Here is a 72,089-nt window from a genome sequence, read left to right as displayed (position 1 = left end):
TTAGGAAAAGTGAATTGATGCAATCCCATGAAATTACACTTTGCACCCTTGCTAAGAAGTTAGTGGAGCGTGTGTGGTTTACCGGCACACTAATTAGTTCTAAGCAAAGGTGCAAAGGGTGATTCATTGTTTATCATAGTTCAATGGAGCGTGTGTGGTTTACTTGCACATCGAATAGGTGATCGTTACAATGAAGGCACCATGTAAATTTGCATGGTAATTCACACCCACTTTGTGATCCTCGGTATCCCAGTCACAAACGAGAGGGGCATATCGAGATTTAAACATGCCATTGAAAAGTTTCAATGAATCTCATCTAAACCTAGGAATTCTCAATACATTTAGAACTTAAAGTTATGTTTTGTGGTGGAGAATTAGTGAATCGTCATTCACTTACCTTCAAATTGTTTGCATACGGAATCCCTTTTCTAATATGTAAATATTGTTGTTGGATCCTAGCCCTAATTTTCTTATTGGGTGATTATTAGGGATTCATATTCTAATCTATCTTTGACCTTTCTATTTGTAGATGTCGAACGCAAACAACGCTGCTTCTAGTTCATTCACATTGATGAGCCTTTGTCAAAAGGTCACTTTCGATGGGACGAAATTTAGCGAATGGATAAGATACATTCGCACAATTGCTCGCTATGAGGACAAGGAGTATGTCCTCGATGAGAAGCTCGAGAAAATCAACCCTGAAGTCGCTACTCCGGCTGAAATGACTGCTTTTCAAACTCACGAGCGTGATGCAACGAAGGTACATTGCATCATGATAGCCACCGTGAATGTCGAACTCCAAAAGTCCTATGAGGACATGTATCCGTATGAAATGCACCAAGACTTGTTGGAGAGATACCACCAGAACGCGAGGCAAGAGCGTTACGAGATTTTCACTAACATGATTTCTGCTAAAATGGGTCATGGAGAATCTCTTACCGTGCACCTGCAAAAGATGCAAAGGTATGTCGATCATCTTCGCAAGTTGAATGTTGACTTTGGGGAAGACTTGGCGATCGACATGGTGCTTCACTCTTTGCCTCCGTGTTACAATCAATTTATGATGACCTACCACATGAACAAGGAAGAGGTCACCCTAAGCAAGCTCCAAGGTCTCCTTAGGGTTGCTGAAAGCAACCTAAAGGACAAGTCTGTTGCACCCACTCCCAATCCACCTGCTGCTTCTGTATTGGCCATTGGGCAAGGAAGAGGTAAGAAAAGGAAGGCTCCGTCTAAGAGCCACCGCAAGGGAAAGTCCCGAGATGGTTCCTCTTCTAGTGGGACCAAATTTGATCCTGCTAAACCCTATCCTAACCCTAAGGAGGCAGAGTGCCATCATTGCCATAAAATAGGGCATTGGAAGAGAAGCTGCCCAGACTACCTGCAAGCCATAAGGGAAGGAAAGATCAAGCTGTCTTTCGCAGGTACATACACAATTAAATCTAACGATTCATCTCATGCTATTTCTTGGGTCCTTGATACTGGTTGTGGTTACCATATTTGTTCTGAATTGCAGGGACTAAGAAGAAATAGGGATGTGGAGCATGGAAGAATAAATCTAATCATGGGGAACAGAAGATCGTCGCCTGTGACCAAGATTGGAGTGTATTCTTTAGTGCTTAGGAATGGTTTATCTTTAGATTTGAACAATTGTTGCTATTCGCCAGAAATGGCTAGAAACATCATTTCATTTCATGGTTTGTTTAGACAAGGTTTTAGATTTTCTTTTAATAATGAGAATGGTTCTATTCTTGCTTATCTAAATGGTGTCTTATATTTTGAAGCTATACCATGTAATGGAATTTATGAAACTGTTATGATTGTAGATAACTTAGGAAATGATGTTTTATGCATGGATTCTTCCAATGGTATGGATAGAGCATCCTTGTGGCATTGTCATCTTGGACATGTCAACAAGAAGCGCATAGCCCAACTGCAAAAGGATGGAGTGTTGGAGTCATTCGACCATAGGGAAGATGACGCATGCGAGTCTTGCTTGCTTGGAAAGATGACTAAGTCACCCTTCACAAGTACATGTGAAAGGGGTGAAGGTCTATTGGACCTAATACATACCGATGTATGTGGACCATTTAGATCAACCACGAAGGATGGGAACCGCTTCTCTGTGACTTTTACAGATGACTATAGTAGATATGGGTATATCTACTTAATCAAGCAAAAGTTAGAAACTTTTGAAAAGTTCAAAGAGTTCAAGAATGAAGTGGAGAATCAATTGGGCAGGAAAATCAAGATGCTTCGATCCGATCGAGGAGGAGAGTACCTAAGTCTTGAATTCCACGATTATCTCAAGGAGTGTGGAATAGTTTCACAATTGACGCCACCTAGGACACCGTAGTTGAATGGTGTGGCAGAAAGGCGTAATCGAACCTTGTTAGACATGGTTCGCTCTATGATGAGTCGTGCTTCATTACCTATCTCTTTTTGGGGGTATGCCTTAGAGACTGCCGCCGATATCCTTAACCGAGTCCCTACTAAGAAGGTTGCCAAAACACCTCACGAAATATAGACAGGGAAAGCTCCCTCGTTGGCACATATCAAGGTTTGGGGTTGCGAGTCTTTCGTAAGACGAGATACTCACGACAAGCTCGAACCTTGTAGTGAGCGATGTATTTTCATCGGCTACCTGCAGAAATCCTTTGGATATCTCTTCTATAGACCGAAGGACAATGTTGTCTTTGTTGCGAGGAGAGGAGTTTTCCGAGAGCGAGAACTCATAAGCCAAGGAGACAGTGGGAGGCAAATCGAGCTTGAAGAGATTCAAGAGTCAATATATGAAGGAACCTCTACTGCTGGCACTCAACCCAAGGAGGAAACTCCGGTTGAACCGATTAACGAGTCCTTACCTCTTAGACGTTTCGAAAGAGTTAGAGTTCAACCCCATTTTTATGGTTTTCATATTACTACCGAAGCGGACACGTATATTAGTGATGGTACACTAATAAATCTTGATGAACCTAATAGCTATAAGGAAGCCATGGCAGGCCTGGAGTCTGTAAAATGGAAAGACGCGATGGACAACGAGATCCAGTCCATGTATGACAACCAAGTTTGGAATTTGGTTGATAATGTGCTCGGACATAAGACCGTCGGGTGCAAATGGATCTTCAAGAAGAAGACTGACGTGGGTGGAAACGTACACACATATAAGGCGCGATTGGTTGCGAAGGGATTTACTCAAACTCCCGAAGTTGACTATGATGAGACCTTCTCACCAGTTGCGAAGATAAAGTCTATTAGAGTGATGCTAGCTATTGCCGCATTTCATGATTATGAGATTTCGCAAATGGATGTCAAAATCGCTTTCCTTAATGGGAAGTTGGCTGAGGATGTTTACATGGCTCAGCCAGAGGGTTTTGTCGATCCGAAGCATCCGAATAGAGTGTGTAAGCTTGAGAAGTCCATTTATGGACTTAAGCAAACGTCTTGTAGATGGAATCTTTGCTTCGATGAGAAAGTCAAAGAGTTTGGATTCGTACGAAATGAAGATGAATCATGTGTATATGTCAAAGACAGTGGGAGTATAGTAAGCTTCCTCGTTCTGTATGTCGATGACATACTACTCATAGGAAACGACGTCCCGAATCTGCAGGAAGTTAAGTCCTGGCTCGAGAAGTGCTTCGCTATGAAGGACCTCGGAGAGGCTTCCTATATTCTGGGAATAAGGATAGTAAGAGAGTGAAGTAAGAGACTAATAGGACTTAGTCAGAACACTTACTTAGATAAGGTACTAAAACGTTTTAGTATGGAAAACTCAAAGAAGGGAGAATTACCGATACAAAGTAATGCCAAGTTGAGTAAGACTCAAAGTCCGAGTACCGAAGCTGAAATAGCATATATGAGCCGAGTACCTTACGCTTCCGCAGTTGGCTCAATCATGTATGCTATGACTTGTACTCCTCCTGATGTAGCCTTTGCTTTGAGCATGGTTAGCAGATATCAAGGGAATCCTGGCAGAGCCCATTGGATTGCAGTTAAGAATATCCTTAAGTACCTTCGGAGGACGAAGGAATGGTTCTTAGTCCTCGGAGGGAGTCATGACTTGAAGGTGCGAGGGTATAGTGACGCCAGCTTTCAGACCGACAGGGACAACTACCGTTTGCAGTCGGGCTGGGTCTTTACCCTGAATGGAGGAGCAGTGACTTGGAAAAGTTCCAAGCAGGAAACCATAGCTGATTCAACGTGCGAATCAGAGTACATTGCAGCAAGCGAAGCGTCGAAGGAGGCAATATGGTTAAAGAACTTCATCGGTGATCTTGGAGTTGTACCTGCCATAAAGGAGCCCATGGAGATTTTCTGTGATAATGAAGGAGCGGTTGCCTTGACCAAGGAACCGAGGGATCATGGTAGATCTCGGCATATCGACAGAAAATATAACTTTATTAGACATCGTGTAGAAGAAGGACAACTCGTAGTGAAGAGGATATCATCAGAAGATAACCCAGCAGATCCGCTTACGAAGGGACTGAGCAGGGTTAAGCACTTGCAGCATGCTAGGAGTGTTGGGCTGAAGAATGATATTAGTATAGATTAGATAGTAGTAGAAACGTGTAATAGATAAATGTAATTAAATTTGATGATTAAATAAAAGAGTATTATTTATTAGTAATGTTACTGTCTTATGTTAATTGTTTAACTATTGTTTCATTTTGCATGTTTTGACTTCCAGCATAATTGAGTTTATTAAGAATAATCGAATTGTTCAAATTGTCCACAATCGTTCATATGTTGGAAGTAGATATGAATGCAGATTGTCATGAATTGGTGTGTAGATTGTCTAAATGGTATTAGACATAGCAAAAGTTTGCTGCAACATTCATGAGTGCTTATGAACTAGTTTTGAGCATTGGAACAAACCCGCACTTGCTGGAATCACCTTATGGAATATGATAAAAGGGTGATCGCAAGACGATAATATCATATAGTCTTAAAACCAAGATATATGGTTTGTTATTTGTTAATTGGTTGTACATTGATAATGCGAAACCGCATCAGTAACTTGATGTTATAAAACACATTATTGTGTATAGTTGATTAATGAATAAGTAAATGCATATAAGTCGAAGTTTATCTGTTACTTTTATCCCAAGAGGGTAAAAGCGATATCTCGGCCGCTCGATGATTTGATTTGACTTATGTGTCGGGCCCGGTCAGAACTGAATTGATGTGTTCGATTAAGTTCTATGTCAAATAAATCGGAGATCGAGAAACCAAATGCTAGACAAATTGTTCCACAGAATTGTCAGCATGATATCTAAACAGATGACTGTACGATCCCTTATCTGAAGGACAAGATTGATTAGATCAGAGTTTGACAGCGTCTTTGAGAGCTACGATTGCTAATCGGAATATACTTGTATATATAGTTACTAGACGTATCCAAGTGGGAGATTGTTGGAATAGTGTCTAAGGCTGCAACTATATAAGGCAAGTATTTGACCCGGTTGAGCATGGTCCTTTTGGGTTGCCTTCACCATAGCAACTTGACAGGATGATTTATAATGAGGGAAGGAATATTATTAATATACTATAAGAATAATATAAGGAATAATAATATTGTTATTTGATTAATATAAGTCATAAATTAATTTGGTGACTTAAGGAGATTAATTAAATAAAGGGGTATAAACTGTCAATTGTTTGATAGTTGCACTTTGGGCTATATATCATTTATGGATAAGGGGTGGACGATTTCTAGGGCAAAGGATAGCCATAAAATCGTCCAAGGCTTATCATAGAAAGGATTTGTATTGCTTAGGGCTTAAGTTATCCAATTAGGGTTTAAGGGTGAAACCCTAGGAGCCTTAATAGTATAAATAGACCCTAGGGGTTGAGGGAATTCGACACTCTTGATTCTAAGGAAACCCTAGCCGAATTCTTCCTCCCCTCTCCTCTCTCCTAAATCATCTTCTTGCTAGTTGGTGTTTGTAAGCCATTAGAGGAGTGACAATTGTGACTCTAAAGCCTCAAGGACAACAAGATCAAGCGAGTGATTCAAGGTAAACTTCTAATCTCTGATTTCATATTGTTATTATTGTATATTAGCCATTAGAACTCTTGGATTCAATGTATGATCAATTAGAGAAACCTAGATCCAGGCATTAGGGTTGCATGTGCACATAGGGATGTTCATATGGCTAAAACCCATCACCTCTATCATGGCTTTCACAAGCAGGATCTACTGCAACTTATATCAAAGCTCTAGATATCATTACCTTCAATCTGGTGAATGATAAGAAGATTCGTTTTTCCTAGAAGTTGTTCTGTCAAATTCTTGACATTCCTAATTCTCCACCCTACACTAATCTTTCTTATGCTCAAATTATTTACATGTTTAACGAGACGAGTCATCAACCCCCACTCACTAAGATTAGTGATTTTAAGAATTCTGGCCTTCCAAGTGTTTGGAATTTTCTATTTGGTATTTTTCTTTGCTACTTGATTGGTCGCAGTTTTGGCTTGGATAAAGGTCAAATGGAGGTCTATGCCATGGTTGCTGGGATTTATTATGATATTCTGGTGGATTATTCTACTCAAATGTGGAAGGAGTTTCAGAAAAGTATGGAGAACACCAATGTGGTTCAAGGAATCTCGTGTGCAAGATACTGGAGTTTAATTCTTAGTTATGTTTATGAAAAAGAAGGGATTGAGGTGCCAGTTGATGACAAAAAAGATGAGTTCTTGAAGTATCACTTTTCAAAGGAGGTTATAGATGATGCCGAAGTGTTTCCAAACATTGCTAGGATCCCTGATGCAATGTTAAAACGTGTTGATCCAACCAACTCAGTATTAATGGAGTATTCAAAGTTCATTAATCCGAGTGTCGAAACTAGAAAGTTGTTATCAAAAGAGGATGTTGGTCCTTCTAATAAGTCAAGACGATCAAAGAAGGATGCAAAGGCTACTCCTGAGAAACTTATGTAAGAGTCCCAACCAAAGAAGTCTTCAAAGAAACGGTCTAAGACAGAGGAGCAAGTTTCGATTGTATTGACAAAGCCTGTTGAGATTAATGTTGAAGAGACAGAAAAAGTATTCATTCCATTGAAAAGTAGAGTTTATAAAAGAATCAAGCAAAAATCTCGTGGTTCACGAAAGTTATCGGAACAGTCATCCAGTTTTTCTCCAAAAATTGTTTGCAAAAACTCATGTGATCGGACATGGAGTGGTTATTCATGAAGTTCCAGCTCCATTCACTTCGTTGTTAAAGAAACGCATTGTTAAGGATATGGTTAAGAGTATCTCCAAGAAAATTGAAAAGCACAAATTGGTTCTTCAAAAGGAATCTTCTGATGATGACAAAGTTCCTAAAACTCCCAAAGCTACTCTTTCTAATCCAGGTTCGATTCCTGAGAAGACTCATGTCACACCACCCGAAGTTTCGATAACCAAGTCAGTTCCTGAGGAGGTTCGAACTTCAGACTTCACTACACACGTATCTGATACGGATGTAAATGTAAATATGGGTGAAGGAGATTCGAATAAAGAGATTATTGTATCAGCTCCGGCTTTCCTGAAAATTCTGTTATGGATACTTTTGTTTCATTACCACCCTTTCAACCACAACCAACTCACTTACTTTTGCACATTTTATCAACCATCCTTTTACTAATCTTTTCTCCTCTCAATCAACTGATCCACCCAAACCTGATGATGAAACCGATACTAACGAAGGCTGTTTTCGAGGAACTTTTGAGGAACTTTAATTTGATGATAAGGAAGAAAATTTTCCAGATCACATGTTAATGTGTATGAAGCAGTTCAAGATTCATAACAAGAAATTGAATTCGATTATTCAATCTCAAGCTGATATGGGGGGAAGTAATTTTGTTTCGAGTATGGAAATTGATAGTATGCTCAAAGTTGTTGAAGCCAGGATGGTTACCAAATGCTCTGGATTGATTAAAGAATATGAGTCACGGATAATGGAGAAGGTGGATATGAATGATCAAAATAATGAGCTAAGGGTGAAGTCTCAATCTTCAAACTTTGAGGGAGAAGTGAAAAACTTGATACGAGTGTCTAAAGAAAGACATGTGATGTTCGTTCAAGATGTGAAAAAGGTACGAGAAGATGTTAATCTTAAAATTCAAGAGCTTCGAGAAGATATGGAGAAAGAAATTGAAATGATGCAACAAGATTATGCTTCTCTAGCACAGCGAGTTGACATTATTGCTGATGTTGTCACCAAGTTTGTGAAATTATACGAAGCCTTGAGTCCTCAACTTACTCAAATGTCCACTAACAAATCTGCCAGTTTTGCTGACATCACTACTCAATTGAATGAGTTGAAAGCTTTAGTCACGAAGTCAAGTTCATCTCCATTGATAACTCCTGAATTTTTATCTCAGAAGTTTACCCAATTTGAAGCCATTCTACATAGAGAATTGTCCCCTTTGTCAAGAATTTCAAATCTTTTACCAACAGATGCCCCGCCTGTTGTCACAGGGGTGCAAGGGGGAGAAAGGAAGGTTGGTGAAAGTTCAAACAAAGATGTAAAGGTTGTTGGAAAAGTTTTCTCAACAACAAAACCAATTGTTTCGACAACTGGTCCGGTAAGTTCGACAGTGGTGGCTATAAAGGCAATCACCAAAGGTATAGTGATTCGATCTTCTGGTGAAGGGGGAAGTAGTTCAAAACATAAAGATGCTGTTGAAAATCCTGAGAATCAAGACAAAGGGAAAACAATTATTGTTGAGAAAACTAAAGAAGAGAGTAAAGCCGAAGTTGAAGCAGAGATGGAGAAACAAAGGTTGATTCAAAGCATTCTAAGACTTCGTCAAAATGATCCTCCTGGAATGAATAAGGGAGATCCAAGCAAGCATTACAAGTATGAGACAATTGAAGCAAAATTTTCTTACAATCACATGTATGCTTTCGAGAAAAAGCCAAAACAAACCTATGTGGTTAATAACACGGATATGAGACAACTTGATTTTCCTGTGAACAAAATGATGTTCATGATGGCTCAATACAAGATTGCTGAAAATTTTGATAATGATGATGAATACACTTACATGAAACTTAGGTTTCATGTTGTTCTTGGAAAAGTACCAGAGGAGATATGGTCTCTGATAAAGATCAAGAAGGTGCTCAGCATTACTAAGGATGTTTTGTTTGAGAATATGATGCAGAATTTTTGGTATCATGTTATAAGGGCAAACATTCAAATTTGTGATTTCAAGGTTGCGGATTTTCCTTTAATGAACTTGTATGATCTCATACAAGTTGCATTAATTTTGAAAGACAAGAATGCTTCGCATCTTCAAGGAACAGATCCAGAAGTTTTTAGGCTTGGTATTGCTCACATCAAAATATTCATAGATAATTACTCTGCATGTTTGGCTTTGACAGATGTGGAGTTGGCAACAACTTTAGGGAAGGAAGTTAAGGTTGCTATGGAACTGCCGAAGACTCAAGCTGAATTAAAGAAGTATGTAGATGGAGAAATTTTTTTGAAACCTTTTGGATTGGTGTTTGCTGGAAAAGACAAGAGTGGCAAAGCGAAAAGATTCTTATTTCAAGCTTGCGAAGTGGAAAGGTATACCACGTCTCAATATATGAACTTTATTGTTTGTATGAATAACTGTTCGAAGAATAATCAAGGAGATAAGAAGGAGTTGAAGAAGATTTTATCATGGTATACTGATATTCAAAGAGTGATGCTTTTTGCTGCACAGATTCTCTCACCTTGAGAAGTTTGACATGATTACAAATGGGGAGATTGTAAGGTTGAAATATCTTGTAATATTTCAAAGTCTGTGTAATTGTACTCTTCGTATGTTTTGTTATGTATTTACTAAGGTCTCATGTGTTCGAAGCTTAACGTCTAAGCCTAAGTATTTTTTGTACTTTCAATCTCCTATAAATAGGAGTTGAACATTGAGTAGATGGTAAGAGTTAAAGAGTGATAGAGTGTGTTCACCTTTTTTACTATCATTTTACAACTCGTGTTCATTGGAAGTAATTAAGCTAAAACCAAATCTAATTTACTTATTATGTTCAACTATGTTGATTCTACTCTGATTTGATTCATATACTCGATTATCACTTCATCATATTTGTTGGGTTGACAAAGCAAAATACAATAATTCGTTGATAATCAGCAACTCAATTCAATCGAAAAAGAAACTTGAAACCCAAAATATGCACTTTAAGAAAACGTTAATTTGTAGTTGCATTTTCTTTTTGGAATTGTTTTCCACAAGTTCTAAGCTTTATTATCATCAACTAAGTTTTTGTAACGCTCATTACTTATCCTATGTAACACTTATTACTTATTCTATGTAATATGTAATGTTTCCTTGTTTGTTATTATTACTATGATACTTGTAAATTTGTTTTAAATCTTTGTAATATGTAACAAGTATTAGGGAATAATAATATTTTCCGTTATGCACTGCAAATCAATTACAAAAATAAATAAATGCAATTACATTGGCAATAAAATAGCCATCAAAGGGTCTGGCATTTCCCATTCTAATGGAGGGGAAGAGGGTGCACAGTTTGTGTCAGGTAGGCAGTATGAAACACATCATCTTGGTAATATATCTGAACCATATCATCTAATTCATGGATGTTCAAATTAAGAGATGCCATAATAGCATCACCGCATGTTATACCCAGACTGCATCAATTACTACATAAACATGTATGTCGGTTCAGATCACAAACACAATTTTTTCTAAAATAAATAACTCAATATATGTCGGATGGGAACAAAGGCGGGATCTTTTGTGGGATATTTGTTGCATGCTATCAAACAAACTATTACATCATTTTGTTACACCCCGGCCGGTGGCGAAAACGTTGGGCGGTGCGACGTGGGAAAATTGGATCAAGGCATGCAAATATATATATATATATATATATATATATATATATATATATATATATATATATATGTAGAACATAATACATAAGTATATCACAAACGATACTTTTATTTATTGTAACTAATTTGGGATTACATTGTTTAAAAGGATCAAGAACATATCCTAAACTTTACTAGAAATGACAAACAGATGGAACTAAACTCCAACAAGCTTCCTTGAACATCTCCACCTCTACATGACTATCCTCCACAATCATCTCTCTAAGAATACATGTATTTTTGAAAGCTTTAACATAATGTTGGTGAGTGCATAGGTTTTTATAGTTTTCTGCTTTTGGTTGTATTAAACTAAAAATCCTTTTTCTTTTAGAAAAAGAAAACATTTCCTAAAGTATTTTACCAACCCTAGCTTACTATCTTTTAGGATATCTAATGATCATATCTTATTATCTTTTCGGATATTTTATTAATTCTATTTTATTATATTTGTAGGATATTTAACTAATCCTAACGTATTTTATCTACCATTCTAAGGCGACCTTAATGGTAGTTGGATCTCTAAGGTGGTAGTAATGTATTACAATGAGCCCCCATAATCGAAAATTGTTGACTAATGATTGTCCCGCCATGATGCTTCATTGGACGTCGAATTATGATTAATAAGAAAGTTATCATGTTAGGATTGTAGCTAGAAATTGCAGGTAGGGGTGTCAATCCCCGTATATATCAATGCATATATTGCCAGCTCACGCATGATTAATGATTATACGTATCGAGGTAGCCGAATTTAATCAGGCTAAGGATGAATATTAACAGCTCACTAACACATTAACCTTAGGTATTTTATCTTTTATCATTTATCTTTCCTATAATTATCATAATATAAACCCCTTTAATTTTATATTTGATAATTATATCTTTTCGATCTCATAATTATTTTGTGTGTGTGTGTGTGTGTATATATATATATATATATACACATATATATATATATATATATATATATATATCATACATATATTCCTTAATTATGGTTAACTTGATAACTGGATCTTTGGATATAGTAACGATTAGGTACAATGCATATCCCTATATTTGACCAACATTACTTCTTGGTAGTAAGTTATCCTAGAGTTGGCCATTATAACATCTACATATTATCTTTTCCTAGACTATCAAGCATCATAACTCTTACGCTTAGTATCATAGTTTACAACTAAGCATGGTATCTATAGCTACATTATTCTAAGATTTTAAGCTTTATAAAACGATTGATATTTATGGATATAAATATATTTTGATAAAGCAACTTGATAAGCATATACCCCCCCCCCCCCCTTAAAACATTTAAATTAGTGAAATTCGAGCTATGAACTTACCTTAGTCGCGTGAGACCATTGATGTATGGTTGAATCGAACTCGATACTCTGAGTACCTCTCTAATGGTAGCAACTTTGAGAATATCAGAGAGTGATGAATGGAAGGTTTAAGAAATAATTTTTGCACTACCTTCTATTCATAGTCATAGATTTGGGTTATGTATTTCGTGCATGACCATCGTGGCTCCATCCGAAAAAAGGCCATGTGTCACTTCCCAAATTGGCCACGTCAATCGCAATATGCTCAAATCCGATGTTAGGTGTGCAATGCGCATAGATGCGCACCTCGCGTGCATGAAAAGATTTTACAAAAATCATAACGTCTTCATGTGAGCTCCAATCTAAGCCCTCCTTATATCTATGTGATGATCTTAATGGGTACTACAACTCTCCTTTAGGTTGTTTTAGCTAGTTTTGACTTTTATTTTTATGTCAATCAGGGGTAAAAATAAATGATTTTACAAAAATCATATCTCTCTCATACGGATCCTGTTTTCGGATCTCTTTGTCCTAAAATTTATATCTTAAGTAGTCGTATGAGTCTCCTTTTTTTCACTTTTAGTCAAAACTCAACCATTCTCTAAGTACTATTTTGATGTAATTAATTTTAACTACGTTGTTGATTTCTATTTTTATAAAATTCATAACTCTTTCCTTTGAAATCGGATTTTGATGAATCTTATATATTTGAGATCATGTTAACGAGTATTTTCCAAGTATGTTAACCATCATAGAAAATGGTACAACTTTTTAGACGCTAATTTTCCAAGCCTAATAGTCGTCTATAACAAATAATTGTAATGACACATTTGATTTTTATTATCTCTAAATCAAATATTACAATATTAAGTTATTACATCTACTTTTCTTACTCTTTCCTAATGGTGATCAGTGATAAAAACCACTTGGTTTTCACATTCTCCCCCTATTTAGGAAATTTCATCCCAAATTTTTATATTTTCATTGGGCTTCCTTCAAACAAGTGAGGGTACTTGTCCTTCATTTGGTCCTCTAGTGTCCAATGTTAGGGTGCAAAGTTATTCATGTTTTACTTTGTAATGTGTTGACTTTTGTAAAACTCACTTGCATTTGGTGCATTAGCCTTTTGACTCATGAGATAGAGAGTGAGAGAGAGACATGTAAACACCTCTATATAAGGTGGGTTTAGTCCACTTGTAGAGGTGTGCTTGAGAGGTGTAAAAGTTGAGTGTGTAAGTGTGTGTTATTTATGTAGATGTAGATCTATGTCCCTTTTTGTAACACCATACATATTCAATACATCTCTTAAACACCGAAATCACTGTGTTCATTGTGAGCAGTGCGATGTGTTGAAGAACGATTCTCGGTTTGGAAAAATTTGGCACAATTGGAGCATTTTTGGTGAGTCTCTCTCTATGATCTCTCTTAATCTCATTAATTTGTACGTTGCGTTCTGGATTGTTTGATCATTATGTCTCAATGGATCAAAATTCATTTTCACCCCATTGATTGATCCGTTTATTATTACATAGATCAAACGTTCATAAACAAAATCAAATTCCAAAATATTTCGAAGTTACTATTCATCAATCCAATTTTCAAGCCAAAGTTGATTCTCGGTTATTATATATTGATTTAAGCCCAAAATCATTGTTTGTTACTGTTCATAAATCCAAATTTGAGCCCAATGATAATTTCTGTTAATTGATTCGATTGTCAAGACCAATTCATTGATTCGTATTTCTTTATGTTCTTCGTCATCCAAGTTAACCGCTTCTTGTGGTTTGTTTTTGTATATGATCAAAAAATGATTACAGATTCAAGTTGTTCACATAATTGTTGAGATTATTATGATCGAATCTTTATTTGAACCAGAAGTCATTCGATTTTAATCTCAAGATCACTAATTCATGATTTTTTTTTTTTCATTCATAAATCGTTTCTTCACTCTTGCTTTTAATTGATTTTTTGTTAATTCTAAACGATAATCAATCATATTCTATCACCGATTTATTTCAATTGGTCATTGTTGAGTCTGATTATGATCTAACTGTGAAAAATTGGAAATTTTATTTGATTTTCAATGACGATGATGATGAACACATTGACGAACACAATGAATATTTGCGGTGATTCGTCCTGATAAATGGTCGAGAACTGATGAATGAATAGATTGAATTTTTCGAATCGGTGAGTTTAATCCGAAAATGGATTTGAGAAAAAGGATTTTGGTGTTTGTCCATAATCGATTTTGGAAGTCAACAGCCAAAAAGTCAAATTTGAGTATCAATTTTTGGATAATCGATTTGTTGTTTGTTCATTTTGGAAATTGACTTTCCTTATGAGAGTGGTTGGGATCGATATCAATTTTGGTTAACCATTTTGAATATCGAATCAAGATTCGAATGGACGATGGTTTAGAGTTGATTGCTTGTAATGTCAACTGGGAAGGTTTGTTGATAAAAAGCGAATAAGAGAATGGATGTCGATTTTGGATGCTGGAGAGTGATTGTCAATAGTCGATGTGTGTTGGCATCAATCTAGTCAAAATCGAATACTGAAATTCGATGTGTTCTTGAAGTCGAATTTCTTTGATGCTGTTAATTTCGAAGATGGGTTAATGGTGGCTTCGCTATGTGATTTCAATAAGGGATGAAGTTTGTGGCTTACTTGTTTGACATGAGAAGTTATCCTATATTCGCTTTGGGTTAATTATTTTAAAAGACGAACAAGACTTTTGGGAAGTTGTTATGCTTCATCGATTGATTGAAAAACGTAGGATTAGAAGAGATTGTCGAATTTATTTTTCAATGTGTCGACGGTTTGGTTGAAGGATGTGAACAGGAACGAGTTCGGGAAGAAGAAAATCAGAGTTGTCGAAAATGGTCTCTTGTGTTTCGATAGTTTTGCATATGGTAAATTTTTCGACAAGTTTGGAAAGAAAAAGGAAGAAGTTCGAAAATAGCCCCTAAACTTTCGAATTTTTGGCAACTTCAACAAATGGCTTAAGTTTCGACATTTTGACAGTTTTTAGCCAACTTCGACAATTGGATGAAGTTTCGACAATTTGGCAATTTATACCTAATTTCGAAATGTGGAGCTACTTTCGACATTTTGGGGTATCAATTCGAAATTTTGAAGATGTGGGCAGAATTGTCAAAATTAAGAGGTTTCAAAAAATTGACTATTTGTAACCAATTTCGAAAAAAGACTGTTTTTGCTGAGAAATTGAAGAAAATGCATTTTAGGCCCCTACAGTTTGCGCAAATTGACGCTTTCTACCCAGCTTTGGAAAAGAAGGAGAGTTTTGCATTTTTGGCTGTTTTGGGCGCAGCAAGTCACTGCAGAATTTTGAAATTGATAATTTCTACCCATTTTTGAGAAATTTTGTCAAAGGCACTCTGTGAACGAAGATAAAAATTGAAGATTTTTTGGATTTTCTGGATTAAAGCACAAAGTGTATGTCACATGCTAAGGGGGCGTTTTGACACGAAAAATTCCGAATAGAGCACGTTCTCTTTCCTTGAAGGTTTTATAATCAAATTTCGATAATAAAAAATGGGAGAAATTTATATGGAAATTCGAACTTGAATTTTTCATATTACTCGAATTTGAAGACCGAAGTGACCTTGAATTTTTGAAGATTACGAAATGATGCAATTGGAAGTTTGGAAGTGATTTCGTTTTGAAATGGGTTTGGTTTTATTGAAATTTTTGGAGTGTGTTTTTATGCTCAGCTTTTGGATGATCAATTTGGAGTTTGAGAAGCTCGTGATCATTCGTTGATGCTCGGTTTGTATAGTCTCACATCCTAGAGCCCAAATTGAAGAATCATGGAAGAATTGAAGGTTTGAAGTTCATTTTGACATGTGTCACCCTTGAGGCTCGGATCGCTTAGTTGCTCGGTTCTGGAAGATTTGAAGTGGGTCATCCATTCCTAACTTTAAGGGGAGAATGTTAGGGTGCAAAGTTATTCATGTTTGACTTTGTAATGTGTTGACTTTTGTAAAACCCACTTGCATTTGGTACATTAGCCTTTTGACTCATGAGATAGAAAGTGAGAGAGATACATGTAAACACCTCTATATAAGGTGGGTTTAGTCCACTTGTAGAGGTGTGCTTGAGAGGTGTAAAAGTTGAGTGTCTAAGTGTGTGTTATTTATGTAGATGTAGATCTATGTCCCTTTTTTTAACAGCATATATATTCAATACATCTCTTAAACACCGAAATCACCATGTTCATTGTGCAATCTTTAATTCTGCTTGCCAAACCATGTTCTATAATCACTACATCCATGTGTACTCTAGTCCTTTCTTAGAGTTCCATCGTACTTTGAAAATGGAAATTCGACTCTGCTTGAGTTGTTTGACCTCTTTGTCCATAATTTCGACTGACTCTTTAATTAAGTTCAGTTCAAGGTTAATATTAATTTCATCAAGCGGAATGAAAAGCGTATTGTTGAATAGGAACTTTTTAAAATTGGACACGTGGAAAACATCACCCACATTATTAAGTTCTTGGGATAAATTAAGTTGATAGGTAACTGGACCTATCATGTCAAGGATTTCGAATGAACCTATGTACCTCGGATTTAGTTTACCCCACTTTCCAAACCTTATGACTCCTTTCCAAGCATAAACTTTGAGCATCACCCTATCTCCGAATTGTAATTATATGAGTTTATGCCTTACATCAGCATAGCTCTTTTGACGGTTACATACTGCCTTCATGAGCTCTCGAATCTGTACTATATTTTTAGTCGTCTCATGGATAATCTCTAAGCCTGTTCTTAGGGTGTCCCCTGTGAATTTCTTTTCCAGTTGGGTATCGCCAACTGTTGTCCAACAAATAGGATATTACCATTTTTAGCCATATAGTGCTTCAAATGGTGCTACTTTAAAGCTCGTGTGATATCTATTTTTATATCTAAACTCAAACAAAGGAAGGTGAGTACCCCATGCATTTATGAAATATATCACACATGCTCTAAGCATGTCTTCTAGCATTAGGATGGTCCTTTCACTTTGGCCATCGGTTTGAGGATGGTAAGTTGTACTTATATCTAGGCGAGTACTAAGGGACTTTTGCAAAATCTACCAGAAGCGATAAGTACATTTTATATCTCTATTGTAGATAATAAATAAGGGTGCCACATACAATCTAAAAATCTCTCTAAGATACGTCTTAGTTAGCTTCTCCATCTTATCAGTATCTTTTATTGGTATGAAGTAAGACGACTTGGTTAATATATCAAAAACTACCCAAGTAGTGTAGTAACTAGCAGTAGTCTTTGGCAATTTGGTAACAAAGTCCATTACGGTCTGCTCCCACTTATACATGGGAATCTCTGGTTGCTGCAACAATCTCGAGGGTCGTTGATGTTTTGCCTTGACCTTGGAACATGTTAGGCATTTACTTATGTAGGTCGCAATGTGAGCTTTCATGTTTGGCCACCAATAAAGGGCCTTTATGTCCGTATACATCTTGTCTGCTCTATGATGGATGGAATATCTAGTCCTATGGGCCTTATTTACAACTAGTTCCTTGACCTCTCCAAATTTCGGAACCCATACTCGGTTAATGAAATATCTCATTCCATCATCCTTAATTTTGAGTTGTCTTTCTATTCCTCTGAGTCCTTCTTCTTTAATGTTTTCTTCCGTTAAAGCCTCAAGTTGATCACTTCTAATCTGTGAGATTAGATTACACCGAATAGTTGCCATAAGTGCTTTGACTCAATGAGGCTTAACTTGATCTTTATGATTCAAGGCTTCCGCTACAACTTTAGCCTTTCCTGTGTGATAATGAATCTTACAATCATAGTCATTTAGCAAATCTGAGCATCTTCTTTGTCTCATGTTGAGCTTTTTATGATCGAAGATGTGTTGTAGACTCTTGTGGTCCATGCATACTACACAATTTGTTCCGTAAAGGTAATAACGCCAAATCTTTAGAGCAAAAACTACCACTCCCAACTCTAAATTGTGGGTGATGTAGTTGTTCTCATGCACCTTGAGTTGTCTTGAGGTGTAGGCTATGACCTACTCCCTTTGCATTAATACACATCCCAGTACCTGATGCGAAGCATTGCAATATTCTATGAAGTCATATGTACCTTCTAGAAGGTATAGTATCTGGAAGGGATAGTATCGGTGTGTTGCACAGCATTTCCATCAGCTTTCGGAAAGTTGATTCGTGTTGGTCTCCCCAAATAAACTTTATTTATTTTTGGGTTAATTTTGTGAGGGGTTTCGCTATGCCTGAGAAATTTTCCGTAAATCTCTGATAATAGCTAGCCAGTCCTATAAATTGATAAACCTTTGTTGGGGTCTTGGGACTTCCTAATTTTTTTAACGCTTCGATCTTAGAAGGGTCAACATGAATTCCTCTCCTGCTTACCACCTACCCAAGAAAGTGTACATCTCTTATCCAAAATTCGCACTTAGAGAATTTTGCATCCAACATTTCTTTCCTTAAAAGCTCTAATATCACTCAAAGATATTGCCTATTCTCTTCCTTGGTTCGTGAGTATACTAGAATATCATCGATGAATACAATCACAAATTTGTCCAAGTAGGGATTGCACACTCGATTCATGAGATCCATAAAAATAGTTAGGACATTGGTTAACAATGACCGTAACATGTTCTAAAAGCAGTCTCTGGAATGTCCTCTTCCTTGACTCAAAGTTGATGATATCCCAATCTCAGGTCAGTCTTATAGAAGTAACTGGATCCTTTTAGTTGATCAAAGAGATTGTCTATTCATGGTAGTGGTCATATATTCTTAATGGTCAACTTATTTATCTCTCTATAGTCTATGCACATTCAAAAAGATCCGTCCTTCTTCTTGACAAATAGAATGAGTGCTCCCCAAGGCGAGAAGCTTGGTATAATAAAACCCTTGTCAATAAGTTCTTGTACTTAGTTGGAGAGTTCTTGCATCTCCAAGGCTACCAACCTATAAGCTCCAAGGGTACCAATCTATAAGAAGACTATGCTACTAGGGAAGTTCCTGGAATTAGATCGATCCGAAACTCTACTTGTCGAGCTGGTGGCAGACCTGGTAGATCTTAAGGGAACACATCAGGGTAATCGCACACCTAAGGCACTTCCTCGATCTTTTTCATCTTATTGTCTTTCTTATCGACAATATGAGCTAAGAAGGCAAAATAATTTTTTTGGAAGTATTTTCTGGCCTTCAAACATGAGATGATCCTAAGATTTCAATCGGGTTTATCACTGTAGACGATTAAGGTACAGTTCTTAAATATTTCTTAAGTACAACCGACTTGGCCATTAGCCATTTCTTGCGTACTACCGACTTGGCCATTATCCTTTGCTACTTTAAGTATTTCTCATCGAGTTTTACTTGTATTAACTCATTTACCCATCTCCCATGCAAGTCTAATGCTCTAAACTATAGATCTGGTCCCTTAGGACTGAGATACCACGTAAAGTTGCTCACTTTACTTCCATGCATGGCATCAAAGGGGATAAAACACTCAAACATAGCTTAATAAGGGGTTTATGGCATGAAGGAGGGCTAATACTTTGATAAAGCTTGGGACTTTAGCCTCAAAGAGCAACAAAACATCTAGATGTGAAGTGGCAACTTCAAGCAATGCATCATTCCAATAATGACTCCAATATGGATCAAGTATGACAATATTTTTCCATAAAAGTAGATCTTAGTAATAAGAGGCCAAGATATCGACTTTATACCTCAAAATGGTTGCCACCACAGAGTAGACACCATATCTACAACCTTTCACCTAATCAAACCTCTTCAAGCTTCAAGTTCCTTCTAAAAGAGCTCTAAAATCACTCTCCAAGATAACATACACACACACATACAATGAGAGCAAAATCACAAACTAGGGTTTTCTCTGGACAAGGAGGCGATGAGGGAGTCCAAAAATGAGAGTTACGGCCTTTAAATAGGGTACAACCCCTAAAAACATTAGGGTTTTCATGTTCATCCTTCAACTTGTCGAGTTGGGGCCTTCCAACTCGTCGAGTAGACATTAAAATATATGCTGACATTAAATACTCTACACGACAAGTTGGAGCCTTCCAACTTGTCGAGTTGCCCTACAAATATAAATATACAAAGCTTTAAATTCATACCTGAAGATTAAGATGTTACAACTCTCCCTCACTTGAACTAGGTTTTGTCCTCGAAGCCTGCTGCGGTAAACGATTCCGGATAATGATCCCACATCTCAGCCTCCGTCTCCCAAGTCCACCCGGATCACTTCAATGATGCCACTGTACCCTTACCATATGTATCTCCTTGTTACACAGAACCTTTATCTTTCTTTCTAAGACAGCCACCGACTTCTCAGCATAATTCAGGCATTCATCAACTTGAATGTCATCTAATGACACTACCGCATCCTCGTCTAATATGCACTTCCGCAATTACGAAACATGGAAAGTGCTATGAATCTGACGGAGCTCCTCCGGAAGGTCCAGCCTATACGCCACCTTGCCAACCCTGGAAGTAATCCAAAAAGCCTTGATATATTGGGGACCCAACTTTCCCCTCATTCTGAAGCGGATCACACCCTTCCATGGTGAGACTTTCAGCAACACCATGTTGCCGACCTGAGACTCCAACTCGGATCGGCGCCAATCAGTATAACTTTTATGCCGATTCTGATCAGTTTGTAATTGCTATTTGATCTATTGAATCCTCTCGGTGGTCTGCAGAACCACCTCGGTCTGACCCGTGACCTTATGGCTAATCTCCCCCCAACACTAGGGTGTGACACTTCCGCCCATACAACAGCTCAAAAGGCGGAGCACCAATGATGGAATGAATTTTTTTTGTAAGAGAACTCTTTAAGGGGTAAGTTGGAGTCCCAGCTCCCACCCAAATCAATGATGTAGGCCCACAACATATCCTCGAGGGTCTGAATGGTCCACTCGCTCTGGACGTCTGTCTGCGGATGGTAATCGGTGTTGAAATGCAGTCTCGTGCCTAGTTCCTCATAGAACTTCTGCCAGAAATAGTAGGTGAACCGAACCTCATGGTCTGAAACAATAGAGAGTGACACCCCATGGTGAGATGTTACCTTGAACTTGGTTCTCTGAACCACGTAACATAATCATCGTAGTTGAACTCAATTTTATATGACCACTAGGGTAGGAATAACAATCATCTTACTAGTCATCACCGAAACAAGGGTAATGATATACTCGTATAAAATGGAATCAATCACTAGCTTCTTGGTAACCTTGTGACTTTCCCTGATCCAAGTGTGATTTATGTGCTTCCGGTAATGTATGCATCTACTACCTTTCACACCTACTCATACTCATCCCAAATATTTTCTCGGAGTCCCCAAGTCCTAAAATCACAAAACAATTTAACACATACGAATGTGTCCAAATAATCATAAAAATTTCCCTAGACTCTACTAGGACTTCTTCCATGCTCATTTTCACTCATCAATTCTACTTCAGCTTGGTTGGTGATGGAAATTCCAGACGATGGGACAACATCAAGAAATACACCAACCGTTCCATCATACAGCCAATCGAAGGTGTACTTCAGACGTACCGTACTCCTCTAAACGTTCTGTTATTTTATCAGACATACTCTAAAGGTGAGATACCACTCTTACGATATCTTCCAATAGGTGTCATTCACTATCATAAGCCTTTCATTTCCTCCATTTACTCAATTCTCTACGAGTCTTCACCATAACATTTTGTACACCCAAGCAGATGTTCTGTGTACCGGGCGAGAATTTAAAATGAGAAAGCTTTATTTACGATAGAAGTATAAATATCCTTATCACTCCGAAACGTTTACATGCTAGTTCTAATACTGTAATCGTACGCTTAGAATCATAAACACAAGGTTTCCAGATCCGGTCGGCAATAGACCATAGATCCAAACAAATAACATCATATATGGCAAACATATAACGTTTAGAACATAAAAGCATTTTAGGCATCATTCCTAAAATAAACTAGTGCTTGTGTCAATTTAGGTGTACTACCTAACATATTTTCGACACACCCCTCACGATCATTACTTAGCATTCTAAGTTTAAGTCTAGAAATTTCCTACAAATTCCTAGTTCGCTTAAACTAATGCTCTGATACCAACTGTGACATCCCCAATTTCACGGCCAGAAAAGACCGATTTGTTTATGCTCTGTTTTTAAAATTAAAGTAATCGTTTAAAGAAAACTGTTGCGGAATTTGTTCCCAAAACAAAATATGATAAGAATTTATCAAAGCATTTCTTAAAGAAATGTATTTTCATTATATAACAAAATCTCGGGATGTCATGTTCCGATACAGACACATAAGCATAAACAGAACTTACATTTATTTACACTAATGAGTTACATTGCCTTTAATCTCTCAGTGAAATATGTCTTCGTATTGATACCAGTGATACAAAGAAAACTGAGTGGGTCAGGCTTGGGAGCCTGGTGAGCATATAGGGTTTTCAACCCACAATAATATAATTATTATATTTAATCAGCAAACAATCAATCCAATCACCCATCCTCATTATCTTCTTTATTTCTTAAGGTTTTACCCTAAAAACCAACTATCCTTCATTCATTCATTCCTAAGGATTTACCTAAGGAATTGACACGAAGTCCGTTGCTGCCAAAGTTTATCTATCAAGTACTAAATCGATAGCTATCAGGCGCTAACTCCATAGTCACCAAGGCTCACTTAACAAGCGCTAACTCCATAGTCACCACGATTCACTTAACAGGCGCTAACTCCATAGTCGCCAGGATTCACTTAACAGGCGCTAACTCCATAGTCACCAAGATTCACTTAACAGGCGCTATCTCCATAGTCGCCAGGGTTCACTTAACAAGCACTAATTCCATAGTCGCCAAGGTTTACTCAACGTGCGCTAACTCCATAGTCGCCAAGGTTTACTCAACATGCATCTTTCATCGCACACCAACTATTCCATCTACCCATGTTCTACCCAACATATTTGTAGATATAATATATATATATATATATATATATATATATATATATATATATATATATATATATACATGTTAGCTCATTTAAAACCTATATAAAATATTTATTTCACCCATCTCAAATAAACAAACAATATATAAACACATAGCACGTATTTCATAGCAAATACTTCGTATTTATGTGTTAGAAGAAAGTAACGGCATACTTACTCGTAACATATAATAAATGCATTCAAACATTACTTGTATTAAAATCGTGTTTATGAAAGAGACTATACACTCACTTGATTAGAAGATGATCGGACAACGCCTCGTCTCTTGATATAATCTTTTCCGACGAAACTGGGATGTTTTCTCCAAAAAAACCGGGCTTCACGTGGGCAGAGCTTCGGCTCGGGAATTTTCACTTCTCGGGATCTTCAGGGCTTTGGAACTTGCTTCGGGGCTCAGGATTAATACTGCGGCTTCAGGATATTTCTTGTACGCAAAAAGATGCAAAAATGAGAGGGAAAGGAAGAAATGAGCAAAGAAACTCGGCTGCACTTGTGTTCTATTTATAGGGGCTGAAACCCCGAGTTACGCTGGGCGTAACCCCAAATTACGTTGGGTGTAATCCTCCGTCGACATGTACGCTGGGCGTACCGGGTGGATAGGGCCGGATGAGTCACGGGTTTTGTATTATCTGATTTTATAATTAAATAAATATATTTTAATTATTTAAAAACTTCAAAACTTCATATCTTCCTCATACGAACTCTGTTTTCAACATTCTTTATATCCACGCGTATGTGAGACTATGCTCTACAATTTTCGTTTAGACTTTGTCGGATGATTTCGACTTTATTTTTCTTATATTATTTTTAGTAGGCCGGGACTGAAAAACTCCATTATAAATTCGTAACTTCTTCCTCCGACGTCTGTTCCCGCCTGTCTTTTTACCGTTGCACTACTATTAAAGAGATCTTCGATTCTCGTTTAGATTGTTTCGTGTAGAAATCACTCGACCTCAAAATTGAACTTCGGGCTGCATACCGCTAAGCTGAAACTTAGAAAAATCATAACTTCCTCATACGAAGTCAGATTTGGACGTTCTTTTTATGCACGCTCTCAGTTTAACAAACTCTACACCTTTCGTTTAGATCACTAAGGCTAAATATTGCTCTAACGTAAATTCACTTTTTACGTCACAGAACGTTGTGCCGGTTCTATCGCGAAACTTCGACAGGTCATAACTTCTTCGTTATAACTCGGATTTCAATGTTCCTTATATGTACAGAATCCTTGTAATATATACTACAACTTAGGCCTTGTTTGATAGTTACTGACTGAGAAAGTGCTGACTGGGAAAGGTCTGTCTGGGTAAGAAATCCTGATTGAGTAAGAAATCATGTGACCATTTTACCCTGTTGTTATATATAGTGATGGATTAAGTTGCTGAATAATTATAAAAACATACATATTGTCATAAAAAATGTAAATTACACACAAATAAAAAATGTCATACAAAATGTAAATTAAGCATAAATCATTTCATATCCAAATATAAACATAATGAAATTTAAAATAACATAATAATTTAATATAAAGTAGGTGAAAGTAGTCGATTTGCAATCTGATCATGCAAAACACGCATATATTCAACGGCTTCTGGACCCCATTATATGCCTTGTATGTATTCTCTATCAATTCCCCCACCTTGGACGTCAGGAGTAACCATAGTGTCCTCCTCAAAATTTCTAAATAAGTCATCTTCTATATTGTATTTCCTTATAAAATTATGGACTGCGACACAAGCAATAACTATGTCTCTTTGCACTGTAAAAGGATAAGGAGCCATTTGTTTTAAGATTAGGAATCTTGCCTTCAATACACCATAGGCACGCTCAATAACATTTCTAAGTTATGCATGAGAATAATTGAACCTTTCTTCTCTAGTTAAAGGTCTGCCTCTTCGAAAATCGACTAACCAATACCTAGTATTGCGGTACGGAGCCATAAACCCACGAGTGTTTGTATATGCGGCATCACAAAGGTAATATTTATCTGCAAATAAATGTGGCACATATTATATAATGACACATATTATATAAAGATGATAGATAATAAAAATTATATAAAGATTACAAACCTGGTGGAGGAAATGGAAATCCAGAAGTCGAATTGAATGCAACTTCTTTCAAAACTCTTGAATCATGTGCTATACCCTCCCATCCAGCCCAAACAAAGGTGAATATCATATCAAAATCACAAATTCCTATTACATTTTGAAAACATTCTCCTTTTCCTCTTCATCTATAACGAGTTTGCTGATCAACGGGTACAACCGCATGTACAACAGTTCCATCTAATGCACATATTGCTCCGAAAAAAATATTTTTTAACCGTCTATGTCGTTCCGAGTTATGTCTTGTTGGATTAGGAGTTGTTGGTACTATAATTTCTTTTGCAAAATACATCATTGCTGTTAGGACTCGTGAAAACATTGATGAATCATTTGTGTGGAGTGATGAAATCTTCCCTTAACCACGTGAAAACATTCATTATGTCCTATAACATGTAAGAATATAGCCATCTTCTCTTCAATGCTTATTGTCCTACTAGCTTGCAACCAATTTTTTTGGGTAAAATGGTTGCATAATAATGCAAACCCCTCTTATGTAATACGCGTCATATCGAAACATTGTGTAGGGTCTCCGTACATCAAATCTTGCGTATACGCATACCCATTTGAATTGTTATCTTTAATTCTATGGATTCTTATCAATCTGTGTCGGTTTGACCTCAACTAATAAAACACAAGTAAAAGAAAAGCTATAACTTCACCATCAGAAACCATACTTGACCTGTTACAAACAATTAGGTAAAATGTTAAAGTAAAAAAAAATCATGCACCAAAAAAATTAGTAAACATCATCCAAAGTAACATTAGTCATATTCAATATCCAATAACATATCATCCAAAGTAACAAAAAGTCATATAAGAAAAAACTAGCAAACATCATTCAAAGTAACATCCAAAAAAGTCATTGAACATAGGATCCAAAAGTCATGCAAATAACAAAAAGTCATCCAAAGTAACAAAAGTCATATAACAAAAAACTAGTAAACATCATCCAAAGTAACATCCAAAAAAGTCTTCTACCCGCACCCATTAAAGGTAACCATACTTCCTACCCACACCCATCACCCACGACTCACAACTAGCATGCGAAATCGTAACCAAACTTTTCGAAAATCAACACTTTCACCAAATAGAAAAAGAGCGGTATTGTGTCTTTCATCTTCTTCTCCCTATTCCATTTTGTTCAATTTTTCCATACATGCATCAACATCCTTATCCATTTCACTTTTTTCAATTCTTTCATTTTTTCCACTAACGACCTTACAAGCTTGACAATCTCCTCCTCAACTTCTAATGCCATTGCATCTCTTTTTTTCCACCAACTCTTTTGTTTCCACCAACTTCCTTATTTTTTGAACACACAGAAGATTCTTCACTTGTCTCCATTAGAACATCATCATCAAAATCATGGGCACTAAACTCTTCTACGGGATGAGGGAGTGTAGAAGATGGCCCCCAACTTTGAAAGCCGGTTGAGGTTGATCCTTCAAATAGTTGGGTGCAAAGATCAGGGAATAGTAAGGGTTTACTTTTCAATGACAACACGAACTTGTTCAACTATTTACAATTTTTATAAATATTAGTATTTGTTATAAAAATAATCATACTAGTATTCGTTATAAAAAGTATTACCTTCTCCTCTTCCTTCCATTGTTCATCGGTCAGATTAAATTTATTTTTTATAGGATCATATATATTGCCAGTTTTGTTTTTCAGTTTCACACAAGCAACATATTTTGATTTGTAGTAGTCAAAGTGGTTTCTCATTTGCTTCTGATCAACCTCTTTACCGTGTTCATTTATGAATTTTTCACGTATTGTCTTCCATAAACTCGCCTTAAGCCTAGAACCCTCACGATCATTAGTGGTTAGTTCATGGATACATGCATCAAGAAACGTTTTGTCCTCACTCTCGTTCCAAACCAACATTCTAAAACATTAATATTTAAAGTAATTTATCATAACTTTTATCAAGATCAAGAACAATATTCAAGTATTTAAACTAGTTTGCATAAATATTTAAACATGACAAAGGTATAAACCAACATCCTAAAACATAAATATTTAAACTAGTTTGTCATAATTTTTATCAAGATGAAGATAAACACTGAAATTGCTTCCAATTCACAAAAAATAAGAAGCTAACAATTATCGTCAATTGTATCAACATATTCCTAAACAACTTCACAACATCTGGATTTTTATTTCATAATAAAACAAACATAAATTCTGATTTTATAGCGTATAAACAAAAAAAACTTCAAATTCCATCTCTTATACACAAAGAACTTCAAAGTTCAGATCTTATACACAAATAACTAAAACAAAGAACTTCTAATTCAAATACAATTTCAGAATTCATAATATTAGAACACAAAGGTATTTTGATTTCATATGTTATACACAAAAACTTCAAATAGCATAACATCATTAACAGAAAAATTGAAGAATGGATTTTGAATTTATATCTTATACATACATATTTTCTGATTTCAAAAATCATTAACAAAACAATACAAGAAAAATAACGATGGAAGAGAAATAAGGATGAGGAAATAGAAGAAAAAGTCATATCTTTACCTGTTTGACGATTTTGTGTCCGACAAGAGAGATGACGGCTCGTTGTGGAGATGTCGATGTGGGATGCGGCTGTGATTGAAGAGAAATAGCGATGGAAGAAGAATAAAGAGGGAGGCATTGCACCGTAGCTGTTGTCGATGGAAGAAGAATAGCACGATCTTGCGTTGGGTGCTGCCGATCGCTGTTGTCTTTGAAAGAGGATGAAGACATTTTTTTTGGAGGTGCTGAAACGAATTTAAGGCAAGGGCATATTTGGAACGGTATCAGTCAGCTCTAATTCCCCATCTTTTACTGAGTCAGCTATCTAGATTTGGTTTAACAAACACACATCTGCTAACCGAGTCAGCAAAATATGTCTGACCCGACTCGGTCAGACGTTTATCAAACAGCCCCTTAGTTAAGATTATTCATTCTAAATAATCTTCTATCAAAAAGTCATTTTAGACGCTTAACGTCTCTAAATTGATTAGCCCGGATCTACGGGCGTTACATAAAAGAATAGAAAACAAAAAATAATTCAAACACCAAAATTGCAATATATTCTGATATATATATATATATATATATATATATATATATATATATATATATATATATATATATATATATATATATATATAACCAAAATTGCAATATATTCTGATATATATATATATATATATATATATATATATTCATACATTTTACATTTTGTGAAAAATATTTAAAAAAAATTATCAAATTGATGAAAAATAAAACGTAAAAACGAAAAAATTAAGAAAAAGTTAATAAGAAATTTTTTTTAAAACAAAATACAAAAAAAAAGATAAAAAGACAAAAAAAAATGCAAAATGTATTAATATATTAGATTATATGATTTAAGACATGGAGATAAATATAATATAAACTAGAAAAGATTCTCCGGCGTTGCCGTGGTCTGAAGGTATTGCTTTGTAAAGTAAAGTAGCATGTTGAATTACATTGAGATAATCTAGTAAAGAAAGATAAACAATGTCATCTAATTACATAAGTAAAGAAATCTAAATCATTATTTCTTGCAATAAATGAGGAAAATAAAGAAACAGTCTCACAAATTGAACTTTATTGCCATGTATGGCAGCGGCCGAAAAACCAATTCGGAAAATATAGACCGTTGTTTTTTGTCCGTTAATGTGAGGGTAATTTGGTCTTTTAAGGTAGTAGGGACTGAATTTGTGACGACGGGTAAACCATATGGACCATTTATATAATTTTGGCGGTGGTGGTGGTGGTGATGGCAGCTAGTGGATGGCTTTATGGTATTGGGCGGGTGTCGGAAGCGACAATTTTTTCCGTTACTATTAACTACCAAGATGTGTATCTTCAAAAATAAAAGGCACCTTAAAAACTGCATGACCAACCTCAACAATTACGATCAACAAAAAGGGAAATATGTGTAATCAAAATATTACGAATGCTCATGGAAAAAAGATGTCCCACAAAAAAAACAAATGTAGAAAGATACAAACGGACACAATTGCAGACAATGAAAGGAAGAACAATTGCATGTAATGCCTTACCTGCAAGTTTGCAAATACATTGCTCTTCTTCCTCTAGGGAAAAACACACATATAAATCATACACTAAAATGTGACATTACATTTAAATGATAAACTAAAAGACATCAATTACATAATCAGTATTCCATATCTGACATTAACCAAAAATTCCAAATAGACTCTCAGATGCAGCATGAACATTACCTGCAGTGGCTGTCAGTGCTTGACGATTCTCACGTGTGTCAAAGAATCTCATTTCTTGTAGCTGTGCCAGCTGTGTAGCATACAATTATTTCGGAGGCACGGTGTTTTTTATTTTATTAATAAAAACGAAAAATATATGAGTTTGTTTATTTGTGAGATATGAATGATGATTTTGACAGATTAAATAATAAGTAAATAAGTTAGTTACCATTTGAATTGTTTGGCATTGTGAAGCCACCGATTCCAAGCCCCCAAAAGATGTTCATAAGCATATATCCAATCCCATGTTGTTGGGGCCACCTGCTACACCAAAAAACAAAATTATTATAAATATAATAATATTTATTAAGATTTAGTTTGCTACACCGGTTCACAAACAGAAAATCGATATGAAACCATGAATATCAATTACATGGTGAAGTGAAAATCAACGTTTGAGTTAACCTATTAGAAAAAAAAAAGGATAAACATTTTACTGAATGGGTGGTTGCGTACCAGACAAAAGAGATTGATGCAGTGTGATTATTTACTATAAATTGTAACAACAGTATTTGAATGGATGCCTAGACCGGTGATTGTAATTAGCAAAAAAGTAACAATCTAAAATTATAAATTCAACAAATACAAAAACTCTTTACAAACCCAAACAAAAATGTTTTGCTATTGTTCATTTGTTCTTGTTTTTTGTTTTAACAAAACATTTTTTGTCCCCTGCTTCAATCACCTTCAATTACCTACGGGTGTGGGGATAAAATGACCAACAAACCGGCACTACTCCTAAGGATGGAGAAAACAAATACATATAAAATAAGCACAAAGATAAATATAAATTGTTTAAATGCTTCGATATAAACCGTATAATTTATAGATTAGAAACGTGGCATGAATAAGCCTAAGGCTAGGCTTAAGTGCAACTCTCTTAGCACTTGTGTGAGCCATTGAGGTAGCAACTGCTGTTGCCCAAATTGTGCCTACATATACATTTTTATCAACACTCAATTATATTTTGTCGGGTTGATTATTCAAAAAATCAAATCTATCATTATATTGAATAAAAGTTAAAGTTTATAAATTAAACTAACCTAAATTAAAGTAAGCTCATATTTGACCAAACCAACCTAAAAGCCCTAAATTATTGACATAGTAGTCTAGTAAGCCTATAATAACAGGAACATGCAAACACATCAAAATTAATGGTTTTGTAACATATATTGCTATATGCTCCTTATTTTGGAGAATCATAATAATGTTTGTCCTTCTTCCATGTGCAAATGACTATATTACCCTTTATTTAACTTTTTGATATTATTTTTATATTGTCATGTAGTTCTATTATTATTGAAATCAGGTAATTAAATAACAAATATTTAAAAAGGGTTAATATCGTTATTTTACTTAGAAGACAAAAAAAAAACTTACAGAAACTTTGAAATGAGGACCATAATTTCAAAAGACAAACTTTTTGTAATGAAATCTTTTTTAGGACCAGAAATGAAAAAAAACTGGAACGAAAAGTGCAAAAGAAAATAAAGACCAAAATTGCAAAAGAAAACCTTTAGACATGAAATTTGCAAAAAAAAAATAAAATAAAATAAAATCAGTTAGATTAGTAGGTTTTTCGTTTTTTTGTAAAGGAATCACTTAGCAACTGATTTTGATCAGCATCTGCAGCAACTGATTTTGTAATTCACGTAACGAGAGTATATAAAAGGTACGTTATCGACTTTAATGACAGATCCAACGATAAAAATTATGGTTGCTCAGGTTGACAAAATAGATATTTATAATTAACTTACATTTATCGTTTTAGATGTTCAAGATCATTTATACTTCTTCTAAGACTTGATGTTATATTTACTATTTTACCAAAAGAAGGGTTAAATTCATTTATTTAAAGATTGGGAGATTATTTAACCGGTGGCTTCACAACTATGTTTGGAGTTTGGTTCGTAAAATAATTTTGGAATAAACTAAATCTGTCAAAGGAATAAGAATCTAAGGAGTCATAATTTGTCAAGTAATTGGTTCTTTCAAGAAATGGAATATCGTATTCAATAGTTGAATATATATATATATATATATATATATATATATATATATATATATATATATATATATATATATTCTAATGTGTGTTCAATCTTTTTTGTTTATTGTTCATATAAATACAATATATACACAAAGAGGGTATTTTGGTCTTTTACTAAAAAAAGAATTAAATTGAATTACTTACATGCTTCCCAAGAAGGATGAAATCAATCAATCACAGAATTTAAAGGATTGGAATGGAATCCCAAATTCCAATTCCATCAAAAAAAAAAAAATCTTACTTGTCTAATTTTCTCAATCCCAGTGGCTGCAATGAAGTCAGGAAGTTGAAAGGGTTTTTTCTCAATACCTCTTTTCCCCTGCCACACGATTCAAAACATGATCAGATCCACTAAAAATATAATATAAAACCATAAATTACAATATTTATATTCTGCAACAAAGTGACAGAGAGTATATATATATATATATATATATATATATATATATATATATATATATATATATATATATATATATATGTTAAAACCAAAATCACCAGTATCATTGTAGATACATAGATAAAGTAAGTTGGTAATCTGCAAAAAAATAAATAAAGTAGTAAGGAGTAACCATTCAATTATGTTGGCACTTATATAAGCAACTTTTCATATTTGGATTCCATTTTCACCCACTCCTCATTACAGTTCATCACATCCGATAAGAGGCTTCAACCAATTCTGATCGTGATCGGATAGAATAAAACATCTAATACAAGTCTCTTCTTTATGATCACTATTAGCATTTAAATGTACCTAAGAAACCAAAGGAAACCAAACTACCTTCTTCATGGTAAGTATTAGCATCCGTTGAGTGAATCCCTGATCAAATCCTGCAGAAAAGTTAGCCACATCAGGTCTCCTTTCAATTCGCAAAGTGGAAAAAAAATCATATCAAAAATGAAAACCAACCTAATTATCCCAGAAAAGAAAACGAATCACATTAAGGTGTTTGAAATGATCCCTAAAACTATTTGGTTTCGAAACCTGAATCAAGCAATGGTTGATGCATTAAGTGATAGTTCCCTCTGCAGACAGCTTTGAATAATCCGAGACTTTCTGGCAAGATAGGACTTAGAAGTTACGAAGAAGCTGGCAACAGGATGAATATATAAACGTACCAAAAAAAAGCATTGCAGAACTCACAAACCCAGGTAGAGTCGCCAGAGTCAACATACTCCGGAAGAACAGAGAGGCCATCGAAACGCCTACATTTTCGCCGGCGACCAACAGAGATAACAGAAGAAGACGAAGCACCGGGTCAGCCCCCCTTTTCCGCCGAACATCCATCACATAATAAACACAAAAGCAACCAAAAAAATCGACAACAGATGAAAGAAAGGAACAATAAAAGAGTAAAATTACCTGGGAAAGAAAGAGCGAGGAGTGCAGAGAAACAGAAGGAGACGATGAAGGAAAGAGGTAGGGAAAATAAAAATCAACAAACAACCGAATGCAAAAGTAAAAAGGAAAAGAAGAGACACGTGGGTTGAAGCTACAGCTGCCACGAAATAGCAAGGCCATCAAAATGCTGACTAGTCAATCCAGCAAACAAATAGAAACATAAAAAGAAAGTGGAATATAAATAAACATAAAAAGAAAGTGGATATAAATAAAACGAAATGTGAAGGACGAAAATTGACAAACGATTGCCACGTTTATTATTCCTTTTAAACAGAATATATATATATATATATATATATATATATATATATATATATATATATATATATATATATATATATATATATATATATATACTTTGAATGGTGATTAGTCGATAGATTCGAAATTACATGCCGTAGGCTGTATGTGCTTTATAGTCTGAACAAATTTTAAGCCACAGGATGTGTTTGAGACTTTTTTATCCACTTTCCACTGCTTTTTTTACCCATCCACTACAGTAGTTGTTAGGAATTGACAATAATATCCTTTATTTAATTATAGATTGTATTTTAATTAGGACCTGGTTTGTTTCTCTCTCCAAACCACGAAGCACAACCCACATGACGCTGCAATGCAATAAACTCACCTGACCAGAATGCAGTGCAGCTGCCCTTCACATTATTTTCTCCTCCGAACCCACGCAATTTCAATTTTCCGGTGGTTTTTTCCTTTCCTGACATTCTCGGATCCATTACCATTGAACCAGTCGTGTTAAGACACGTGGACTCGCAGGTCACTGCATTCTGCTGATTGAGTGACACATACACAGGTTCAAAAATTTACAAATCGTCCGAAGGAGTGTCCGCTGAAGATTGCAACGCCTAAAAGAAGCCGTAAAATAATTAAAATTAAAAATACACTATAATATTTAAATAAAGGGTATAATTGTTAATTAACTAACTAATTATGCTGTTGAATTCAAGATTAAGCCGAAATCAGCATCTTATACCCTATTGTCTTTTCTCCGTATTTTCATTCCTCGCTACCCTTTACTAAAACTTAACGATGAATTTAACTTAAAAAGACGCATTACTTTTCTGATCATTCTTGGAATAAAGCTAGTTCTCTCATGCCGCTTCCTCCGTTAAAAAAATAGCCTAGGAAAACCACTCCTTCTCACGATTCTCTTTGGAACATACTATATAATTAAACCAAATTTGGAAATAATTATCACCATTATTCACCAAAGCATTTCATTTTCCAAAAAACTGAGCCTCCCCCTAAAAAAGAGGCATGCCTTCCGCCATTGTTAATCCAGTCGACAAGGAAGAAGTTGTTGTCGTGAAGATAGAAACACAAGCAGAAGTCCACCATGGAACATTCATTTTCACCATAGCATTTGTTCTGAAATGCATCCGATACATCGTTAGTCTATTGAAAAGTCTGGGTCGCCTGTGGATGGAGTATTACCCGCGAATATTTGGGGGAATCATGCTTCCATCCCCAATTAAGTTTATTATCATCGGTTTAGCTGCCTTCGCTGAAATGAAATCGCAAGGCTCTGAATTTCCTTTCAAAACCCACCCTCTAACTATGAATGTCGCCATTGCGGGTCTACTCTGTTATGGTTTGGCTTCAGCAGCCCAGCATTTCATTTCTGCCTGCACACGTCTTGGTCCTGCTTCCGTCTATGCCAATGTTGCTCACTCGGGAAGGATTGGTTCTTTGTGCATTTTGGTAGCATCCGTGGCATCATTGTTCTATCTTTGATATTCCCACACGTATGCCTATGGAGTGGGAACATATTTTTGAAAATGATTCCTAGGATTATGTTTGTTGTTCCATGGAACATAGAAATTTAATATTCTATTAGAGATAAAGCCTTAGCTTCCACGTTGAATTTTTAATGTTTTTAATTTAGGGGTGTGCACGGTGCGGTTTGGTGTGGTTTTGAGTCAAAACCGCAAACCGCACCGCATATGCGGTTTGAATATTTTAGAAACCGCAAACCGCACCACAGATGTTCAAAACCGCATGATGCGGTGCGGTTTGATGCGGGCAGTTTATGCGGTTTAGTTGCGGTTTGTACGGTTTGATGAATTGTTCAACATTAAATCTATCAAAAAAACCAAAAACCTAGACCTGTTTAAAAAAATTGGTTGCTTTCATTTTATAAAAACAAATACAATTTTCGAGTTAAATTGTTTTTAATAAATTGTGACTCATGCTACTATAGTTTTGTAAGTATCATTGTTATTGCTTTATATTGCTGTTATAGTTGCTATATTCTTGTAAACCATAAGATCTTGATCTAATAGTCATTTAATATTACGTTATAGATATTTGGTTATTATAAGAAATATATTTATCTACATCATTTCTAAATCGTGATTTGAAGTTATAATAAAGTAAAGAAATATATATATATATATATATATATATATATATATATATATATATATATATATATATATATATATATATAAAACATGCGGTGTGGTGCGGTTTGAACCGCAATTTTATAAATACAAACCGCAAACCACACCGCATAGTACGGTTTGATAAAATGATGAACCGCAAACCGCACCACGAAATTCTAAACCGCATTATGCGGTGCGATTTGGTGCGGTGCGAGCGGTTTGTACGGTTTTTTGCACAACCCTAGTTTGTATTACAAGCTAGTAATCTTTGTACTATATATACACTTTAATATAATGGGAATATCCAAGATGAAATTATTATTATATAAGTGCTGGATTAAAAAAAATGACGGGGCACTAGTGATCAACAATATGATAGGGTGGGGCAAAAAACAATTATACCTAATACTCAAAATACAATTATACCTAATAGACAAACATTATAAAAGATTTCTTTATGTCAATTTTTATTGTTATTAAAAGTTAAATAATAAAATAATGAGTTACTAAAGAAAATAAATTTGGAATAAATGGAAATAATAAAAGTCAAGGGTTGAATGGACAACCTTAAAACATTAAATATTTAAAGAAAATATAAGGTGGTAGTTTTTGTGCAAATGAGAGACGACGAGAGACCATTATTATAACTCGACCATTTAGTTGCGTATTTTAACAAGCTTCAACCCTACACTAATTTCACCCGTCTTTCACAAGAGATACATGCTTGCTATCTTCCATTCGATCATGAAACTCTTTCTCCACTCCACCCAACAATTACTTTCTCACCATTTCGTCTTCTTTTCAATCTAGTCAACATACAGAACATTTTTTATTTTATTTTATTTTCTTTATTTATTTATTTTTTGTGGATGAGGGCACCAAAGAAATTAGCAAGAAAATATGTCTAAACTTAGGCTCCTCCCATGTAAAAAATTTCCAACCATCCGCCCCTTATATGGTATCAGCCTTAAAAAAATCGATCCTCCTAATGGTTACCCTAAATTTCTTGTACTCCGATTATCTCTTCCCATTCCTACTAAGCTCCATCTCTTAACCATTAAACTTTCATCTTCTAATTACCTTGTCCGGAGAAATCAAGTTTTACCTCATCTATCTTATCAAAACTTAGCATGCTATATTGATGGTTCGATTGTTGCCCCTCCTATCACCAAATACAATTTTGGATAATCTTCTCCCAACCTAGATTATGCTCTTTGCCATGTTACAAACCAATATGCACTTCTTATTCTTCAATCGTCTCCATCTGAAGTAGCCATTGTAGAAATCATTGGTCTCAAAACATCTATCCGGGGACATACGATGTTCTTTTGAGATTTCCTATAGTAATGATTTGGTGGAGTGAATACAACTAGTCATGTAACTGTTGGATTAAGTGTCTAAGCCCATAACTATAACTAGTATGTACTTGACCCGATAATAGCATGATCCTTTTGAGTTACCTTCACCAATGCAATTTGATAGGATGGACTTTCGAGAATAAGGTTATTTGTGATTTATTAATATATTATAAGTATAATATATTAATATGAAATAATGTTATTTAATTAGTATTGATCAAGAATTAATTTATTGATCAAAAGAGACTAATTAAATATACGAGAGATTGATTATGTAAATCATTTATTCTAATAGTGTGGGTCAATGATCCATTAGGATGGACGAAATAGTCATGGATAGTCCATGAAGGTTTAACCCATGGAGGAGCCTAAGAGATATGGAAAGTCATGGAGCTTTAGGGTTTCATGAATGAAACCCTAACCTTTGGAACACTATAAAAGGAAACCCTTAGAGTCATTTTCGGTCTCCCCTAACATACTAAGAGTGTGTGAACCGATTTTGAGCTTAAAAAACTTATTCTCTCAAGCCTCCTTTACACTTGGTGTTTGTGACACATTAGAGGCATCGTATTTGAGGTGCTAAAGCTTTTGAAGGCCAAGAACTACAAGTCCTACTTAGAGGTAAGTTATCTACCTAGTTGTATTGTTCAAATTGTTAAATTATATGCTAGTTAGGATGAATGCTTTGGAAATTGATATTGCATGTATAATTAGAGAAATCATAGATGCAAAGCATCTAGGGTTGCATGTGCACCATAGGAGTGTTATAGTGCTTTAAACCCAGCAGTAACATCTACTTTTTAGGTATTGCTCTTGGAGTTAAATATTTCTAATTTTTTATGTTTTAGAGGATTTTGACTAAACGCAGTCTGGTGATTGAGAATTACCACGACACGATCATGCATGTTTTATTTAACCATGACATGATCATGTATTGGCCACAATGCGGTGATGACTAGGTGCAAAACCCTATGTCCCAGGCCTTATGCCATATTTAAGCAACCTTGTGATATGGGTTTGCTCTCAACTTCAACCTCCACCCCATAAGAGAAACCCTAGTATGTGTGTGTGCGTTCTTGGTGTTTTAGTATGTGTTCATGTCTTTTCAAGGCTCTTAGAAGAACAATAAGGTAATCAACGTTAGATGTTGGAGATGTTGTTGTTGAAGAGCTAATTCTACAAGAATTCTTAAGATCTAGAAGGTATAAATTTCATACCTTTTTACCTTATATCTTACTTCTTGTATTTTAGAGTCCCTTTTTTGTTGTTGGAAGTGAATCCTTGGAGTTTGAAGCAACTCTATGGCCTTGGTTGGAAATCAGAGTAATTTATGGACCTTTGGGTCCCATAAAGTTGGAAGCTTGCTTAATAATCAGCTATGCATAAATCTCTTATGTCATTTTGGTCCCTTTTGTGCTAGGGCTTAAGATCTAGGCTACTAGAGATTTGGAAATGGATAAAATTTGAAACCTTATCCATGCATGGTCGAAACTGATCTACATCTTTAGAGCTACGAAAATAAGGGTTAAGATATTAATAAGTATACTGTAATGGACATTACCACGGATCAACAAAGTCCTCACCATGACGTAGTGATGCTGAGTCCCACAACTATTTTATCATGTATTACCACGACACGGTGACTTGACTGTTGACTTTAATCATTGACTTTTGGCTAAGTTTGAATTTAGGTCAAACTTAGGGTTTTAGGTCATAGATTGAGGTTTGACTCTTATTTAATGTCTAGGAGGGTATTGTACTTGTATTTACATGTGACGAGATGTAGGTATGTTTGCTTCGTTTGTGAGGTAATTTTTCTCAATATACTTTGTACTACAGTATAGATTGTCTATATGATAGGATGTTGGTATGTTGTAGTGATCTGTTAGACATGTAGATTTGTTAATAATTATTCGTGACTATTTTTTGGTTATTATTTGTAATTTTATATTTCGACATATTATGGGAGGGATGAGTGTGGTCCATCTGTGTGTTAAAGGCCAAGATACCTGGACTGTCCAGTTAGTATTTTAGGCCCAAAGGGAGCGGTCCAACTAAATCATGTAGGCTCAGAAGGTGGACCAACCATATGTTGAAGGACATAGTGTGCATGCATTGTATGTGTATTGTTGTGCGAGTATTTGGGGAACTTACTAAGTTTTCGCTTATAGTTGTGGATTTACATGTTTCAGGTGCTGTAGATGTTCTTGGGAAGGCGAAGGCATGAATATACACACTTCAACAACTTCGTGTCTTGTGTCTCGTGATTTTGTATTTATGTTTTTATACTTTAATTTTGGAATGTAAATTCTTGGAACAATGGTTTTGTGATGATGCTTTATGAAAATAAATTCCTTTTTCTAAACTAAAAATTGAAAAGTTTTGTTTTGAAAAATTGGGACGATACAACTTCATGATTCTCTTCGACAATTACCCAAAGGTAACACTTTTGTTGCAAAATTAGTTGGAAGTTTAAATACGTATGTGATCAGTTTGCTATTATAAGTCATCCAGTTGATGCCATTGACGAAACTCATTGGTTCCTTTGTAGTCTTGGACCCTCTTTTGGACAATTACACAAAGGTAGCACTTTTGTTGGAAAATTTAGTCGGAAGTTTAAATACATATGTGATCAGTTAGTTGTTATAGGTCATCTAGTTGATGACACTGACAAAACTCATTGGTTCCTCAGTAGTCTCAGACCCTCTTTTGAGACATTCTCAACAGCGACCTGTGCTAAAGCCTCGCCCCTTTCTGTGACATCCTCTATCAAGTCGAGAGTCATGCAATCTAAAGCTTGAGAGTAAAGGGATAAAGGTTGGAGAGAGATCCAAATAGAATCGTGTGGAAGGTGAGTGAGAAAATGAGTAGATTTCGTAGGTTTGTATAGGCTGAATCAGGGGCATGCCGCGCACAGATCAGCTGCGCGTTGTGTATCTAGTCGAAAGGTGCTGACATGTCTTTTTCTGCGTGGTGCCATGTGTCATGATTTGGATGGTGAGTTAGGGTGCACCGCGCCCTCTGTCTGTGCGCCCGATTGCACGCAAAGATTTCTTTTTTCTTATAAAATTCAAATCTTTTCCTTAAAAGCTCTGTTTTTTATTGGTTTTATATCTACACGTAGCTATCTACGAGATATACAACTTTAGTTTAGACTCAGTCACTTTATTTTAAAGTTATATTTTTAACAGGCTTAGACTATTAAAGTCTTTGAAAAATTCATAACTCTCTCATATGGTATCCGTTCTTGACTGTCTTTATATTGATAGGTAGGTGTTGACAAGATCTTCGACTCTCGTTTAAATTGTTTTTCCCAATAACCGACCAATTTCAATTTCGGTTTCTAAGCCGTATACTGTTCCACTGACATGTTAGAAAAATCACAACTTGTTCTTACGAGGTCAGATTTGAATGTTCTCTATATGTACGGAATCCTTGTCATATATACTATAACTTTGGTTATTTATCCTAAATAATCTTTTATTCAAAAAGTCATTTTTAATGCTATTATGACTAGTCCGAATCTATGGGTGTTACAATTGTCTACCATTAGGATGATTACGTCCCTTAATCATCAACAAAATAGGGCTTGTATAATATATATTGTTATTGTATCATATTTAATAATGTATACCTTCAATTTTCTTTTCCCAGTCATGGATATTTCTAATAACAGTTTTCAAATACCGTTACCAAACATCATATTGAATTCAAATGGTAACATACTTGATTGCTTTTAAACTTTTAACATTTCCTTTAAAAATATAAAGTAAAAGTTATTACTTCATCGTTTTTTATATCATCTCTTTATCAATATTCATATTTAAAGGAAATTAAAAAAAATTATTAAATATTTATGCATTTTTCATAAACATTTACTTTTTTCAGGTAAATTCAAAGGAGTTGTACATCAAAATAAAAACATATCTGCATCTAAATCAAGTGCAAATATGTCAAAACAATCAATTCTACAAACTCCTCCTTCACATTTAAATGTTAGAACTATGTTATCTAACATTTCCAATGGTAACTCATTTATTTTACCATTTGATTTTATAATATATAATATTATATTATTATTCTATCATATTTAACGATTCATATATTCAATCTTTTTTCCCTAGTGATGGATATGTCCAATAACAGTTTTCAATCACTGTTACCAAATATTAGACTATACTCTGTATTTTCGAACGGTGACACATCAAACAAATCATATACAATAACATCAAGATCATCTTCAGTCATGCTAACTAACCCAAATCATAAAAGTTTGAAAAAAAGGCAAATGTATCTCCTATTCCAATAATTGGTCTGAGATTTGATCAAGACAACAACGATTGCCAAAATAATCAAAACATATACCAAGGTATATCAAAAGGTAATTTATTTACAAATATAAGATTTACATTAGTTGATTCAATCGTTATCAATTATAAAAAGTTACATGATTAAATTTTTTTTGTCAACCTTAATTGACAAATTATTTGGATCATGGTGATCAGATTGTTGTATGTCAAACATGTTTTGCAAAATTATGGAAAGATGAAGCTGTCAGATGTAAAAAAAAAAAAAAAAAAAAGGAGAATGAAAATTATTCTCTATGTTGTGCTTATGGCAAAGTTGAACTACCAGAGTTAAAGAATGCACCTCCAAGTTATGAATTTTTTTTAGATCTAGAGATTCTAAAAACAAATAGTTCATGAAGAACATCCGTTCTTACAATTCTATGTTTTCTTTTACGTCAATGGGTGGCAAGATTGATTCCTCAATCAATAGAGGAAATGCTCCATACATTTTCCGACTTAGCAGTCAAAATTATCATAGTATCGGAAGCCTTTTACCGGAATAGGGATTTAAACCAAAATTCTCTCAGTTGTACATATACGATACTGATAATGAGATCGCAAATAGACGAACATGTTTTTGGTACACTTTTCACAATTATCACATTAATAGATATATTATTCATCAACATTAATTTCTTTATTTATCTTATGTTTATATGTTCATCTTACTTGTAGTGGAGAAAATCAACGATCTACATCAAATTCTTCTGTTCTTGATAATGATATTATACAAAATTTGAAGTTGATGTTAGATTCAAATAATGTCTTGGTTTAGTCTTATAGAATGGTTAGAGATTGTTTTCATGAAAACCCTCATGTTGATATCAAATTGAGAATTATTGGAAGAAGGGACCAAGATGGAAGGACATAGAACCTACCATCTGCTTCTAAGGTTGCCTCTTTAATTGTTGGAGATATTGGTGATTCAATTGATAATAGAGATATTGTTGTTCAAACTTCATCTGGTTCTCTACGGCGTATTAGTGAATTACATCCATCCTACCCTCCTCTTCAGTATCCACTACTGTTTCCATATGGTGATGATGGTTACAGGGTTGACATACCACATCGAGGTATTACACCTTCAAGCAACAACAAGCGGTCCAACTATACAATGAGAGAATATTTTTTCTTATAGAATACAGGACAGGGATCAATATTTTTCACTAATTATTAATTGAAAAAGGTTGTTCCAACAGTTTTTGGTAGATGCTTATACTATGATCGAAAGCGAGAGATTACATTTCATAAGGAGCAAACAACAAATTCTTATATGCGAGTCTTATGAGAATTTACGTAATCAACAAGACCTCGGGAATAAAGATATATCCAACATCGGACAACGTGTTATCTTACCTTCTTTATTCATTGGCGGTGCACGTTATCTGATGCAAAACTACCTTGACGCTATGACCTTATGTAAATGGTTTGGATATCCTGATTTCTTCATAACCTTTACATGTAATCCCAAATGGCCTAAAGTTAAAAGGTTTCTTCATAACACTTCACTGCATCCAGAAGATAGACCTGATATCTTATGTAGGTAATTCAAAATAAAGCTTGGTGCTTCTATTAAAGATATATGGGAAAATAAAATTTTTGGCATCGTTCAAGTAGGTATTCAAAGTTGTTGTTTAGTACAAAAAAAAATTTATAATGATTTTTTCGTTTCTTAACATTTTTTATTATTTGCAAATATATTTCATCCAGTACAAATCATATCTTATTTGTAAAATTAATTTGCAGTGGTCTATACAATTGAATTTCAAAAAAGAGGTTTGCCACATAGTCATATTTATCTATTTATGCATGCTGACTCCAAGCGGCCTACTGTTGAATATATTGATCCGATTATTTCCGTTGAGATTCCAAATATCAATGAAGATCCAGAGTTGTATTCACTTGTATGTGAATTCATGATACATGGTCCTTGTGGAGTTGAAAATATGAATTGCCCATGCATGGTTGACAAACAATGTTCAAAAAAATTTCCAAAGCAATTCTGTAATCATTCTTTAGGTGATGTCAATGATTATCCCTTATATATGAGAAGAAACAATGGATATTATGTCGAAAAATCAGGGGTTAAATTAGACAACAGAAATGTTGTTCCATATAACAAATATCTGTTAAAAAGATATCAGGCACACATTAATGTTGAATGGTGCAATCAGGGATCTTCCATAAAGTATCTGTTTAAATATATAAACAAAGGTCCAGATAGAGCTACAATTGTTGTTGAGATCAACACTGCTTCTCACCAAGAAAAGGTTGTGGGTGAAATAAAAGATTATTATGATTGTAGATACATATATGCATGTGAAGCATCATGGCGACTATTTAAATATGATGTTCATTACCAATATCCTTCTTTGATGCGACTACCTTTTCATCTTCATGATCAACAACAAGTCATATATGCTGCAGACGATGATATTGACGATGTTCTTGAACAACCTTCAGTTGCTGCTTCTATGTTCACATCTTGGATAGAATGTAATAAAATTAATAAAGATGCACGAAAACTTACATATGTTGAATTTCCTATAAAGTTTGTTTGGAAACCTAATGATAGGTTGTGGAAACCAAAGAAAATTGGACGTTCAATAGGAAGGATTCACTATGTTTCACCTAAACTTGGCGAAGTCTACTTCTTACAGATTCTTTATAAATAAAGTGAAATGTCCAAAATCATTTGAAGAAATTCGTACTGTAAATGGTGAAGAATTTCCTATTTTTCGAGATGCATGTTATGCTTTGGGCCTCTTGGATGATGACAAAGAATACGTTGATGCAATTAAGGAAGCAAGTCATTCAGGAACTGGTTTTTATCTGTGTTTCTTATTTGCTACGATGTTAATGTCTAATCGTTTCTTTAGACCAGACTTTGTTTGGGAAAATACATGGCAACACTTGTCTGATGATATTCTCTACTACCAACAACGTAGATTAAAGTCTCCAGGTATTATAATTTTCTATCTTTATTTGTAAAAACGGATATTACATATTTTCAATATGCAGGGTACAATTTTTTTTATTACCATTAAACTGTTTAATATTATATTCTTTTTGACATATTGTTCATTTTTATAGGTTTTTCACTCAATGAGGATCACCTTAAAAACATGACTTTGTTCGAGATCGAACAAATTTTATTTCATAACAACACCAGTCTAAAAAATTATAAACAAATGTCTTACCCTGATTCTGATACAGTTTCTTCCTGCTTTATCACGGAGGAGCTAGACTATGACATACCGCTTTTAAAGAAAGATTTTGATGGTATGTTTCATGCATTAACAAACGAGAAACGTAATATTTTTCTTGATATCATGACTACAGTCAACGATAAGAAAGGATGTGTGTGTTTTGTGTATGGATATGGTGGAACGGGCAAAACCTTTCCTTGGAAGACAATATCTATAGCAATTAGATGTAATGGTGATATAGTTTTAAATGTTGCTTCAAGTGGTATTGCATCGTTACTATTGCCTGGAGGTAGGACGACACACTACCGGTTTATAATTCCGTTGAATCTTACGGAGGATTCTGTTTGTAAGATACCGCCTGATAGCAAACTCGACAGATTAGTAAGAAAAAGCTCATTGATTATCTGGGATGATGTAACGCCCGTAGATCAGGGCTAGTCAATTTAGAGACAATAAGCGTCAAAAATGACTTTTTGATAGATGATTGTTTAGGATGAATAATCCTAACTAAGTTGTAGTATATGTTACAAGGTTTCCGTGCATATAAAGAACGCCAAAATCCGAGTTATAACGAAGAAGTTATGACTTGTTGAAGTTTCACGACAGAACCGGCACAACGCTGAATGACGTAAAAAGTGAATTCACGTTAGAGTGATATTTAGCCTTAGAGATCTAAACGAGAATCGAAGATCTCGTTGTTAGTAGCAAAACGACGAAAAGTTAGGCAAGAACGGACGTCGGACGAAGAAGTTATGAATTTATAACGAAATTTTCTGTCCCGACCTATTAAAAATAAATAATAAAAATAAAAGTCAAAATTAGTCGACGGAGTCTAAACGAAAGTCGTAGAGCATAGTCTCACCTACGCGTGGATATAAAGAACGTCGAAAACGGAGTTCGTATGAAGAAGATATGTATTTTCGAAGTTTATTAATGAATTAATAATTAAATTTAATTATTAAATCTCGGCCTTATCCGAAGACGAGTCATCGGACTCATCCGAAGTACGCCCCGCATACAGCGAAGCATGACACGCCTCGCACTCGAGTTCTTCAGATACGTAAGCAATGACGATTTCGGAGCCTTACGCCCCGCGTACTCCGAGGCTTCAGCCTCCTATAAATAGGATGCGAGGGTTCTGGGCTTATTTGCTCATTTCTCCTCGTTTTTGTGCCGAAGCTCTGCGTGTAAACCCCCGAAGCCATCCCGACACCCCGGATCTCATATCCAAGTTAGGAAGGAAGTTTTACGCTCCCGAGATCCCGTGAAGTGCGATTCCCGAGCCGAAGCCCTGCTTGCAAGAAGTTCGATTTTTGTGGAGATCTTCCAGATCTACCGAAGAATACTACTTCTGCAAGTCGTAGTGCTGTCCGATCATCTTCTGATCAAGTGAGTGTATACTACCTTTCATAAACACGATAATAATACAAGTACGGCTTGAGTGTATTAAGTAAATTGTGGTTTATATGTGTGAGGGTGTAGTTACTTTCTTCTAACGAGTAACTATGAAGTATTTTATAAGATATACTTGTTATGTGTATATTTTGTGATTGTATGCGTGAATGGATATTCAATTTATTCTATCTCATAGATTTGAATTGTTTTCTATAAAATATATGCTATATATAATATAAAGTTGATTATATGTGTGGGTGTATAGTCCCTTTCATAAACACGAGTATAATACAAGTATTGTTTGAATGTATTATATAAGTATATGTTTGGGAGAGTGTGTGGTTACTTTCTTCTAACACATAAATATGAAGTATTTGTTATAAAATACTTGCTATGTGTTTATATATTGTTGTTTATTTGAGATGAGTATGGAATGAATGTTTTATATAGTTTTTAAATGAGTTAAACTATATATGTATTTTATAGCTACAAATATGTTGGGTAGAACATGGGTAGATGAGATAGTTGGTATGTGATAAAATGATGAGGTGTGAAAGATGATTAAGAATGATATTGGTAGATGCACCAATTAAAGAATGTCATAAAACTAGCAGATGCACTTGAGAATAATATCGGTAGATGCACCAAGTAGTGAATGTCGAGATCTTGGCAGATGCGCCAAATAGAGATTGTCATAACAATAGCAGATGCGCTTATAGGGTAATCCTGGCAGATGCGCTTATAGGATAATGTCGGTAGATGCGCCAAATAAAGATTGTCATAACAATAGCAGATGCGCTTATAGGATAATCTTGGCAGATGCGCTTATGAGATAATGTCGGCAGATGCGCCTAAAAGAGAATGTCATAAACCTGGCAATCGCGCCTCATAGTGTATGACGTAATCCTGGCAGAGGCGCTTAAAGGATGATGTTGGTAGATGCGCCTTATGTAGCAATAGATTTTGTGCTAATTCCTTAGGTCAATCCTTAGGAATGATTGAATGGCGGGTAGTTGAATTCCTAGGGTAATATCCTAAGAAAGATAATAGGGATGAGTAATTGAGTTGATTGTTGATGGTTGAATATAATATTTATATTATTGTGGGTTGAAAACCCTATATGCTCACCAGGCTCCCAAGCCTGACCCACTTAGTTTTCTTTGTATCACAGGTATTAATACGAAGACATATTTCACAGAGAGATTTAAAGGAGATATAAATCAATTGTGTAATTAAATGTAAGTTCTGTTTATGCTTATATGTTTGTATCGGAACATGACATCCCGAGATTTTATTATTAAATGAAAATACATTATCTTTGAGAAATGTTGTGATAAGTTATTATCATATCTTGTTTTGGGAACAAATTCCGCAACCGTTTTCTTTAAACGATCAATCTGATTTATAAAACAAAGCATAAACAAATCGGTCTTTTCTGGCCGTGAAATTGGGGATGTCATAGTTGGTATCAGAGCATTAGTTTAAGTGAACTAGGAATTTATAGGAAATTTCTAGACTTAAACTTAGAATGCTAAGTAATGATTGTGAAGAGTGTGTCTAAAAAAATGTTAGGTAGTGCACCTAAATTGACACAAGCACTAGTTTATTTTAGGAATGATGCCTAAAATGCTTTTATGTGCTAATTGTTTTGTGTGATAGCTAAATTGATGCTATTGTTTGTTCGGATCTATGGTCTGTTGCCGACCGGATCTGGAAACCTTATGTGTTTAGGATTCTAAGCGTATGGCTACGATATTAGAACTAGCATGTAAACGTTTCGGGGTGATAAGGATGATTTGAATATCTATCATGAATGAGGATCTAATTTCACCCTATTCGGTGTATAGATCAAAAATGGTGAGAACAAGAAGTGGAGTTGGAAATGCTGATGAAAACAGGAATCAACCACCAGTAATTGAGCAAATACCTGTCGTAGCAGCAACACCTGAGCCAATAACCATGGCTGGTGTACAATTGATGATTCGGACGATGTTGGACCGTCAGATGGATGAAACTAGACGGTTGCTTCAACAGAATCGTGAAGAACTGTCACTTCGTGTGGAAGAGCCTGAATTAAATGAAGGGCACTCGGAAGGTGGAAACTTCAATGGGTCTGTTGGTCAAGCCAACCCACCGATAGTTAGGCAGCACAACCATGATGGAAGGAATGATGGAATGGGATGCAAGTACAAGGATTTTCTAACTTGCAAACCATCGACCTTCACTGGAAAGGAGGATCCGATTGGAGTTATGGATTGGATCTCAGAAATGGAGTTAGCCTTCATGACTTGTGGCTGCAGAGGCAAGTTGCAGACTATCTATGTAGTGCGTCAGTTCCGAGGTGGAGCCGTTCGATGGCGGAACACTCTAGGGAAGATCCTAAGCCCTAATGAGCCACTGCAACTGACCTGGGCAGAGTTTTTGGTGCAATTCAATCGCAAGTTCTGCTCGGCCCAAAACCTACTAGAGTTGGAGAACAAATTTCTGATATTGAAGAAAGGCAGCATGTCAGTGGATGAATACACTAATGCCTTCACAGACAAGATGGAGTTTGCTTTGCGCATCGTCCCAGACGAACTGACAAAAGTCGACCGATACGCAAAGGGACTCCCTTGGGAGTATGCGGTGCCAGTGCGTCAGGCACCTACTTTAGAGGCAGCTATTTGGGCTGCCAAGTCTGTTGAGAATATGATCAAGGGGAGGACTGACAGTAAGGTTGAAGTTGGCGAGAAGAGAAAGTTAGAAGGAACTTCAGGTTCTAATGAGAAAAGAAAATTCTCGAATTCTGGAGGAGGAGGAAGGGATGAGGCAAGGTGGTGCGATAAGTGCAAAAAGAAGCACTCAGGAAAATGTGGCGTGGAGGTGACATGTTTCAAGTGTGGAAAGCATGGGCACTACGCCGATGAATGTATTTTCAACAAAAAGGTGTGTTATGAATGTAAAGAAGAGGGGCACTTCAAGCAAGACTGCCCAAGGAAAAATCAAGCAGCAAGGCTAGAGGCGCCGCCAAAGCTAAAGGCAAGAGCATTTCAAATGATCCTTGATGAAGCAAATGGCAATGCAAGGAATCAGGAATGAGGATTTTATATCAAAAGATCAAGTTATAAAGTAGCGATATGAAAAGTAACATGTGGTGTAGCCTATTAGAGGCATAGTATAGGGTGAACTTGATCTTTTGTGTAATCGTTTCAAGTAATTAATATAAACCCTAGTTTTGCTAACTGATGTGTTGAATGATTGTTTGATTTTCTTGTATGGTGACTTGGTCGACTGCGGGACAATACTTTGGACGAGTATGAGTAGGTGTGAAAGGTAGTAGATGCATATACTACCGGAAGCACAGGACTCGCACTTGGATCAGGGAAAGTCACAAGGTTACCAAGAAGCTAGTGATTGATTCCATTTTATTCTGGTATGTCATTACCATTGTTTCAGTAATGACTAGTAAGATGGTTCTTGTTCTGACCCTAGTGGTCATGTTTAAATTTGAGTTCGACTACGAGAAGTATGTTACGTAGTATAGAGGACCAAGTTAGATGTAACATCTGACTTAAGTCAGAAGGTTGAAGTTAATGCGATTGATAGTGTCGCGCTCGTTGTTGAAAGATGTTTGCAGGTAGAAATGCTACATGCTGAAATGTGATTAAATCACATTAGAATATGAAGGAAGGTATATTCCATTCTGGAATTTAACCTTATTAAGGATCGAGTCTAAGCGTCGCATCATGCGATGAGAGGTCAATAGAGCACGACCCATCAGTTTGTTACAATAGATAAAGGAAAGTATTTATCTTGAGAAGAAGAAGGAGTCCACAATGAGGACTTATTTAGTAACTTGAACGTTACGATTGAAAGTACAACATAGTACGATAAGCAGATGCAAGATTTGGGCATCTTCTGCGATCAAGAAATCCGTAGAGTTAAATACTCTTTTGAGGAAACATAGAAATTACGGTTATTTCCTAGGATGAGTAAATAACATATGGAATCATTATACAAGTCCTATTTCGTTGATGATTCCGGGACGTAATCATCCTAAGGGGGAGATAACTGTAACGCCCGTAGATCAGGGCTAGTCAATTTAGAGACAATAAGCGTCAAAAATGACTTTTTGATAGATGATTGTTTAGGATGAATAATCCTAAATAAGTTGTAGTATATGTTACAAGGTTTCCGTGCATATAAAGAACGCCAAAATCCGAGTTATAACGAAGAAGTTATGACTTGTTGAAGTTTCGCGACAGAACCGGCACAACGCTGAATGACGTAAAAAGTGAATTCACGTTAGAGTGATATATAGCCTTAGTGATCTAAACGAGAATCGAAGATCTCATTGTTAGTAGCGAAACGACGAAAAGTTAGGCAAGAACGGACGTCGGACGAAGAAGTTATGAATTTATAACGAAATTTTCTGTCCCGACCTATTAAAAATAAATAATAAAAATAAAAGTCAAAATTAGCCGACGGAGTCTAAACGAAAGTCGTAGAGTGTAGTCTCACCTACGCGTGGATATAAAGAACGTCGAAAACGGAGTTCGTATGAAGAAGATATAAATTTTCGAAGTTTATTAATGAATTAATAATTAAATTTAATTATTAAATCCCGGCCTTATCCGAAGACGAGTCATCGGACTCATCCGAAGTACGCCCCGCGTACAGCGAAGCATGACACGCCTCACACTCGAGTTCTTCAGATACGTAAGCAATGACGATTTCAGAGCCTTACACCCCGCGTAAGGCAGTACGCCCCGCGTACTCCGAGGCTTCAGCCTCTTATAAATAGGATGCGAGTCCTCGTTTTTGTGCCGAAGCTCTACGTGTAAACCCCCGAAGCCATCCCGACACCCCGGATCTCATATCCAAGTTAGGAAGGAAGTTTTACGCTCCCGAGATCCCGTGAAGTGCAATTCCCGAGCCGAAGCTCTGCCCGCGAGAAGTTCGATTTTTGTGGAGATCTTCCAGATCTACCGAAGAATACTACTTCTGCAAGTCGTAGTGCTGTCCGATCATCTTCTGATCAAGTGAGTGTATACTACCTTTCATAAACACGATAATAATACAAGTACGGCTTGAGTGTATTAAGTAAATTGTGGTTTATATGTGTGAGGGTGTAGTTACTTTCTTCTAACAAGTAACTATGAAGTATTTTATAAGATATACTTGTTATGTGTATATTTTGTGATTGTATGCGTGAATGGATATTCAATTTATTCTATCTCATAGATTTGAATTGTTTTCTATAAAATATATGCTATATATATAATATAAAGTTGATTATATGTGTGGGTGTATAGTCCCTTTCATAAACACGAGTATAATACAAGTATTGTTTGAATGTATTATATAAGTATATGTTTGGGAGAGTGTGTGGTTACTTTCTTCTAACACATAAATATGAAGGATTTGTTATAAAATACTTGCTATGTGTTTAAATATTGTTGTTTATTTGAGATGAGTATGGAATGAATGTTTTATATAGTTTTTAAATGAGTTAAACTATATATGTATTTTATATCTACAAATATGTTGGGTAGAACATGGGTAGATGAGATAGTTGGTATGTGATAAAATGATGAGGTATGAAAGATGATTAAGAATGATATTGGTAGATGCACCAATTAAAGAATGTCATAAAACTAGCAGATGCACTTGAGAATAATATCGGTAGATGCACCAAGTAGTGAATGTCGAGATCTTGGCAGATGCGCCAAATAGAGATTGTCATAACAATAGCAGATGCGCTTATAGGGTAATCCTGGCAGATGCGCTTATAGGATAATGTCGGTAGATGCGCCAAATAAAGATTGTCATAACAATAGCAGATGCGCTTATAGGATAATCTTGGCAGATGCGCTTATGAGATAATGTCGGCAGATGCGCCTAAAAGAGAATGTCATAAACCTGGCAATCGCGCCTCATAGTGTATGACGTAATCCTGGCAGAGGCGCTTAAAGGATGATGTTGGTAGATGCGCCTTATGTAGCAATAGATTTTGTGCTAATTCCTTAGGTCAATCCTTAGGAATGATTGAATGGCGGGTAGTTGAATTCCTAGGGTAATATCCTAAGAAAGATAATAGGGATGAGTAATTGAGTTGATTGTTGATGGTTGAATATAATATTTATATTATTGTGGGTTGAAAACCCTATATGCTCACCAGGCTCCCAAGCCTGACCCACTTAGTTTTCTTTGTATCACAGGTATTAATACGAAGACATATTTCACAGAGAGATTTAAAGGAGATATAAATCAATTGTGTAATTAAATGTAAGTTCTGTTTATGCTTATATGTTTGTATCGGAACATGACATCCCGAGATTTTATTATTAAATGAAAATACATTCTCTTTGAGAAATGTTGTGATAAGTTATTATCATATCTTGTTTTGGGAACAAATTCCGCAACCGTTTTCTTTAAACGATCAATCTGATTTATAAAACAAAGCATAAACAAATCGGTCTTTTCTGGCCGTGAAATTGGGGATGTCATAGTTGGTATCAGAGCATTAGTTTAAGTGAACTAGGAATTTATAGGAAATTTCTAGACTTAAACTTAGAATGCTAAGTAATGATTGTGAAGAGTGTGTCTAAAAAAATGTTAGGTAGTGCACCTAAATTGACACAAGCACTAGTTTATTTTAGGAATGATGCCTAAAATGCTTTTATGTGCTAATTGTTTTGTGTGATAGCTAAATTGATGCTATTGTTTGTTCGGATCTATGGTCTGTTGCCGACCGGATCTGGAAACCTTATGTGTTTAGGATTCTAAGCGTATGGCTACGATATTAGAACTAGCATGTAAACGTTTCGGGGTGATAAGGATGATTTGAATATCTATCATGAATGAGGATCTAATTTCACCCTATTCGGTGTATAGATCAAAAATGGTGAGAACAAGAAGTGGAGTTGGAAATGCTGATGAAAACAGGAATCAACCACCAGTAATTGAGCAAATACCTGTCGTAGCAGCAACACCTGAGCCAATAACCATGGCTGGTGTACAATTGATGATTCGGACGATGTTGGACCGTCAGATGGATGAAACTAGACGGTTGCTTCAACAGAATCGTGAAGAACTGTCACTTCGTGTGGAAGAGCCTGAATTAAATGAAGGGCACTCGGAAGGTGGAAACTTCAGTGGGTCTGTTGGTCAAGCCAACCCACCGATAGTTAGGCAGCACAACCATGATGGAAGGAATGATGGAATGGGATGCAAGTACAAGGATTTTCTAACTTGCAAACCATCGACCTTCACTGGAAAGGAGGATCCGATTGGAGTTATGGATTGGATCTCAGAAATGGAGTTAGCCTTCATGACTTGTGGCTGCAGAGGCAAGTTGCAGACTATCTATGTAGTGCGTCAGTTCCGAGGTGGAGCCGTTCGATGGCGGAACACTCTAGGGAAGATCCTAAGCCCTAATGAGCCACTGCAACTGACCTGGGCAGAGTTTTTGGTGCAATTCAATCGCAAGTTCTGCTCGGCCCAAAACCTACTAGAGTTGGAGAACAAATTTCTGATATTGAAGAAAGGCAGCATGTCAGTGGATGAATACACTAATGCCTTCACAGACAAGATGGAGTTTGCTTTGCGCATCGTCCCAGACGAACTGACAAAAGTCGACCGATACGCAAAGGGACTCCCTTGGGAGTATGCGGTGCCAGTGCGTCAGACACCTACCTTAGAGGCAGCTATTTGGGCTGCCAAGTCTGTTGAGAATATGATCAAGGGGAGGACTGACAGTAAGGTTGAAGTTGGCGAGAAGAGAAAGTTAGAAGGAACTTCAGGTTCTAATGAGAAAAGAAAATTCTCGAATTCTGGAGGAGGAGGAAGGGATGAGGCAAGGTGGTGCGATAAGTGCAAAAAGAAGCACTCAGGAAAATGTGGCGTGGAGGTGACATGTTTCAAGTGTGGAAAGCATGGGCACTACGCCGATGAATGTATTTTCAACAAAAAGGTGTGTTATGAATGTAAAGAAGAGGGGCACTTCAAGCAAGACTGCCCAAGGAAAAATCAAGCAGCAAGGCTAGAGGCGCCGCCAAAGCTAAAGGCAAGAGCATTTCAAATGATCCTTGATGAAGCAAATGGCAATGCAAGGAATCAGGAATGAGGATTTTATATCAAAAGATCAAGTTATAAAGTAGCGATATGAAAAGTAACATGTGGTGTAGCCTATTAGAGGCATAGTATAGGGTGAACTTGATCTTTTGTGTAATCGTTTCAAGTAATTAATATAAACCCTAGTTTTGCTAACTGATGTGTTGAATGATTGTTTGATTTTCTTGTATGGTGACTTGGTCGACTGCGGGACAATACTTTGGACGAGTATGAGTAGGTGTGAAAGGTAGTAGATGCATATACTACCGGAAGCACAGGACTCGCACTTGGATCAGGGAAAGTCACAAGGTTACCAAGAAGCTAGTGATTGATTCCATTTTATTCTGGTATGTCATTACCATTGTTTCAGTAATGACTAGTAAGATGGTTCTTGTTCTGACCCTAGTGGTCATGTTTAAATTTGAGTTCGACTACGAGAAGTATGTTACGTAGTATAGAGGACCAAGTTAGATGTAACATCTGACTTAAGTCAGAAGGTTGAAGTTAATGCGATTGATAGTGTCGCGCTCGTTGTTGAAAGATGTTTGCAGGTAGAAATGCTACATGCTGAAATGTGATTAAATCACATTAGAATATGAAGGAAGGTATATTCCATTCTGGAATTTAACCTTATTAAGGATCGAGTCTAAGCGTCGCATCATGCGATGAGAGGTCAATAGAGCACGACCCATCAGTTTGTTACAATAGATAAAGGAAAGTATTTATCTTGAGAAGAAGAAGGAGTCCACAATGAGGACTTATTTAGTAACTTGAACGTTACGATTGAAAGTACAACATAGTACGATAAGCAGATGCAAGATTTGGGCATCTTCTGCGATCAAGAAATCCGTAGAGTTAAATACTCTTTTGAGGAAACATAGAAATTACGGTTATTTCCTAGGATGAGTAAATAACATATGGAATCATTATACAAGTCCTATTTCGTTGATGATTCCGGGACGTAATCATCCTAAGGGGGAGATAACTGTAACGCCCGTAGATCAGGGCTAGTCAATTTAGAGACAATAAGCGTCAAAAATGACTTTTTGATAGATGATTGTTTAGGATGAATAATCCTAAATAAGTTGTAGTATATGTTACAAGGTTTCCGTGCATATAAAGAACGCCAAAATCCGAGTTATAACGAAGAAGTTATGACTTGTTGAAGTTTCGCTACAGAACCGGCACAACGCTGAATGACGTAAAAAGTGAATTCACGTTAGAGTGATATATAGCCTTAGTGATCTAAACGAGAATCGAAGATCTCATTGTTAGTAGCGAAACGACGAAAAGTTAGGCAAGAACGGACGTCGGACGAAGAAGTTATGAATTTATAACGAAATTTTCTGTCCCGACCTATTAAAAATAAATAATAAAAATAAAAGTCAAAATTAGCCGACGGAGTCTAAACGAAAGTCGTAGAGTGTAGTCTCACCTACGCGTGGATATAAAGAACGTCGAAAACGGAGTTCGTATGAAGAAGATATAAATTTTCGAAGTTTATTAATGAATTAATAATTAAATTTAATTATTAAATCCCGGCCTTATCCGAAGACGAGTCATCGGACTCATCCGAAGTACGCCCCGCGTACAGCGAAGCATGACACGCCTCACACTCGAGTTCTTCAGATACGTAAGCAATGACGATTTCAGAGCCTTACACCCCGCGTAAGGCAGTACGCCCCGCGTACTCCGAGGCTTCAGCCTCTTATAAATAGGATGCGAGTCCTCGTTTTTGTGCCGAAGCTCTACGTGTAAACCCCCGAAGCCATCCCGACACCCCGGATCTCATATCCAAGTTAGGAAGGAAGTTTTACGCTCCCGAGATCCCGTGAAGTGCAATTCCCGAGCCGAAGCTCTGCCCGCGAGAAGTTCGATTTTTGTGGAGATCTTCTAGATCTACCGAAGAATACTACTTCTGCAAGTCGTAGTGCTGTCCGATCATCTTCTGATCAAGTGAGTGTATACTACCTTTCATAAACACGATAATAATACAAGTACGGCTTGAGTGTATTAAGTAAATTGTGGTTTATATGTGTGAGGGTGTAGTTACTTTCTTCTAACAAGTAACTATGAAGTATTTTATAAGATATACTTGTTATGTGTATATTTTGTGATTGTATGCGTGAATGGATATTCACTTTATTCTATCTCATAGATTTGAATTGTTTTCTATAAAATACGTGCTATGTGTATAATATAAAGTTGATTATATGTGTGGGTGTATAGTCCCTTTCATAAACACGGGTATAATACAAGTATTGTTTGAATGTATTAAGTATATATTTGGGAGAGTGTGTGGTTACTTTCTTCTAACACATAAATATGAAGGATTTGTTATAAAATACTTGCTATGTGTTTAAATATTGTTGTTTATTTGAGATGAGTATGGAATGAATGTTTTATATAGTTTTTAAATGAGTTAAACTATATATGTATTTTATATCTACAAATATGTTGGGTAGAACATGGGTAGATGAGATAGTTGGTATGTGATAAAATGATGAGGTATGAAAGATGATTAAGAATGATATTGGTAGATGCACCAATTAAAGAATGTCATAAAACTAGCAGATGCACTTGAGAATAATATCGGTAGATGCACCAAGTAGTGAATGTCGAGATCTTGGCAGATGCGCCAAATAGAGATTGTCATAACAATAGCAGATGCGCTTATAGGGTAATCCTAGCAGATGCGCTTATAGGATAATGTCGGTAGATGCGCCAAATAAAGATTGTCATAACAATAGCAGATGCGCTTATAGGATAATCTTGGCAGATGCGCTTATGAGATAATGTCGGCAGATGCGCCTAAAAGAGAATGTCATAAACCTGGCAATTGCGCCTCATAGTGTATGACGTAATCCTGGCAGAGGCGCTTAAAGGATGATGTTGGTAGATGCGCCTTATGTAGCAATAGATTTTGTGCTAATTCCTTAGGTCAATCCTTAGGAATGATTGAATGGCGGGTAGTTGAATTCCTAGGGTAATATCCTAAGAAAGATAATAGGGATGAGTAATTGAGTTGATTGTTGATGGTTGAATATAATATTTATATTATTGTGGGTTGAAAACCCTATATGCTCACCAGGCTCCCAAGCCTGACCCACTCAGTTTTCTTTGTATCACAGATATTAATACGAAGACATATTTCACAGAGAGATTTAAAGGAGATATAAATCAATTGTGTAATTAAATGTAAGTTCTGTTTATGCTTATATGTTTGTATCGGAACATGACATCCCGAGATTTTATTATTAAATGAAAATACATTCTCTTTGAGAAATGTTGTGATAAGTTATTATCATATCTTGTTTTGGGAACAAATTCCGCAACCGTTTTCTTTAAACGATCACTCTGATTTATAAAACAAAGCATAAACAAATCGGTCTTTTCTGGCTGTGAAATTGGGGATGTCATAGATGAAGCACCTATGGTCCATGTGCATGCATTTGAAGCTTTAGATTGAGCTCTGAAAGATGTATGTAAGTTTGATAAGTCTAGCAACTCAAAAATTCCATTCGGAGGGAAAGCGATTGTTTTTGGAGGAGACTTCAGACAGATTCTACATGTTGTTCAAGGAGGTAGTAGACAAAATATCGTTAATGCTTTTTTAAGTTCTTCATATATATGGCAACAATGCAAATTCCATAGATTAACAATAAACATGAGACTAACCGTTGGAAGGGATCCATCTGATATTCGAAAAATACATAATTTTGCAAACTGGCTTTTGGATATAAGAGAAGGAAAAGTTGGTGGTTCAAACGATGGCGAAGCGATTATTTATGTTCCAGATGATATTCTCATTAATGATCCACATGATCCTATAGGTTCATTAATTAAGTTTATATATCCTTCAATCTTGGAAAAATTCAACGTTACGAGCTATTTTCAAGAAAGAGCTATACTAGCTCCCAAAAATGAAGTTGTCCAACAAATCAATGATCGTTTGTTAGCATTGTTTCCCGGAGACGAAATATAATATTTAAGTTCAGATAGTCTTTGCCAATCAGAGTTTGTTCATGATCAGTTTGATCCCAATTTATACTCCCCAGATATTTTAAATGGTCTTAAAGTATCAGGTTTGCCAAATGACAAGTTAATTTTAAAGGTCGGTGTTCCAGTTATGTTACTAAGAAACATTGATTAGAAAAATGGCTTATGTGACGGTACTAGACTACAAGTGAAATCTCTGAACAAATGTGTTATTGAGGCAATTATCATATCTGGAACTAATATTAGAAAGCAAACCTTTATTCCAAGAATGTCTTTAAGTCCATCTGAAAAAAAAAATTCCCTTCAAATTTCAAAGAAAACAATTTCCATTGGCTGTATGTTTTGCAATGACAATTAATAAAAGTCAGGGGCAGTCGTTATCAAATGTTGGTTTGTATCTCAAAGATCCTATTTTTTCACATGAGCAGTTGTATGTTGCCTTATCTAGAGTTTAAAGTAGAGAAGGATTGAAATTGTTAATGTTAGATAAGGATGGTAGACTTACAAACAAAACTTCCAATGTTGTGTATAAGGAAGTTTTTAGGAATCTATAAATGCTTCGTAGTTTTAAATTCAAACAATTATGTTTTTTTATATTACATTTTTTATTATTTTAATATTTTATTTTTTATATAGCATTACAAATCATAATATTGAATTTGTTTCCATATTTGATTTTCAGGCTTTAATAGATGCCACATGGTGTTTCTTGATTGCTCACTCAAATCAAAAAAATAATAAAATAATGATTTGTCCTCACACTTCATAAAGCATTCACTATTGAAAGATGCAGTTTAGTTATCTTTATATTTAGGTTTCCATGATTGATTGTGTTTCTTTTTAACATATATTTAAATTTACATACTTTTTTACAAATTTATATTAATATTAATTTTAAATAATCAATACAAAAACGCTAAACAAACTTAACTCTTATTAATAATATAAATTTGTTTTTAAATTTTTTACCCGTGGTTTACACGGGTTGTAACCTAGTGTGTGTGTATATATATATATATATATATATATATATATATATATATATATATATATATATATTAAGAACACAATAAAAAAATGATATACCACATCGACTATTATGTAGTTTCATTTAAAAATCAAAAGAAACTGTTTGGTTCAAGAATTCTAAAAGAATATGAAGGACTTGGAATGAAAGATTCCGTCCGTGACACTTTGGTTGATGGATGAATGAAACTAATTAGGTCAAAATTTGATGGATCCACAACTGTCCATTTCTTTAATAGATAAGACCATAAAAAAAAATCATTCCTAATTAGGCCAAAATTAGCCTTCGGATTTTTTTTTTATTGTCACTAAACTTTGTTGCTACATTTTATGCTTAATACATCTTCAATTTTTCATGTTTTTTTATTAATTTTTCAAATGGGATAAATTCTTTTGCCTGTTATCGAGCACATATTTTAGAAATAAATAATGTTTTGTGAATTCAAGACATGAACAACTAAAGAGGAATACCAAAAAGATATATTTTTAGACGAGGACCTCTTTCTTGAGTGAAAATAGTTTTTTAATAAATACTTTTAGAAATAATAACTTCTAGTGGAATTAGAGGCTCCTTGAGATTTCATCTAAAAACTTTTTTTTTTTTTTTTTTTTTTTTTTTTTTAATTTATTGACTTTTTGAAAACTTGATAAGTTAAAAAAAGTGTTTGAATATTTGATAAGGACTTTTAAAACAACTTTTGATTTAGCATTTGAAAATAAATTTTAAAGAAGTTAAAATTTGTGACTTCTTTGAATGACTTATGAATTATTAGAATAAAAAACAAGAAAAAGTCAATACGTTAGCCAAATATTTTTTTAATTTATTGACTTATTGATTTTTATTACTAAAAAGTTAATCCAAACACTTTTTAAAATATTCTTTTTCCACATTCATAAGTTAATAAGTTCTTTTGTGTAAAAATCTTTTTTAACTTTAAAATGAAATCACAAACACCGTCTGAATAGATGATCATATTAAGAATTTGTTATAGAACCTATATTCTAACATCAAATAAAATCATAGAAAATTATCATACAAAATCTCAAAACCAAAAATAGCTCTATGATTTAGAAGGAAAAGATACTTCAACTATTAATGACATATGTATTATAATATTATGTATTGGTTATTTGTATCATTTATTGTTATTAAAAGAGTTCAAAAGATATAGCTTAACACATAATATAATTTAATAAATGGCAATTCTCACATTTTTTATAAAACAAGAAATAGATAGCAACAAAAATTCCAATAAAAAGTAGTTAGGTCATTCTACATAAATTAAATCCAAGGTTTTTTTTATAGATTTGCAAGTCAAACACAAAATCGCAAAAAAATTCAATATTATTCTTTGTCCATCAAACACAATAAATCCAAATGCTTTCGGATTCAAATATATTTCAGACTCAAAATTCAGAACTAATTGAACCAAAAGGTCCCATAAATATTTTATTTGTAAAAGAAAATTTTCGTGCCCTTATCAAGTTCAAATTGCAATTCGATTCTTAGACCGGTTCATAATAGTACTTCAGCTCAAGTCTTTTGATGTTGTCAGTTTCACTTATCCCAAACGAAAGTCAGGGATGTGCAGTCAAGTAAAACTGTAAAAGTCTGTTGCAATTTGTTAAAATTTTCGACCGAATTCAAGATAAGTATACACTAAAGTCTTTAGGCATTAGATGCGCTTGCCCACTCCATACCACTAGGCCATTGACCCTTTGGTGGAGATATAGGTGGTTATTTAGGAGTAGATTAGTTAGTTTGACGTTTAAAAAAAATGTTTGCCCTATCAGAAGCCGTTGACTTAAATGCGTAAATTCGCGCTATAAATAATTTTTGGAACGAAGCATCAGTTTCTTCACAACCCAAACCCAAAGCAAAAGCCTTTCATTTTCAAAAACTTTCATCAGCGCTGATGCCTTTCACCATTGATAATCCGGTCGACGAAGAAGCTATGGGCCTACATGTAGAAGCCAACAACATCACATTCAAGTTCGTGATTGAGTTTTTGTTCAAATGTATCGCCCACATCGTTACTCACCTGAAACCTCCGGCTCGTGTCTGGATTAACTATTACTGGGGAACATTGGGGGAAGAAGCTCTTATCATGCCTCCATTCCCATTTAGCTTTATTATCACGAGTTTATGTGTTTTTGCAGAAATAAAATCCCAGGGATCTCCATTTCCTTTCCAAACGCACCCTCACTCCGTGAATGTAGTCGTTACTACTCTACTCTTCTATGGTTTGGCGTCTGCAGCAGAACATTTCATTTCAGCTACATGTATTGGTCCAACTTCAGTGTATACCATTATTGCTCGGTTGGGAAGGATAAGTTGTTTGTGCATTTTGGTGGCATCATTGGCATCTTTGTTCTATTTTTGATTGATATTTTTTGAGGGACTGGATTTTTTAAAAGTGTTTGAATTTTTAGGATATTTTTAAAAGGGTTAGAATTTTTAAGATGTTGTTTGGTTAGAACCTTTGAATTATTATGCTGATTACTGAATGATAAAAGTTACGATTGCATTACTTGTTATAAAATAACTGACACAATTGCTTAAGTAATTGTAAAAAAAATATAAATATTATACAAAATCAAATGAAAAATACAATAACTAATTAATAACGATATCATAATCATAAACTTGTCTCCTAGGCTTATGCTAGTAACTTCCACAACTAGAAAGGACAAATCGAAATAAATATCAACATACGTTCACTTTATTTCCAATTTGGTCATCCAATTCCCAAAAACAATTATAAAATCTATCCAAAACGTTCAGACAAACCATTCGGGTGTGAGATCATCATTTGCTTTAATAAGCTGGTGAAGATCAAAATCCTTCATAAACATGTTTAAAAACATCATTGATCATCTTAATGGCAACCTCAGTCTCATGTGTGCTTATCAGTTGAAGAACCTACAACACCATTACTGCCTCTATGTATTCGATGAAGACCTCTCTTTTGTGCTAAGTATAAAAACAAAAACAAGTACTTGGTTTTGGTTAATATACTTAATAGTTACAAATACAGTTAAGAGATAAGCAAACACATAGAAGAAGGGAATAATGTTTCTTTTCATATCTCCGAAGTTGAAAATGTTATTGTTTACAGAACATCTGGGTTGTTTTAACAGATGGGTTTGTTTTAACAATAGACCAGCAACCCATCCAAGCTATGCCACACTCCAAGATAGAGATAGAACTCCTGATCCTATTACTGCCGTTTATTATATGTTCATGCAAGAGATTCTCATGCATTCCCTTCATCAACATTCAATAACAAAAACTGAGTGAATATCAGATTTCAGGTTTCGGCAGCAACATTATCACAAGCTACGTTGCACACCCCCGTTCCATAATGACACACTGTAATCATCCCTACAACCATGAAAGTATAAATTTGAACATTATATGATGTTTCTTGAACACACATATACTTATGTTGCTTTGTAGTTGTCTCTTCTGTTTATGCTCCTTTGTCACAAAGTTTACTAAGCCTGATCATTGCTTACATTCTTTCTTTTTGTCTTTTTCTTCATATCTTCTATAACATTTTTTTCTTCCTTTCGTTGTAGTTCAAAAGCATTGGGTAGCAGGAATTTGGAAATTGACATCAGCATGACATGCATCCATTTCTCTATTAATTGTCTTGGGGGGCATTTGGAAAGGAAGATTGGATTTCTATCAATCAAATCCGTGCAACAATCTGATTTGTATTCGAAACATAACGCAATGTACCTCACGATTGCCATTATCATTGAGCTTTTGTAGCAGAGAAATCATATTTTCTGCAAACTCCAGTCTTACATGCCATTAAGAAATAGATGTGTTCTTCAAGGTGGTTTCCAGTTTCCTAGGATCTAAGTTGAAATAGTTCATCATGAAATTGGTTAAATTGGATCTAATCGGCTGATTTGGGATGTGTTTAGCTTGTGGGTGGAACCAATGTTTTAAAAACCGGTTTGAACCGGCCGGTCGAACCGGTTGGACCGGAAACCGGGAGTGTGAGCGGTTCAACTACCACCGGTTTTATATTAATTTCTGAACCGGATTGAACCGGCCGGTTTTTAGAAAAACCAGTTGAACCGGTCAAAATAAACCGGTTGAACCGGTTAAACCGAATAAAAACACATGAAAAAGAACCATTTACATAATAAACATTGGTGATTTTTTTCAAATCTATTTAGTTTTCTCTAAATAAAAACATATGATAAAAGTTATAAATTATTTTGATGTTTTTGTATTCATCAAAAACTATATTTCATTTCGATATTATACTTTATTTTCTTTTTGACGTATATGGATTGATGTAAAATACTAAAACTTATGGTTATGTGTTATTTTAATGTATTTGGATTTATCTACAACTTATTTTTATGTGTATTTTTAATGTTTGAACTTATAAACATCAAATTCCTAATTTCTATATGTATGTATGTGTAGGAAAATAAAAAAAATATGAAAAATATAGAAACCGGTTCACCGGCGGTTGAACCAGGAACCAGTCGAACCAATCACTGTATCGGTTCAACTAAAAAACCGGTTTTTAAAACATTGGGTGGAACCAAATCGAGCCTTCCATATTGATTTAGTTTGCAATTTTTATTTACATCAATTAAAAAAGGAATTTTATTTTATTTTATTCATTTTCCATATATATCTTGTATTTGATTAATTAGTTTGTTAAAATATTTTAAAAAGTTGTCGTATGTCATGTAACATGGATGAACTAGGGCATGTTTTAAGGGTAGGATGTTGGAATGATTTATTTGGTACTAAATAGACTATGGTTTTAATTGTATATTTAGAAGGTTGATTTGGTATGAAGGATGATTGACACTTTTTTGAAAACCGGTTCAAATGATCGTTTCTATGTTAATTTTTAGATCAAGTTAAACCAGACGGTTTCTTTATAAACTGGGTTGAACCATTGTCATACAATCGATAAAAACATGTTTCAATCAGTTTATTTCACTCGAATAGTTGGGTTTCACGTAGCCCATTAAAAACAACTCATTTACAAAACAAACTGAACAACTTAATCCATCAGGTTATCCTGAGTGTACACAACGGCGAAGGCCGACAACACACTGCACTACCCCAGTTGAACTAGGAATCGGCCACTATAATGGTTCAACTAAAAAAATGATTTTTAAAACATTGATGATTAGTCGATGCATGGGTAAAAATGTGAAGTTCATTGTTGGTTCATAGTTTTGTTCTTAAGTTGTGAAATATTGTGCTATCAAAAGGTCTAATAGGAGGGACCACAATTAAATATTAAAGATTTGTGTTTATTTGTTTATTAGGTGTAGGACTCATATACTACACGAGTCAATTAAAAAAAGTTAAATATGAATATGTAAGCATTAAACATTTTTAAAGTAAAAATTTTAAAATAAATACAAACAATATGATGAATCCGTAAGTAATCAATATATACCCATATAGTTTTTTTTTTGTCTATTTTAAATAAATGTGTCGAATCGTTGATGATGATTTTGTATAGGAAACGCTTTCAAAGTCAACCAAAGTAATTCTGACAATGTGATGAATAATGAAATAAATATGAAATCACACACACACACACACACACACATATATATATATATATATATATATATATATATATATATATATATATATATATATATATATATATATATATATAGGTTGATTTGAGACAATGTTAATTTTGTAAGAAATGTTGACGCGATTCTAGCCATATATCTTGGAGATAAAAAAAAATCTAAAATGAAAATAAAAGAAAAAAAATATGAAAACTCTTTTTTTAATATTATTTTCAACATTTAATTTACCCCAAAAAATATAAAAACAATTACCGTTTTTTGAAATATATGTGAAATGTTACATTGTAAATATTCAAATAGAACTCTTAAAATGTTAGAACATTCTACTATTCAAGTAGAAATGTTAGATATGTTAAAGTATTCTAATATTCTATAAGAATTGTTAGAGTTGCTAAAATATACTAATATTTTATTAGAATTGTTTAAATACTTATAGTCTAATATTCTAGTAGAATATTTGAATACTCTAACAATTTCGTTTTAATATTTATACTGTAATATTCTATTAAAATATTTCATATATATTTAAAAAATAATTATTTTTAATTGTTTTTTTATAATCTAATTGACGAAAATAATATTAAAAAAAATCAAAAATTCTCATTTATTTTTCATTTTAAAAATATATTTTTGATCTCCAAAATGAGTGGCTAGGATTGTGTCCCCATGTGTCACACAATCTTTATGGTCTCAAATTAATATATATATATATATATATATATATATATATATATATATATATATATATATATATATATATATATATATATATATATAGACACACACACACACACACACACTAAATTGAAATTGAATTTTGGAAAGGATTTGTAAAAATGAAACAGGTCAGAAATTAGGTGATTGATAGTGTTTTATATTAAAATCGACATACAAAACATTGAGATATTTTGGAAGGGATGGAAGAGTAGATGTGAATTTCAAATTCCAAAATCAAATGTGTAACACCCTGTTCCGAATCGTTTCCTAATTCGGGGCCATGACCCAAAGATTAGTTATCTTAAGGCTTTAGGCCTTGGGGATGGAGAGATTTAGACCCCTTTAGTTGTGGATAACGTAGATTGGGTGATATTGGAGTTCGGTTTGCATTTTGAAGCTCATGGTATAATTGTAAACTGATAGTTCGGGACTTTTATGAATTTTGGATTTAAGTTCAGGAAGTGTTAAAGCAAAGGAGAGTTGATAGGATTATAGAGATTCTCATTACCTTTCCATGGATATAAGGATCGTCGAAATCGGGCTTTGACCGAAGAAGTTATGGCCTTCAAAAGATTGATGATTTTAGGGCCTAGCCTAGTATGTTGGGCGTACAGAGAGTACGTTGAGAACTACGAGGATTGATCGTGGAGGGACTTTGGAGTACGTTGGGCTTACTCCAGTCAGGTGCAAACCCTAATTTAGGGTCTTAGACCCTATTTAATGGCGTGAACTCAACTTCAAACCTTCCTACCTTCAACCTGCGTCCCATTAAACCCTAGATACGAAAGCCTAGCCCCCCATTTGAGTGGTTCTTGAGATCTTGTTACGATTTCATGTATTATGGTTCTCATTGAAGAAGAAGGAGCCTCTTGAAGGAGTGTTGGATTGCTTGAAGCTTATGGATCCAGACTTTGTGCATTTTAATCTATCTTCTAGGGGTATAAAGCATCAAACTATATGGTTCTTTAGTGTAGATCTAGTTATGGGAATTTTTATGCATGTTTTGGTCCTAAGATTATGGTTCTTGTGAGTAGAAGCTTCTACAGGACCTTTAAGCCTCATATTTGGTCTTTGTTGACGTTGTTAAGTCATAAAAATGTCATCTTGTGGGTTTTAATGGAGCATGCTATAGTTGGTGATCATATTATAGATTTAGATGGATAAGAATCAAGGATTGGGTCCTATTAAGTCACGCAAAGGAGTAAAGTTGCCAACTTTACGTGTTAAGACACCCCTTAAGGGTCAGATCTGAGTTTGGATGTTCTTGTCTTGACCATTAAGAGCTTATTAGGGGTTTTAGCCCTCTACTGAGTACGTTGGTCGTATATAGGAGTACACTCATCATAATGCGTGGTTCGTGCATCAACTTCTTATACTTTGTTCCTCGGTGGTGAGTACGTGGTGCGTACTCTTGTGCTACGCGGGACGTACACCTGAGGAGTCCCCATTTCTTCTGCTTTGGCGAGTTATACCATGCGCATATATGGCCCGTACGCAGGGCATACAAGTTGGTATGCAGGGCATACATTTCTTTGGCCCTTTTAATTTTGGGCCACCTTTTTGGACTCAAGGGTTATGGAAATTTTGGGCTTGGGCTCGTATTGGGCCTTAGGACCCTCTACTTGGGTTTGGGACAATAGTGGGCCTAATTTGAGCTTGCATCATTATTAGGACTCATGATTTATAGGTTTGACATTAAAAATGTAACTAGGGTTAGTATTGATTGTGTTCAGTGTGAGGAGCCGTTGTGCAGAAAGTTTGGGCGTGAAATTTGCTATCTTCTGATTGAGGTGAGTCTCCACACTTTACCCATGTGTCAAAGGCATCAATGTCGGCCCACTAGGATATGTTATTCTAGTTGTCTTTGTGACTCTTGCATGGTATATTGGGATTGGCCCATTTGTATGCTGGGTTACACCCATTTTTTATCATAGGCTAGGACCATTGTATGTTACATATGGTGCTAGCTGTCTTTATGAATCTTGCATTTGTATGCTGGGTTGGGCCTATTAGCTTAACAAGGCTAGGCCTATTATGGTGGGTTGGGCCCAATATGCAGGCTAGGCCCAATGGCATGTATGGTATGTGGGATTTTGGGGGAGCTTATTAAGCTTTCTGCTTATGGTTTTTATGGTTATGATATCTGGTATTCCCGGTTCGAAAAGGGAAGGGCCCGACTTGATCGCAGCGCATCCACCCATGTTTCCGCATAATGATGATTTTGGGATTGTAATCTAATGACTATTTTATTAGGATATACTTTTGAATGTTTGAATAAAAAGATAAATGGTATTTTGGTTGAATTAAAAAAGATATTTTTACCTCATAATTTTTGGACGTTACAAAATGGATGTTAGTTATGAGCTAAAAGATGGGGAACTATCAATTTGCGCATATAATTAAGATTTAGAATAAGAAAATAAGAAACACATTTATTGCAATTTATATCACATTAATTATATTTAATACATTACATATATAAATAGAAGTATTATGTGGCTTTTTTAATTTTAAAATATGAAAAAAAACCCAAAAATTTTACATGTAGATATTGTTTATTTCAAATATAGCACAAAATGAAAAGTGTCAAAACTAATGAAAGATTGACATATGGAAAAATGGATATTGATTTATTAGAGATTAAAAAACATTTTTTTTAACTTTATATTTTTCTAAAGAAAAATAATAATGCCTTTGTTTAAATATAGGTGTTTGTTGTTTTATTAACTTAACATACTGAGATGAAATAACTTATTAACATTTATAGGTTTTTCCAGAAAGCCAATAATATAAAAAAAAGACTTTATCGAGTAAACCCTAATAGACTCGTCGAGTCTGTACATGGACTCGGCAAGTGCATCCAATCCATACTCCCATTCAGACGTTTTTGGGTAGATCTATCACTCCAAACACTAGATCTAGACTCCCTAGGATTGAATGTCATGTAAAGCTTCGATCTTTACGTTCATGCATGACATATATGCTCCATAACGCCATTACAAGCCCCAAGAAGGTTAAATACACACGAGCTTCTTGCCTCCAGCTCAATAAACCTCGAATCTTTGGACTCTCAAGACCTTCTCTAGTCCAGATTTGAGGTTCTAACCTCAACCATGTTCAAATAACTCAAAGACACAAGATGATTTGGGAGAAAACCCTAGAAACTCCCCAAAATAAGATCTAACGAATATGTGCCCAATGTAAGAGCTTTTTACCTTAGAAGGGAAGCTAATGACAGAAGAATGCAAGATCCATAGCCTTCCCTTGATTAGATCCACCAAGCTCTTCCAATATTTCCTTCAAAATGCACAAGAATACTCAAAATAGACTCTCTCTCTCTCTTTACATTACGAAAGGGCAGGTTAGGGTTTCTCTATGGGGAAGGTGACCGCAAAGGGATGCCATAAGTGCCTTTAATTAGGCCACAAGCCTGTGAAATTAGGGCTTCCTTCAGCAGTGCTAACTCAGTGAGTCGGCTCACGGACTCGTCGAGTCCATTCATTAATCCACGTCATCATTCGTGACTCTACTCGACGAGTTGAGGCACCAACTCATCGAGTCACTCCACATATCTCAAAATAAATACATAAAATATTATACCTAGATATCTGGATGTTACAATTCTCCCCCACTAGAATCAGACTTTGCCCTTGAAGTCCTGACTCTCAAATAGATCAGGATACTGCTCCCGCATCTCTGACTTCGACTGTCAAGTCAAATCGGATCCCCTCCGATGCTGCCACTAGACCTAAACCATGGGCACTTCTTTGTTCTTTAGAACCTTCACCTTTTCGGTCTAAAATTATGATCGGCCTCTCAATGTAATTCAAGCTCGCATCCACCTGAATGTCCTCTAGCGGTACTATTATCATCTCGTCGGCCACACACTTCCTCAGCTGGGACACGTGGAAGGTGTTATGAATCTGAATTAACTCTGCAGGTAGCTCCAACTGGTATGCTACCCTACCCACTCTGGCGGTCACTCTAAAAGGGTTGATATATCGGGGCCCTAGCTTGCCCCACTTCCTGAACCGGATCACCCCTTTCCATGGGGACACCTTCAGGAGTACAAAATCTCTGACCTGAAACTCTAGCTCGGATCGCCGCCTGTCTGCATAATTCTTCTGGCGACTCTAGGCTATCAGTAACCTCTGTCTGACATGTTGAATCTGCTCGGTCATCTTTAGCACTATCTCTATGTTGCCCATCACCCTCTGTCCCACCTCTCCCCAACAAATGGGAGTCCGACACCTCCTCCAATACAGGAGCTCGAAAGGAGGCATACCAATACTTGAATGATGGTTGTTGTTGTAGGAGAACTCAGCCAATGGCATGTAGGTGTTCCAAATTCCTCCGAAGTCCATGACTCATGGCCGCAACATATCCTCGAGCATCTGGATCGTCCACTCACTCTGTCCGTCTGTCTGAGGGTGATACGTAATAATGAAATGCAAGCGCGTGCTCAACTCCTCATGAAATTTCATCCAGAACCTGGAAGTAAAACGCACGTCTCGACCTGACACGATAGAGATCGGCACTCCATGTCGTGCTGCTACTTCCCTCACATGGATCTCAGCCAATCGCTCCGCAGAAGAGCTCTCAATGATAGCAAGAAAGTAAGCACTCTTCGTCAACCGGTCCACAATCACCCAGATCGCGTCAACTCCACGTGCAGTTCTCGGTAACTTAGTGATGGAATCCATCGAGATCTGTTCCCACATCCACTGGGGAATCTCCAGAGGCTGCAATGGACCATGCGGACACTGGTGTTCTGCTTTCACCCGACGGCAGGTCAAGCACCTCTCAACTATCCAGGCAACATCCCTCTTCATACAGGGCCACCAATAATCTATCTTCAGGTCCAAATACATCTTAGTGGCCTCGGGGGTGGATCGAGAACCTTGATCTATGTCACACCCCGAAACCGTTGGCGGAAACATTCCGGGGCGGAGGACGCCATGTATAGCATCACAACCAAGGAATAACAACAATCATAACAACACAACCATTATAGTGAATATTTGAATAAAACGTTTACATCTGTTTGAAACTAAATTTGAATTACAGCCATTAGCTTTTCATAATAAAAACTTAAAAACTCTAAATGCTTCGGTTCCTCGAAAATCCAGCAAGTACCTGTCTACTGATTTCCTGAGAATACAAACAGTTTGAAAATTATCAGCATAAAGCTGGTGAGTTCATAAGCAGTAATTTGTAATGAAAACTGTCACACCCCAAAACCAAGAACGGCGGAAACGTTCTGGGGCGGAGGACGTCATGTATAGTATCACAACACAGTAAATGTAAATAAGCAAACAACATCATCCATTGCATTAAATATATATAATTTTAATACAAGTGTGTTTTGTACAACTATAGACACCAAAAATAATGAAACACAAAATAATATGAGATGAGTCTTGAATGCACTCCATCTTCTCAAAAGCTGGCCTCGGTACCTGTCTACTGATGACCTGAGAATACAAGTTATTTTGAAAGAGTTTATCAGCATAAAGCTGGTGAGTTCATAAGTATTTTAGTGTCAATGTTTCTTGTAAAAAAAACGTTTGAACCTGTCTCAATGTATAAGTTTGTAAAAATGTAAGTAAATGTTTGAAGGTGTTTGTAAAAGTTTGAATCACTCAGAAAATCCTATATTTTCTATAAAAGTAACCTTCTACCAAGGCTAGGTTGTTTTGTAAACTTTTCTGTTGAAAAAGGGGTGTGATTACCCAAGTATAACTATCATTTGTTAAAAATATAGTTTGTACATTAATGCTTAAGTGAGGTTATCACTAAAATATGTAATGGGTAAATCATTGTAGTACTGTAGCTTTGTATAATAAGACTACTGCTGTACTAAATACTACTACCTTAAACCGGATTTATATTAAGGCATAATGTGATAAATTGCACCATACTATCGACTGGTAACAACGACATAATGAATGGTCGCAATAAAAGAAATGACGTTTGGCACCCGCAGACCTGCAGGTCCGGCTGTAGCTAGCAGCAAGGTGTAGGATAGTCAATCCAGTATAGATCTATACGCAAACTCACGCTCTCCCTCCAAGAGAATTCTGGCTACAACTCGGGCCATGACATTTAAGGCATGCCCGATACAGTGGATCACAATTATTACGTATTTATGTATATGTATTGTTTCTCGTATATCTGTATATGTATTGTTTCTCGTATCTCTGTATATGTATTGTTTCTCGTATCTCTGTATATGTATTGTTTCTAGTATATCTGTATATGTATTGTTTCTAGTATATCTGTATATATATTGTTTCTAGTATATCTGTATATGTATTGTTTCTAGTATATCTGTATATGTATTGTTTCTAGTATATCTGTATATGTATTGTTTCTAGTATATCTGTATATGTATTGTTCCTGCGTTACCCCGATGGTAACCAGCTAATGATGTACTGATGAGTATGAATATGGAAGTACTTTTATGTCTATACATGTATATATGATATATAAGTAATATGGAAATGACCTTCGGAGGGTCACCCGAAATCCCACCAGACCACATCCAAATCGAGGAAAAGGAAATAGGGCGGATGGCATTCCTAAGCCTTTTGAACATTATTTATATACCTATACATATATGGGCATGCAATTGGATATATAAAAGCATAAATAAGTTTTTATAAAACATTTGAAGCATAAATATGATTTCAAGAGGAGATCGACTTGATGTCGATCTATAAAACAGTTTGAAGGCATAAGTTAATAGAACAGTTTAAGTATAAGAAGCATTTGATTGAATCACAGTCTATAAGTAAGTTTGGATAGTAAAACAGTTTATAAAACATTTCAATAGTAAAGCA

At 35.4% G+C, this 72,089-nt stretch overlaps 1 protein-coding gene and 1 long non-coding RNA gene across 5 annotated transcripts; one reads left to right on the top strand and one right to left on the bottom strand.

Moving 5' to 3' along the window:
- Nucleotides 1–29,011: 29,011 nt before the first annotated feature.
- Nucleotides 29,012–33,987, bottom strand: LOC145058894 (uncharacterized). 4 transcript variants are annotated; one of them, XR_013686570.1, is made up of 8 exons: nucleotides 33,729–33,987; nucleotides 33,062–33,197; nucleotides 32,843–32,966; nucleotides 32,609–32,755; nucleotides 32,480–32,529; nucleotides 31,940–32,017; nucleotides 29,818–29,909; nucleotides 29,012–29,679 (listed from the first exon to the last, which is right to left on the bottom strand). It is a non-coding gene; the product is annotated as an uncharacterized LOC145058894 (long non-coding RNA). The 4 variants fall into 4 exon arrangements; XR_013686569.1 differs by having other exon boundaries at nucleotides 32,843–33,197; XR_013686567.1 differs by having other exon boundaries at nucleotides 29,818–29,912; nucleotides 32,684–32,755; nucleotides 32,843–33,197.
- Nucleotides 33,988–43,014: 9,027 nt separating this feature from the next.
- Nucleotides 43,015–57,892, top strand: LOC145060317 (uncharacterized). Its single transcript, XM_079008007.1, has 4 exons — nucleotides 43,015–43,760; nucleotides 43,870–44,171; nucleotides 44,303–44,832; nucleotides 57,398–57,892. Exons 1-4 carry the CDS (start codon nucleotides 43,015–43,017, stop codon nucleotides 57,890–57,892), a joined length of 2,073 nt encoding a protein of 690 aa, XP_078864133.1.
- The last annotated feature ends 14,197 nt before the right edge of the window (nucleotides 57,893–72,089 follow it).

The sequence above is a fragment of the Lactuca serriola genome, chromosome 6 (genome assembly GCF_051521515.1).
Source record: "Lactuca serriola cultivar US96UC23 chromosome 6, Lser_US96UC23_V15, whole genome shotgun sequence".
Taxonomy (NCBI): Eukaryota; Viridiplantae; Streptophyta; class Magnoliopsida; order Asterales; family Asteraceae; genus Lactuca; species Lactuca serriola.
Note: the sequence above shows the minus strand (reverse complement) of the source record. Positions and strands in the feature narration are given on the sequence as shown.

Excerpts from the sequence above, each read along its gene's own strand:
- LOC145060317 (XM_079008007.1), top strand. The coding sequence starts at position 43,015 with ATGCATGCTGACTCCAAGCGGCCTACTGTTGAATATATTGATCCGATT. Across the intron at positions 43,761-43,869 it reads TATGTTGAATTTCCTATAAA|ATTCTTTATAAATAAAGTGA; the intron begins GTTTGTTTGGAA and ends TACTTCTTACAG. Across the intron at positions 44,833-57,397 it reads CATTGATTATCTGGGATGAT|TTTGATAAGTCTAGCAACTC; the intron begins GTAACGCCCGTA and ends GATGTATGTAAG.